Source organism: Rattus rattus, chromosome 14 (genome assembly GCF_011064425.1).
Source record: "Rattus rattus isolate New Zealand chromosome 14, Rrattus_CSIRO_v1, whole genome shotgun sequence".
NCBI classification, from domain to species: domain Eukaryota; kingdom Metazoa; phylum Chordata; class Mammalia; order Rodentia; family Muridae; genus Rattus; species Rattus rattus.
Window position 1 is genome coordinate 53,118,989 of NC_046167.1, and position 72,089 is coordinate 53,191,077.

At 46.3% G+C, this 72,089-nt stretch overlaps 1 protein-coding gene across 1 annotated transcript; it reads right to left on the reverse strand.

Moving 5' to 3' along the window:
* Nucleotides 1-18,949: 18,949 nt before the first annotated feature.
* Pxdc1 (PX domain containing 1) lies at nucleotides 18,950-46,803 on the reverse strand. The gene is made up of 5 exons (XM_032885071.1): nucleotides 45,945-46,803; nucleotides 31,568-31,659; nucleotides 30,701-30,818; nucleotides 22,230-22,341; nucleotides 18,950-20,004 (listed from the first exon to the last, which is right to left on the reverse strand). Exons 1-5 carry the CDS (start codon nucleotides 46,198-46,200, stop codon nucleotides 19,887-19,889), a joined length of 696 nt encoding a protein of 231 aa, XP_032740962.1. The 5' UTR covers nucleotides 46,201-46,803; the 3' UTR covers nucleotides 18,950-19,886.
* Between the last annotated feature and the right edge of the window lie 25,286 nt (nucleotides 46,804-72,089).

The window sequence follows — 72,089 nt, forward strand, 5'->3', positions numbered from 1 at the left end:
TCTGTGAATCATTTACACAAATTAGTGAACCTAAAGAGAAATCATAGGACCATTTGAATATGCAGCTTCATCAGAAAGAAGTACAAGTGACCTGGGACACCAGTTGGCATCTGAAATGAGAGTAGTCCTGATGGAACTATAACATTGAACTTCTAGGATCTATGTTAAAATTTCAAACGCATGATGTACGACTTGAATTTAATTATAAATATACTGCTGGGGTTAAGATTTGGCATGCTGGGGTTCGAAAAAAAAAAAAAAAAAAAAAAAAGAGAAGATTTGGCATCACAAAATTAAACACACAAATATAATATAGTGACTCTTCTTTAAAAGAAAAAAAAAGAATTTATTTTGAACCAAATATGAGTGACTCCAGGAACACAGATTTAAGTTACCCAAAATGACAGGTTTTGCCATGAAAGAAGTCTCTGAAGAGACCCACACTCCTGTATAGGCACTATTGACTTCAGAACAGGAGGAACTAGAGATTTCTGAATCTAAGTTATGTATCCTAACAAGTTTACCAGTTGGTCATAAGAATGTTAGACCATAAGCAAAGGATGAAGTAGTGCACTAAAGGACATGAGAGAGACCAAGATAACTTGGGCTATAGACCTACAACATCTTATCTGTCAACAGTGATGATGACCTTCCAGTCAACAGAGGTCAAGCCACACATGTGATCTTCCCTATAGATACAACTTCTCCAACGACTTCAGTTCACAGGCAAATCACCCTAATGAAGGTTCTTGAGGAACGGAGAAGCACGTTCATCTGAGAACCAAGGATATTTATGACTTTCTTGGTCTCCATTTCTTCTCTCTCACTTCATGTTGCTTCTCAATTCATTCACTTCTACTCACTATTACACACATTTCCAGATCCAACTCAAACCTACCTTCCCTGTAGAGTGCATAATGTCCTTGGCTCACAGACAAGCATAGGTAAACCAGGACTGTTAACATGATATAATATGCCTTTGTGCCTCCATGAGGAAAAAAATCAGGGTTGTCTTCAATGGAAGAAAATATACACCTGTTTCCCAGAAACCTGGGAAAGGATGTAGTTAACAGTGTTATCTGTAGGGCCAGCCCACTCCTGAATCACCCAGACTAATTATGTTTATCCCAGACTCTTCCTCCCTAGACTTTTATCTTGAGCATAGTTTCTTATGGGAGATGCAGCAAGTAGTTTACAACAGCCAACCTAACCTCTGTGCTATCTGTAGGATCAGGCCATGCCTGACTCCTATAGACCTTTATGTTTATCTAAGTCATTCTCTCTAACCCTTATCTTCAGCATTGTTTCCAAGTCAACAGAACCCATCTTTATGGAAGAGGCCATGTGCATTTTGTAAAGAGTTTCAATGTAAACATGCCTTAAGCTTTGTTATTGATGGCATTGAGTTAATTATCATCAGGAAACTTTTTCCTCCAAAACTCTGCTGTGATTAAATATGCATAAAGTAAACTTGAGTGTCAGACTTTAGAAGTTTGAATCAACACCGTCTATTGAGCTGTGATGAATTGAATTTCCTTCTTGCCGCATGGGAATTGTTACTCGGCTGACTGGTGTTTACAGAGACCCTCCACACTTCCTTAAACCTTACCCATCCCAACTTGAGCCTAATGCTCTAAGCCTGACCTTCACTGTTGCTTAGTTCGTTTGATACCCATGGCCTATGGTTCCTTTGTTGATGTGTCTGTTACATTCAAAGGGTAAATGCTATGCCTCACAAAACGTAATAAACATAGTTGCAGCTGTACACTTGGCTAAGTGTGCTGAGGGCTGCATTTGTATGGGACCAAATCAGGAGCCTTCTTTAATCCGTGCAATAAATCTGTGTGGTAGCATTTTGTTATGATCCATATTTGAGAGGTAAGACTACTGAATCCAGGAGATGGTAACTAACTTGACCAGGCTTTCACTCCTGGAAAAGCAGAAACTTTCTTACTAGAGGTCTCACGCATGTAGTACTAGATGAAAGGCTTTACAGTGATAAGCTCTCGTTTCATCACCCTATGGCAGTCTTCTAGGCAATGAAGGCAACATGAAAGCTATCTGGGAGTGTCTGAAATTTCTTTGAAGCTCCTGGTCTGATTCCAGAAACACAGATAGACAAGTAAATGGGACATTACAGGTACAGTGGTAAGGATACTGGAGGATCTGCTAAGCTTGTGTCAGTGGTTATGGAAACAAAGCCAGGCTGAGTACAAGCTTTGAGGCAAGAGATTGAATTGAAGGAAAGGGGATGGAGAAACAAGAAGTAAACACTGACCAAGGGAGATGCAGGCTACCCAGCTGCAGAGAAAGGTGCTGGTGTCAGTGCCTTGGAGGGCCTTGAAACTTGTTAATCTTGACGGTGAAAAAAAGAAACCTCTTCCTCATGGTTTGAGGGGACTTTCCTATGTGAGATATGTCTTGGTAGACACATTCCATATGTTACCATCAAAAGAGAGAAGCTTGGTGGATGACGAGGTGCATGGATTAAGGGCATGAGAAGTTATGGTGTCCTGTGCCATAAGCATCTCTATTTTAATAAAAGAATCATGGCTGTGAAGATAGGGGTAGATCTGAGAGAAGCTAGGAAGACAGGGCTAGAAGGGGTCAAATGAAAGAACAAAGTTATGATCTAAGTTTTAATTACTTTGCCTAAGAGGTCCATGAAACAAAAATACCTCTAACCTGTTAACGCCTTGCCCAAGGACAGATACTTCCCAAAATACTGGAGGCTATTGTTTATGGGAAGTAACAAGTCACAGGTTATCATCCCTGAAATAAGTTTATTTGACTCAACTGCATCAGATGTGTTAGATCTCATGTTGGCATGAAATACGCAGGACATATGCTCACCCCTGATTGGATATAGGCAGGCAGTACAAATGCAGGAAGTATGTCAGGCTATACGCTTGCCCCTGATTGAACCTTATGGAAAATATAGTGGCCTCACGGGTGTGCCTTTATACGCCCCTGCAAAATGTGATTGGTTGCCATTTTCTGAGAACCAGGAATGGACATGGCCAAAGTCCATTATCTTGGACAGTATTTAATTAAAGTTTGCTTCAATCTGGGCTCAAAATTGTGGTTGTGGTCTTATTCTCACCCAGCAGAATCAACACAAATTGCATTGTATAAAAGTCTTTAAAAAATTAACAAAATACTTTATTAAATATATTAAACTAACAAAATAATAACAATGGAAGGATGCTAATGCTAGAGCTTATGTATACACACACACACACACACACAAACACACTGACCCATACTGCACCTTTGCGCAAAACAGGAAAATATGTTACTCTGAGAATACCCCAAAGGGACAAGCAGAGGTTGAGAAGCAGCCAACCCCAGGCCCTAGAAGGTCTGGGCCTAAGCAGAAGCTGGGAATCAGCTGGGTGTGAACTCAGAAGCTGAAAGCTACCCAACACTAAGCATTTAAGTTTACCAGAACACTTTCCTCATCAGAACAAGATGAAGTGATGCTGCCCAGTTCACAAGGTCATCATGAAGCATGCAGCGATGAAGGGTTTGTAAAATCCTTGACACAGAGCAGTCTTCAACACTAGTTCTTGAGTTCAGTAGGACGATACCTGGGGATTGATGACCAGGGAAAGAATGAATTCACAGTGAATCTGAATTGTCCCACCAGGGTCTTTGCTGGCCTGTAATGCTGTTGCCGTCTAAGGCTCTTGATCTGTCAGTTATCTTGAGCATAGTAAGCAGCAGCAGACAAAAGCAGCACATGAAGGAAGGCATTTATTGAGGGTGAGGAGACACAGAGAACTCTCTTCAAACGCAGGGGAACTTCCATGTCTTCTTGTGGGCTGGGTTTTTTAAATCTCTGAAGGGTCTTCCTATTCTGATGTTCCGGTGGCCAGTTTGAAGAGAGATTGTCTGATTGGCCCAGGACTGTTGTGTAACGTGTCCTGATCCTGCACTGAACGTATTGAGCCAGCTCATCAGCAGGGGCCTCCTTGCAGAAGAGAGAAAAAAGCATACACGGCCTTTGTTTTAAGGGGCCAGGCTTTTGTCTCAGGTCTGGAGGAGCAGAAGAAGCCAGCCATCTTGGAAATTCACCACCTTTATTACATAGCCATGGCTGCTTTCCCTATCTGTCTGCCTACCAGGAACTCTCTAACCCTTAGCCCCTCAGTTCTAGCTGTTCCCACTGATGCACAAGCCATGAATTCCTTAGTCTCTCCCACTGTCCTCCAGGCTGGGGGAGAAGGGGCTGACCGAGTCCTGCTCTGGCCTTGTTCACCAACGGCTGCAATGGGGTTGACTCGTATGCTATGAATCTTAGCAGGAGGGCATTCTGCATTCCAAGAGGCTGCCAGACCCCGGAGTGGGCTCAACTGTACTTAAGGGTTGGGGCCAAAAAGCAGGCAGGCACTTCATTCCTCCAGACCATGAGGACCAAGGTCCTCTCCATCTCTGCATCTTCTGAATTTAAAAGAAAGAGAAGAGTTTTCAAAGATGTGTTTCCTGAGCATGGACATATTTGTGCGCCTGTGCGAATATTTGTGTGTCTATGTGCAAATACCTGTGTCTGAGCTTTTATTTCTGTGTGTGATTATGTATCAGTCTATGTGTATCTGCATATGAGTATGTGTATCTGAGTGCCCACCTGTAAGCATCGTTCTGAAAGTGAGTGTGTGTCCACAGGTGAGTGTGTGTACTTACATGTCTGCATACGTGTCTTCTATTGTAACCATGGGCTGGATGGGAGCTGCAGCTCATTGGTGTTGCTTAGCACCAATAAGGAGGACCTATAATCCAGGGGGAAATCCAAATTAAGGTTTCTAAGTCCATTTTTACTGACTTCATATAACCATTATAACATAAGACACAAACTCCCAACTTAATCTTACGCATATATTCTATATAATTTCTGTACTGGCTGGTTTTGTGTGTTAACTTAACACAAACTGGAGTTATCACAGAGAAAGGAGCCGTAGTTGAGGAAATGCCTCCATGAGCTCCAGCTGTAAGGCATTTTCTCAAGTAGTGATCAAGGGGGGAGGGCCCAGCCCATTGTGGGTGGTGCCATCTCTGGGCTGGAAGTCTTGGGTTCTATAAGAAAGCAACCTGAGGGGTTGGGGATTTAGATCAGTGGTACAGCGCTCGGTCCCCAGCTCCGGAAAAAAAAAAAAAAAGAAAGAACCAAGGGGAAGAAAGCAAGCTGAGCAAGCCAGGGGAAGCAATCTAGTAAGCAGCACCCCCTCCATGACTTCTGTGTCAGCTCCTGCCTCCAAGTTCCTGCCCCAGTCCTGACTTCCTTTGGTGATGAACAGCAATGTGGACGTGTAAGCTAAATAAACCCTTTCCTCCCCAACTTGCTTCTTGGTCATGTTGTTTGCAGGAATAGAAATCCCAACTAAGACAATATGCATATGCTACATGCACTATGTTTTATGCATTGCATGGTCATCTCATTGCTGCTAGAATCAGCAAGAAAGTGAGAGCACACAGTTCAGGGTCGCCTGATTGCATCATCTGGGAGGGTGTGTGAGTCCAACAGAAGTTCAGGGCGTGGCCTGGGAGGACTTGGGTCTTAGTGCAGCTCAAGAATACCAGTTTGGGTGGGGCAGGAACGCAGAGATAAAACCTCCCAGTTAGAACATCTGTAAATAAGTAGGCTTGGGGAAAAGACAGCTACTGAGGGCTTTAGGTATGTGATGGTGTGGAGCTGGGAGGGTCTCGTCTGCTTGTTGTCTGCTGTAGAAATGAGCTGTCTACCTGGAAGAGGGCAAGAAAAGTGGAGCTCCCGAGAGAATGAGGGCTTTGCTAGGCTGAGGGCAAGGCCCAGATGCGCCTTAGAGGTTTCTCTGCCATCCTGGTGGTATGCCCCTGTGGTCCACATTTGTGTAGAGGCTAGGCTCCCTCTCCCGACTCTGACGATTTCTAATTTTACATACTCTATGCTGAGATGAGAATTTCTGCTAAAGCTGTGTGCTGTGCTTGCCAGTGAACATGTTTCACTGTGATGATCAAGACAAGACACGGAGTAGTCTCGAGAGGGAGGGTTATACTCAATCTGAGATCAGCTCACTTTGGCCCCAGGCACTGTTCCCAGGACGTGCCTGGTGACACCTCTCCTCCTGGTATAGAAGGTACTATAGGATTCCTCCCAACACGCAGAGAGTATACAACATGTGCGCGCATGCGAGCACACACACACACACACACACACAGTCTTTAAGTGCAAGTGAAGGCTGAGGGAGCCTTTCTGTCTTTAGGGAGACAGTAGGCGCTGCCTCTTATGCCCACTGTGGCCTATCTTACTGATTTACCCACTGGCTTCACGTGTGACTGCTCCACATGGATAATGAAGCCAGCCCGTGAGGATAGCTATAGCTCAGCTGAGACGTAGCATTGAGAATTCCTATTGTGTGAGGAAGAAACCAAGAATTCTTTGACAAAGAAATGTGACAGAGAAGAAGCACCTGATCCCTGGAGGCAATCCCCTAGGAGCTTACTGAGGCAACAGCCAGCTGCCACCCAGCAGTCCGCTAAAAATCACAGCTGCACCTCCTAATTTCACAGGCCAGCCTGACAGCAGGCAGTTCCTGGTGTTTTCCAGGGGTCTTGGGTCGCAGCTGCTGAGCAATCGACCTAAATTCCAGGTGTTCACTGCTGGTGAAGGGAGTGAACTGGGCCTTTAATTATAAGAAGGTGGACACGTGTTGGAAGGAGACACCAGCTCCGGGCAAGGCACTCCACACTTGCCGTCTTCTTTAGCTCGTTCTTGAACAGTCATGGAAAGATGACAGTGAGCTGAGTGATCAATCCTGCCTTGGCTCAAGACCTTGGCCTATGCTCACTCTCTCCAGCTGCTCTTCCCTAAGGCCCCCTAATCCCCTCCACATTCTGGCTCAATGATCATACATTAAGGAAAGCCCCTCAGAGTCTCAGTTACACTGGCACCCTCTGTGGTCCATGCTCCTATCTGGATACGTGTTCCAGCTGTAACCCAGCACTGTATGGGATGCCCCTGTGGCTGCAATACAGTTCTCTGGGTTGGCTTCTCATCTGCCTTTGTGTGTAAGCCCAGGCTCCATGCAGAATAGCTGCCCTGTATGTACTTAGGAGATGAACCACTGAATGCAGACGAGAATACACTTTAAGTTCCCATCACCTGGGCTCCAAAGAACTTGGAAATCATGTCTAGAGATATTGGGTGGCTAAACTGTCACTGTCCACCTGAGAACTTCTACAAGTTTCAAGAAGAAATGGTAAGCAGACCAAGAGTTTTGGTTTTGATTTTTCTCTCTTTGAGATAGGATCTCATGTAGCCCAACTAGCCTCAGATTCAATCTGTGTCCCCAAGGCTGGCTGTAGCATTCTGATCCTCCTGCCTCAGTCTTCCATGTGCTGAGTTTATAGATCTCTACTCTATCCCTCGCTTCAGAGTGAAGGCTTTCCGGAGAGGGGGATGGTTCCGTCAGTAAAGACCCAACTGTGCAAGTACAGGGACCCAAGTTTAGATCTCCAGCACCCATGCAAAAAGCTGAGCCCAGTGGCTCAGGAACCCCATGGATGGGGGAGAGGAAGGCAACGACCAGTGGATCCTTGGAGGTCATTTACCAGCCAGTTTAGCCAAAGCAACCTAGCTAAAGGTATAGTGAGAGACATTCTCTGGAAAATAAGGTGCAGGGTGTTTGAGGAAGACATTCATTGTTGACTTCTGTCCTCCACATGCACATATATACACAACCACACAACCACATATGAATACCACATACACTCACGAGAGAGAGAGAGAGAGAGAGAGAGAGAGAGAGAGAGAGAGAGAGAGAGATTGGTAACAAACTTGTCACTGTTCGATCCAATCACCAGGGAATTGGTGTTCCCATCCACTTAGTTCTTAGTTCAAAGGCAAACTTTAACAACCCATCAGAGTGTTGCTGTGATGATTCAGTGTCTGTCTTCAACATTCTATTTCGAAGTCACTATAACTAGGCCTTGGTTCTTGTGATGACTTGTTCCCCAGCCTTTGCCCTGCTGCAGCCAGGCTGAACCCTGAAATCCCGTAGTCAGAGCCCTTTGTGGTTTGACTGTGAGATGTGTTACACAAGCTCATGTATTTGGACACTTGGTCCCCAGCAGACAGCATGGACTGGGGAGGCTGGTGGCATATTTGGAACCTACAGGAAACAGTCCCCTTAATTCATCAAGATGTAAGGAGTCTCGGCTTCATGCTCCCATTACCATGAGCTATGCCATATCTTCTTCTCCATGATGGACTGTGTACGCCTAAACCATGAGCTCCAAGTCCATCCTCTCTTAAGCTGCTTCTGTTAGTTGCATTAGTAATTATGCAAATGAGCGTGTAAGTCTGGGCCAGACACTCTCTCAGGTCTCAATTCCCAGAGAAGATCACTTACCAAAGAGGCTGCAGTTCAACACATGCCAAAGGACATTGTTCCCAGCAGTGATGAACAAAAGCCACTGTCGCCAATTGATGTCTCCCACCCCATTCTTCTCTGCTTGTTGGTTAAGTACACCCTCAGACCTGCTAAGTTTCCATGGGAACCACCCACAGAAACATAAGAAAAGCCCTTCTGGAGGTAGACCAGTGGCCCTTGAAGCTGCTAATTACTAACAGGGCCTGGGATCCTTGGGCAGAGGAAGTCTATTCAACCTCAGATGTGAACAGGGCTTGGACCCATCTTTCTAACTTCCCTCTGGAACCAGTAGTACATATACGAACTGAATTATTCTGACCCTTTCTAGACTCATTTGGAGATATATATGTGTGTATTTTTAGCCACGAACAGCTTGCTTCACTTTTAGGGAAACAAATATAAGCTGTTCTAGACCAAACTCTTAACACCAACTGAAAAATAGAAATCTAATAACAGAATCTGTCACTTATTGGCCACATATTCCAGACACAGATAAGAGTTTTGCATCTTTTATTTCTCATATCAATGCTGATAGTTATTTTTATCTCTGTTTTCAGTTGAGGAAACTGAGATAATATGACCGGCTCAAAGAGGTATGTGATGAGGTAAAAGGGGATACACACAGACACACAGACACACACACACACACACACACATACACACAATGTTTATAGAATGATAGGGATTGTGTTGGTTTAATAAATTAATGGTTGTAGATTCTTCTCCAAAAACCATGATTTTTCTAGCACTGAGCAGTTACCTAGGTTCGCAGTTCTATGATTGGCACTCCTCTCGTTGAGTGGGTCTTAAGTTCCATTTGAGAGCTGGTGGTTACCACTAAGCCATGCCCATGAGGCCTCAGCCCTACACAAAAAAGGTACATGTAACTGAGTAAAGCTGGGAATGGGAGAGGTGGTTATCCCTAATTGGTTGTCCAGAATCAGCCTTTAAAACATGAATACAAGTAATATGGATTCAACATATATATATATATATATATATATATATATATATATATATGAATCTGTGTGTGTGTGTGTGTGTGTGTGTGTGTGTGTATAAATACACCTATACATGCAATAACAGTTTCCTGAAAAAAGAGGCCATGGATTTTTAATGCTAGCAGGGAAGGAGAGTTTGTGCAAGGGTTTGGAAAGGGGGAAAGACGGGGAGTTATAGTCTCCAAAATAAAACAAAGTTATAGGGATGCTCAGTGGTGAAGCCAGCATGTGAACCCAGGCCAGTCTGAGCACTGAAGTCTGGTGATTTATCATAACAGTGGTGATGCTTACTAATACTTAAGAAAGTGTGTGAACAACTACTTTACTACTGAGGTACGATGACAGTTATTAATGGTGAGTAACAACATAAGAACCTGGAATCCATCCAAGTCAACACTGAAAGGCAGCAAAGTAGTGAGCTATGGTTTCCAAGAGCAGCCTGGATCTTTATGACAGCAAGAAAAGGCATGTGGTGCCTGCCAGCTCACCAGTTCACCTAGACCAATGTCATTTAGGTTCTGTCCAGTGTCAGTGTTTCCAGTTGATTATCTAGATTATGAAGTCTAGTCAATCCTGCTGGATGTTTGTGCGACTTGTTAAAGTTAAAGGTGTTTGAGTGAATTAATCTTCAAACTAGGCTTCTACTTTGCTGTGGATTCTGGAGGGAGTGGGGAGCTTCCAACAGGACGGGTAGCAGAACACGTGGGATGGTAAGTCCACTGTAGATCAGGAACATCACCGAGATGCAATGTTTAGTGGATGGCAGGGACATTAGTTCTGTGGGTCCCAGGGTCAGAGAGGGCATCCAATCTCAGTGTGGATCAAGGGGAAAGGGTATCTGCTGAAGGACACACAAGTGCATTCTTAAAAGGTTTCACCTTGTCAGATGCCTGGCCATTCCAACAAATTCAGACTTGAGGCCAGCTTCCCCACTGGGCCAACATGTTAGGAACTAGAGATCTTGAGCACCCAGCTCACAGTCCCTCTGCAAAGCTTGTGGAGGATATGGGGCTGCCACCCATAGGTCAAGCTGGGATTTCCCAAACCTCAAGAACTCTTGCTATCCTCTGGTATTCCTTTAGTAGATGAGTCAGACCAGGAGCACATAAGCAGGGCACCCGTCTTTCTTATTTTCTTTGTAGTAAGAGAAGACATTATTCCTGGTCCTGGTTAGAGCCCAGGGGTTTCAATTTCCTCCCAGAGATCAAGTCCAACCGGATTACAGAGAAAACAAGGACTCCTGGTAGCCCCACCAGTGTTGCAGGAAAAAGTGCTGTTTCAGCCATTACAACATGTTTCTTCTGCACACGGCTGTTCAGCCCTTCTCTCATGCAAGATGCCATTTCCAAAGGCTGGGAATGGATTGGGTAGGATGAGCATGACTCTTAATTCTCTGATCTCCCTTTATCAGAACTAAGCATTACTGAATTCTGAGCCTTTCAAGTTGTTCTTTAAGTGAATGCCAGTCACACTCCAGAAGAGGTTGACTCTGCAAGAGGCTTGGTGCTAAACCCAATCATATCTGAGCCTGGAGTGTGGCCAGAAGCAAGGCAAAAGCTACACGGCCCGTGGATCTCAGTCCTACAGGCAAGGGTGGGTAAGCATATGTGTTCTCTGTGAGTGAACTGTCTTGGTGAGGTTAATCAGAGAATGAAACGGGAAACATTCTCTACAGTGACTAAGGTGACCTGGTACTGTATCGGCACAGCTGCTAAGTTTTTACTGTAAGTTAGAGGTCTTATTCTTCTTTTTCTTCCCCATCTCACCTCCTTTCCCTTCTTTGTCTTTTAAGTTATGTTTCTATGAGATTTGAACATGCTATCTTGTCTTTAGAGGACAGCATCTTACACATCCTACAACAGAGTCCTTGCATGGTGTTCGGGACTCTATTAAAGTCCTCTTCACTTCATCTGTGGGGTTTCGTCTGTGGGGTAGCTGCCGGCTAGTTAGTTGCCCATGCTCCTACAGTTAACCCTAATTAAACTCAGTGGCTCACAAACCAAGACAGCAAACAAACCAGGAGAATTTGTCTATCAGCTGCCCCGGGTTTCCCTCCTAATAGTTTGATGTGAATGTGAAGCAAGCCTTCTTACGCATTTAACACTTCTACAACTGGTATGGCTGTCTCTTCTTTTGGAGTACTTCTATTTGAGAAAGTTCCCACTCATTTCCAAAGAAGCACTTAAATTGATACTGGGACCTGGGTGAGAAATAGTTTCATATTGAAGAGTTTAAGCTAAAATAATTATGCTAAGGTTTGATGAAATAATTTTATCAGTTTTAATCTCTGTTGAGCATTAATTAACATTAATTGATCAAAATCTATCTTGATTTTAAAATAACCTCTCCTAACATTTCATACAGATAAAGGAAGTTTGGTATCATTGTATTATCTCCACTGCCTTTGGTTCATCGCAATTATTATAATTAGCCATGAAGTCGTTCATGACTCCAAAGCTGATAGTTCAGGGACGCCACTGTGAGAATCACCAATCTCATTTCTCTTGGAATGGTTCTCCTTCCAATGGAGCCAATTTTCATCTCCAGAAATTTCTCATGTATTAAATTAAATTAAATTAAATTATTAAATTTCGAATGTATTACATTAAATGTAGCATCAGGAATTTTCAGTTCTCACTATTGCTTGTTTGCTCGTTTACTAAGAACAAGATGAAAATCATTCTAAGCCTCTTGAGTAGCCAAACACCTCCCTGAAACAAGTTCATTTTCTCCAAAGTAGGAATCACCTACTCCTTCCCCTACACCCCGCCCCGACTCAGGCCTCATGACTCTGGCTGCCTTTTTGCTGTCACTCAATTTCATATTTCTTTACTGTGTGACACTTCTAAGGTAACATAATAAAAAATGTAGCTCAATTAAAAAATGGGGCCTTTGGGGCACAACTAGTCCCGGGGGTTCCAGCTTCATGAATGGGATTGGTTCTCTTAGGAGAGAGGCTGGAGGGAGACTGTTTGCTCCCTGCTGCTCTACAGAAACACAGACAGGAGGAGAATTCTCAATAGATTCAGGTCAGTGGCTTCTTCATCTTGGACTTTCTAGATTCCAGAACTGTGAACAATGAGCTTCTGTTCTTCATAAATTACCCCGTTTAAGGCATTTTGTTATAGCAGCGGACTGCCTCAGTCTCCTCAGCCTCACCCCCTCAAATCTTTTCTCTGCCTCAAACCCGGAAAGATCCTTACACACAGCCTTGTCTGTGCTCAAAGACCTACAGCAATTCCTATCTCAATCCAAAGAAAGCTAAAGTCTACAATGGTTCTTAGGTCCCAAGGCTCTCAAAAGACCTGTGTGACCCACCCACTTCCCCACATACACACCTCCTACTATTGGTTCAAATTTTACCTTCCCAGGTGAACCTGCCTGGTCACCACATTTCAAACCGTACTGCTACCTCCGCATTCACTATTCTTTTTCAGCTTTGTCCAGGTCTCCCATGAATCTTCTAAACATCTTCTACACATAGAGCTTGCTCCTCTATTACATTCCCCATCTGCTAGGAACGAATGTCACTGCTCATTGCTACACTCCCAGTGCTAGAACAGCCTGTGTCCTTGCAGACGACACCTTGTACCTATCTTTCGAATTAATCGTGGGTGTGTAAATGGATAATGTTTTGAAGTATGTGGTTACCGGCTTTCAGATTTTAATTAAAAGAGAAAGGGAACAGAAAGTTTTGTGAGGAAATAAAAGAAAAAGCGTAGCTTAGCCAAATAAAAAGATGTCAGTAAAAAGAATGAGACAGCTCTACCAGGAATATGCATCCAAATCATTAAGTGTGAAATGCAGGTGCATGAACGGGTATGCTAGCTTTTAACAAAATTGCATGCTCTTGGGGTGTTACCCAGGAAACTGATGATGGCTGTTCTTAAATAAGGAAAGTGAGTGACTAAGGAGCAAGGGCTAGGAGGAACTAGCATTTCAATGGGCAACACTTTACTCTTGAATTTTGTACCACATGCAAACAATATCTATTAATTTAAATTTTAGAATAAAATCCTAAGAGCAGCATCTGGGACTAGCAAGTCACAGAGGAACACTCGGTTGAGGAGGAATGAGTTGCATAGTCTTCAGTTAGGAAGACATCATCCTAAAACTTGAGTGTAAGATCCATCTGATCACATTCAACTATTGAGGGGCTGGCAAAATGGCCCAGCAGGTAAAGGTACACTTGCTGATGACCTGAGTTCAATCCATGGGACCCACTTGATAGCAAGAGAGAATGGACTCCTGCAAATTGTTCCCCGACTCCCCAAGCATGCGATGGCACTTGTACACATGTGTGCATGCACATACATTCAATGAATATAAGTAAAAAAATAAATAACTCAGGAAGAGTAGTCAGCCGTAGTGACACTGAGGAAAGTTATTCAGTGGCATCAAACACTAGCTGTTAGAGAAAGATCTTGACCAAAGTAACAAACTTGGATAATCAGATCCAGACATTGGCTATTCCACCCACAAGGACATGGTTAGAGCATGAAACATGTCCCCTTCCACTGTCCCATAGACATACTTCTCCTGGAGAAGCATCTTCCTGATGATCAAGGGTGCTCCAGGACAAGGAAGAGGGTCCTCCCTCTTAACTCTTTTTCTGCTCATTTCAGTCACATCTGCCTAAGCAGGGCTACTTAGATGGGGAGAAGCCAGAGTTCACCTTCCTGTTGGTGACACCACCCCCATTGCCTCTTCATTTGCCTCAAGGCTTCCCATAAATTCATGGCCTGTTCTATGTCAATTTTTCACTCACTTATGGAAATAGGAATAGTCATTTTTAAAACGATTTATTCATTATATAGTATGTACCACAGAGTATGTGTGGAGAGTAGAAAACAGCTCTCATCTGCCACCTTGTATGATCCAGGGATTGAACTCAGGTTGTTAGGCCCACGCACAAGGGCCTCCACCTACTGAACCATCGAGATGGACAAAATTCCTTATACTACCAATTTATTGGAGGAGGATGGGGCTAAGGAATGCCTTCCAGGAAAATTCCAAAGAATCGATACCAATGCTGTTTTCAGGGGGTATTTATCTAGTTAATTCTCTTTCTAATTCCTGTAGCATTTAGGTCCATTTGACTGTTCTATTGGTAGTAAGTAGATAAACACACTGGTCATCCATAGTGTTCTGATTTCTGAGACATTCAACATGTGTTTGGACATCTAGCTCAAGATAGTCTAGTATGTGTGTACCCACAAGAGACTGGCATTTACCATCTGTAAGTCTGACAGAAACCCCTAGCCTGTGGTAATCTGACCATTCTTTCCAGCCTTCCACTACTCTATGTTCACCTGACCCATAAGACAGGAGCAAATAACAGAACATCTATTACCTGGAAGTCTGGAAAATTAAACATATCTAAAGGATCAAGTTCTCTTCTTAGCTAAACCCTTAAACAATCTGGTATGGTTTGGGCTTGAGTGTATGAAGCTTAGTCCCTAGTGCACTCTCTAGGCATAGGCTTTGAGCGAGTGACTGGATCATATGGGTACTAGCCTCATTGATGAATTACTCCATTGATAGATTCAAAACTGAATGGACACTGGGAAGTGGTGGAAACAGTGAATGGAGGGTCTGACTGGAGAAAGTGGACCATCAGGGAAGAGTGTATCATGTCCTGGCCTCTTTCTACCTCTGTGGTTCTAGTCTGTGATGAAATGGATACCATGACATGTTGCCTACCACGAGACTCTTTCTCACCATGCATGTGCCCAGAAACAATTGAAATCCTGAGGTTAAAAAAAAACAACTTTCCCCTGTGTTTATGTTGGCTGCTTTGTAACAGTGGTACAAATGACTAACACATCATGCATACTTTTAGGTTAGGGGTAAAATTTAACACACGTGAGAAAATTGTTTCTGACGTGCATATAGAACAAACGCTTCCAGACTTCTTTATTGATCACAAATGATAAGTTATATAGTTACAGGGTATTTCTAGCTGCTGCTTAAGAACTACATTACCTGTTTAGTATTTATGTAACATTATTAGACCATGACAGCACACACCTGTAATTTCAGTACTCAGGACTTGAGGGCTGTGAGTTAGAGGCCAGGAGGCCAGTCTGGGCTACAGAAAGAGAAACTCCATTTCAAAAACCCAAAGGGCTGAGGGTATTCTCACAGGTAGACTACTTTCCTAATGTGCAAGGTCCTGGGTCTGATCCCCAGTAATGAAAATTTTCACATATATGTGATGGTTATGCTAGAAACTAACTAAGCAATGTTTATGAGGGGCAGGGTGAGGGCAGGAACACTGAAAACCTCTTTATTCTAATCTTGGACCAGGACAATAAATCACCCACTCAAATAAGCAAATTTAAAAAGCAGCTGCATGGAACCCTGTGCAAGGTGTAGATTTTATCATGAGGCATATAGACATGCTATACACTTTGGGTTTTCTTGGTATCCCCTAATTGTGGTAAAACCAGATGCCCCCATAGACTAGGTTCATAGTTCTATATTTAATGTTTTAATATCTTGGGAACATATGGACTTAGACTGTTGCCCATGGGTTAGCTAGTTCTTCGAGATCCATAGTAAGGATTCACTGAGCCAGAGTCACACCCACAGTCACCTCCTTTACTGGCTTGTATATTATGGGGCACTACTCACAGGACCTAGTCAGCCTGAGCCCAGATACCAAACAACTAGGGCTGGCCTTCTGGCCCTGAAAGCATTAAATTGTCTATGCTTCGGGGCCCCTCCCCCATGCCCTACCTGCTCCTTTGCGTGGAAGCCTTACTGAAGGCTCTTGCTAGGTCTACTGCTAGGGCTCTCCTATACAGCTCCCATGGCATGTGCCTCTCCACTGGGGGGTCTGCAAGGATAACATTCTATCCCTTCAGTGGCTGGAACCTCCTGATATACTGGCCTGTCCATGCCAACATAATAATAAAATCTACACTTAAAAATATAGTAAGGATAAAATACTGGTCTACAAGAGGTATATGAGGTGTATTGGTCATAGATACAGGGCGAAAAAAAAATCACTGTTGGGAATGGGGCAGAATGTCCTCTGAAGAGAAAGTCAAGAATGCCACCCTTCCCCCAGGAGGAGGAAGTAATAAAGGTTAGGATATGAGGGGGTCCCTGCAATACAGGGAAGCGAACCTCAAGAAGAGGTAAGACTGAAAACCCAGTGCAGACTGACTTTGTCAATCTGGATCAGACTCAGAGGAGACTAATGCCAGGCAGTTAGTTCATTGTTAGCATATTCAAAACAGTACCATTTGGGAAAAGGTTTCCAGGCAACAATCAGCCCAATCACTCCAATTCCAGGTGCACAATAAAGCTTAAAGCACGACTACATAGAAACTTGTACAACGTACATGTGACCATGAGGGTGGGTTCTATAGCTAAAAGGCCTAGAATCTAATGTGGTCTCTGACCAATAGCATAGAGGTCAGCAGGCCATGAAATACACGCAGCATCTCCTCTAAGGATGGGTAAAGGTCTAGGGAGGGAAGTGTCTGGGATAATCATTATGAGGAATTTAGGTGATGTCTGCCTCTACAGCAAAAGGTGTGTGAGGTCTGCCTCCACAGACAGTAAAAAGGTCACTGGGTCATTAAAAAAATTCAGCTTTCCCGGTGGAATGCCAGTATTTGATTTTTATCTCCTCCATTGAGGAGACGCCCCCGTATGATTAACATTCCTGTTCTTAGTGCTTCTCTGTGTGTGTGCCCCAAACAGGGATACATGGCTCAAGGCAAGGTGGCCAGAAACACCCCTGTAAGAGTGTGCTCTGTAGGTGAGAACTGCATGCTTCTGATGAACCCATGGCTCACTGAATGGCCAGGTGGCAAGTGTGCTTGTGCCTGGTCTTCAAGGAAACATCTCTCTGGAGGATGGTGATGAAAGGAGTGTGCTTCTCACACTTGAACCTGCCCCTTGGTGAATCTCAGAATTGACCATTTAGAGGCTGCAAATTCACTTTTACTTGGTCAAGTTTCTTGTCCTTGTTTTGTGCCCACACTCACAACTGGGGTCTTTCACCTAAGAAGTCAGTCTTTATTTCTGTGTTGATTGGATAGTGGTATATCATACTAAACAGCAGCGGTGGCTTCCTGATGTGTCAACAAGCTCCTTGCCTACCACATCTGTCGTCCTATACTCCCCCACGATGAGGGTGCTGAGTGTCACTATCTAAGCCACCATACTGTGAGGAATACCCATCTGCAATCCCAGAACTTAGGAGAACAAGGACCAGGACTTTGAATCCATGCCAGCCAGAACTTGTCTCAAAAAAAAATTCAAAGAAATATTCACTTGTATTTCTGACTTTTTCTTTTCTAGGGTGAGGGTGATAAAAGAGAGCTGAGACAGAATCTTGGGTATCATTAAATTCCATACAGATCCAAAAATGACTTTGAATTGATTCTCCTACTTCTATTTCACAAAAGTGGAGATTAAAAATCTACCACGTGCTCCCGTGCTTGGTTTTATGCGGTGCTGGGGACTGAACCCAGGGCTTTGTACGTGATAGGTTAAGTGGTTAAGTATTGTAGAAAGAGAGCAAGCTTCAACAGCCCCCCTAATATGATTCTTTGCAATGTGGAAACCTGAAGAACTGGTTTGAAGTGCACAGTTTTCCACAAAAAAACACAAAGATGGGCTATTTTGGGCAAAACCCACCAAGATATTTAGTCTGCATTTTAGAGGCTCCATTGTGCATTTCTGGAATAATAATAATAAAAAAAAATGACAGTTCCTCAGGGGAAACCTGAAAGAGGCTGGGAACTAAACTCACTGTGTAATAGAGAACTGGTCTGAGCCAATAGTTTGAACAGAGAAGAGAAAGTCATCGGCCAAATGCTTGCTTGAGAAGCACGCCTATAGAATATGATAAATGGAGAAGACCAATGCAGCAGAGCACCAAAACATGGATCGGAATGAACTGAACACGCTGGCTTGTTTGGTTGGTTTTACTTTTGTTTTCATTTGTTTTTGAGGTAGAGTCTCACTGTGTAGGCCAGACTGGTCTTAGACTCACAAAGATCCCCATGTCTCTGCCTCCCTAGTGCTGGGATTGAAGGCAGGGGTGACCACAAACATTGCCTTCAATGTTAACTGCTAAGGGAAACTATCTTTGTACTGATCTTAATTTGGCAGTAAGATAACAAAGATTACTGGTTGACCCCAGTCAGTGCTTCCAGAGCATATATGAAAAGCAGGATGCATTACCTTGGACACAGCTGGAAGGCAAAATCCACGGAAATACCATTTGTATTTTTCTGTAGCTCTGGGTCACCAGAGACACTTCCTGTGGCTGCCAAAGAGGAAAGCAGCAAAGGGGAAACCCCTGAGCCAAAATGAAAGCAAGCCCATTCATTATCTGGTTTGACTAGTTCGCTCTCTGGGGTGAGAACACATTTCCTAAATGCCAGTGTGTCAGGAAGAGTGTTAAAGCCAGGTCTCAGGATGGAGGTGGGGCTGGGGTGAAGGTCGTCATCCACCTTCTTTCTTGTCCCTAGGCAGTCGATAAAATGAACCACATCTTTTTGACACACAACATCCTCAATAGATCAAAGTAGAACAATAGATTTTATTTCATTAAAATAGATTAAAAACAGACTGTGTAAAAGAATTAGAATTTTCAATAATTTACTATTATTTACATTAGCAAGTGCTGGTCGTTAGTAGACACAGTGAAGACATGAGCTTGCAGGACCCAGACCTTCTGCGGTCCAAGCTGTAAGCTTCCCTTACTCCCCAGCCCTTCCTTTCTTGTTCACCATGGCACTTATGCCATGGAGTTTACCAGAGGAGGGGTTTTGAGCACCCTAAGCAGTGGTGACCACATCACCGCCTGGCAGAAGAGCTGACAGGTGCTGGCAGGAGGGAGCTCTCTTCTCTGGAAGAAAACTTTACACCTGGTTCATGTGCACCGGACTGTGAATGTTTTCCCCGCCCTAAAGCCAGCCATCTTCTCCAAGCTTGATGTTGTGTAAACTCTCCTTCCAACTGACCCCAAACCCAGTTTCCAGGGAGCAGATGTAAAGAAGAAGAAGAAAAAGAGAAGACACACGTCCTTCTTCTCAGGAAAGTCCTGAGCTACTTAATATCCCCTGCCCATGAGGTCCAGAACTTGGTAACTTACCAAAAATCCTCTTGAAAAGCTTAGTGCCCTTGTCACACAAGAGAAAAGTGGGGAGTCAGGGCCACGTGACCAAGAGGAATGCTCCCCAAGCCAGCAGAGACAAGAGGAAGCATGCTCTGCAGGAATAGTGCGTCCCATAAAAGGCAGGCTGAGTGCAGGGAGAAGGCCCTCAGAGCTGCCTGTGGTCATCCAGATCCCTTGTGCCTCCTCCGCTTTCTAGAAACCCAGGCCTGTTGAACTTCAGGGCCCTCGGAGGCCCAGGCTGAACAGCAGCGTTGGCCCTTGGGGGTACACAGTAGATAGCAAGAGGACACGCAGTCAAGAGTAGAGGCAGACAAGGCCCTGTGGAGAGGCTCAGTCCAAAATGTCCGTCTCGAATGGAACCAGATGGTAATAGGACAAGTTGGTGACGTAAGCTGCTGGGTCATCACCATCTTCCAACTCTGAGGTGAACTCACCACCATTCTCAAACCTGAAAGAGACAACGGAGGTGAAGGCCACCATGTTGAACCCCAGCTAGGAGAGAGAACAAAAGGGGGCAGTACAAGAATACTGAGGGCTTCAGGCTCTATGAAAGGGGAAAAGGGACATCAATGAGATGGGGTCCTTTCCAGGCCCGTGGCAGACAATAAGGGAAGAACTGTGAACACACAAACTATTAAAATTGGGTGGTACCGCCTAGGCTACACTTCAGAGCGTTGCCATCTTTGCGATTACTTTCTGCATCTGTAAGGTGGTGGGGCCTTCATGCTTCCTTTATTCACAGTGATATCCTGGCCCCTGTTCTGTGTCAGGCCCTGTGTCAGCTGAGAAATCAGCAGTGGACAGGCAGGTATAGGTGATGGGTCCTCAGGAGCTTGCAAGGACACCAGGAAGGGACACTACAGAAGGCTCCCTATGATCATGGAGGAAGGAAGATTCACCTCCCCAGGGTCAGGGAGGCAGGCTCCACAGTGGCCAAGCCTGGTTTGATGTAGGATGACTCAGGTTCTGAAGGATGGAAGTTGTGCAGGTATGGGAAGCTTACACAGTGTGTGCACAGGGCTGTTCCCACCACCCACTCTGCCTTCACACCTCCCCTCAAAGCAGAGGATGTCCTGAAGATGGGATGAAAGAGACTGGAGGAAGAACCACCAAAGGCCTTGGAACCAGCACTGCCAGGGTTCCTGCTGGGCCTCCTACTCCATTCCCTTAGTGCCCACTCACTGGTGCCCATCTTCCTTCTGGCCATATTTGGATGTTCTCTGCAGAGACTCCACTGCACTCCGCTGCATGACACTCACTACGGCCAGCCCAAGGCCATAGGGTAAGTCTCAAGCGCCACCAGCCTTCCAGTCTCTGAGTGTTCACAGGCTGAGGCCTGCTGTGGGGTACCGTTCCCAGGAATAATGAAGAACTTTCTCAGAGGCATGGAAGTAGAAGCTTGCATGAGAATAAGGTGAGAAACTGTGTGAACAGCGCAATCCCTGCCTACCTCGCCAAGATAACGTGGGATGCTGCACCCACCACCTGTGGTTTCTTGGGGACCTCTGGCTGGTAAGGATGGCATGCTGGTGCACACTGAATGAGTGTTAACAGAAGGAAAGGCCTTCAGCTTTGTGTGAGATGTCATGGTAGAGGAGTCAGATGGAGACTTTTTTTTTTTTAATTTTATTTTTCTTGGATATTTTATGTATTGACATTTCAAATGCTATCCCCTTTCCCCCCTCTCCCTGCTTCTATAAGAATGCCCCCACTCCTACCCACCCACTCCAACCTCAACACCTGGCGTTACCCTACACTGGAGAAATGACCCTTTACAGGACCCAGGGCTTTTCCTCCTATTGATGCTGGAAAATGCCACCCTTGGCTACATATGAGACCCTTTCACATCACCAGTTGCTACAGGGCCTAGGTCTGCCTCTGGGACACTCCCAGGGACCCCTTTGTGTCCCCAGGAATACCTAGCAACAAAGCTAGACCTCCTGACTAGCAGGAGCCAAGCAAGCAGGTAGCTGCTCCCGCTGGCCTCTAGGTGGCGGGCTCTCTACAGTACATTCTAGTCAGAAGATCCATTGCAGAGGAGTGAAGAATGCAGGCAACAATGGCCTTTGGCTGTCCAGCCATCAGTAATCAAAGCCCCTCAGTAATCAAAGACTAGGGTTCTAATGGATCACCCATCAACTTATAAGACAAATGTCACAGTCCCTGTCCAGGAAGTGTGGAGGCGTGTGAATCCTGGATTCTGGACCAGAGTATTGTGTTTCACACCTCAGAGCCAACACAAGCTGATCCTGGAGTTTTGTAACTTCTTCTGAATGCCCCTCACAGCTGGTGACTGGGTGACTATTCCTCCCCTAGATCAATTAACCAAACTCTCTCCAGACTGTGAGAGAGACTTTTAAACTAGGAACGCCCAAACTGGCGGAGTCTGCTGCTGTCCTCAGCCTGTGACTCACAGCCCCTTTGGGGGTCGAATGACTCTTTCACAGGGGTTGCATATCATATATCTTGCATAACAGTGGCAAAATTACAGTTATGAAGTGGCAATGAAAATAATTTTATGGCTGGAGTCAGGAGGACCTGTGTTGAACATAAAGAATGGTATTAAAGGGTTGCAGCATTGAGAAGGTTGAGAACCACGGCTGTAGAGCATTGCACACCCCACCCCAGCTTTCAACCCCTTGTATGAAAACACGTTAGAGAACATGCACTCACAAATGCTCTGTGGAGTCCGCATCCAGGAGCTGGTCCTTCCCATTGGGTATGCTGTGGTCAATGACTATTGTTTCTGTGTTTGCCAAACAAAATCCGTTGGACCTCATGATTTCTGAAAACCAAAGCCATGAGGTAAGTATTCAGGAGACGTCAGTACTGGAGGTTAGAATTTCAGGATTTATTATAGATGGACTGCTCTCAGCTGGGGCCAGAGACGTTTCTTTTTGAAGTGGGCAGCTATCACAGTTATCAATGCAAACTCATAATCGAAGACAGTGGTGAGGATTAGTGACTGCTAAGTGCTCAGGCCTAAACAGGGCACCTACAATTACCCCTTTTGAGGCTCATTGTGGAAGAGGGGGCAGAATGAATGTAAGAGTTGGAGGATGGGGAGGAGGGCTGTGAATGGCTCTCTTCTGGACTACACATAGCCATTGTACCCAGGATCTCACAGCAACAGTGTCTACTGCACAAGACTGGGCCCAGCAACATTCTGTCATGGACAGAAGAGGGACTTACAAGGCCCCACCTTTTCCCAAGGAGCTCTCAGTAGTTAATGGGGACCATGGAAGGGAGAGCAACTTTCCTCAGCAGTGCAGACACAGTCAAGTTACCCTTGCTCAGTAAGTAACCTCCTACCTGTGGTCACAACAGCAACCCTAAATATCATGTATCATTAAAAAAAAATAAAATAAAAAGACATGAAAATGGGAGGGTGAACTTGTAATGAGAAGGTATGTGTGTACGTGTGTGTGTGTGTGTGTGTGTGTGTGTGTGTGTGTGTGTGAAATAAAATTTTAGAATTGAAGTGTGTATCATTCTCCCCCTTCCCCATCACCCACTGTCCTCAGCTCTCTCTCCCGGAGCCCAGAGAATCCCTCTAGTGTTCACACAGGCAGGCTGACACCAGTACCACAGGAGCAGTATGTCTATCCCTTAATCAAGATCCTCTGGTACCGGAGCACCTCCATGTGCGCTCTGCCCGTGGGTTTACAGTGGAGGATGGAGGGAAGTAGACAGAGGACTGGGTGCAAGTCTGAGGCAGGCTCTATCCACCACTGTGACGTGTGACATCACACAGCCACATTCCTGCCCTTTCTGAGCTCTGGTCTGTAGCTGAGACAGAGCTGACAGAATCTTCATCCTGGGTGGGGCTGAGCATCGGATGAGATCAGATTGCATTTTAAATGAGCGGCTTGCCAACTTTGCATCATAAAATATATACGTTAATATTTTTCCCCAATAAGCACAGATGTGAGTACTGTAGAAAAACCAACAAACAAAAGCAGCTTCCTATATCTACACTGGTAGTTAGTTTACAAGGGCTCTTCTATGGCTGAAAGAGCTGAAGTGGAAGATTGGCGGCTGGCACTAGGTGTACACTGCAGCCATGTGGCCTTGGGACTCTTCTCCTCTATGGGAAACCGTCAGGTTTGCATTTGAGAATGTCCAAGGGTTTACCTCATTCTAGCATCCTACGATGTCCTGGATCCCATCCATTCAGTTACGGACACCCTCTTTGAGCATCAAAACCTTTGATGTTCAAATCTCTAATGCAAACTGGGGTGGTGTTTCTAGAATCTTCACCCATCCTCCCGCTAGGCTTTACGCCATCTTTAGATCACTTATAATACCTGATGCAATGCATATGATATGTAAATCATTGTTATAATGACTGAGGAGAAAGGGCTACACATGATCAGTGGACCTAGTACTTTCCCCCAGTATTTTGGCCTGTGCTTTGTTGAATCCATAGACTCGGGACCCACAGACATAGAAGGCTGACTGTGTAAGAACCTGGTGTGGCTCGGCTCTCTTCTTTTTACCTACTGTAGCCTTGACGGTTCAGAAGGAACTGAATCTCTCTCCTTTAGGCTTGCTGCCATCTTGGCCTTGACTCCTCCTCTCTGTGAGCCTCACTCATCTCCCGTCCTTGGTTCTCAGGCAGCTGAGCTCAATGCTCAGGGCCACCTCTGAAGTCGCCAGCAAGGCTCTTTCCCTAAAAGACACACTTAGCACATACCCCACATGCTGGGTACGTGTAGCCCACAGATTGCATCCTCACACTAGGGACACAGCTGACTTTAGCCTTTCCTCTTCTACAGGCCCACACAGCCAACAAGAGCATCTTTCCCTGCCTAATCTTTGCTGAATGTGATGCCTTTGTTTCTAAAGAATTATCTTAGCCCCCCTCCCCACCAGATCATAGTTTAATTTATTCCTGAGTGTGCAGATTTGCTTTTTTCATGATGAAAATGATCACTTACTGATTATTTTTAACCTTCCTAGGCATTTCTGAGAACCTCTGTCCATATACAGAGAATTAGGGAGCTACCCAGAAAGAAATAAAGAAAAATAGGTTTCCTCTTCACTCTCACAAAATGACTTTTCTTCAGTTTGCTAAGCACTTGCTGAAATGTGTGCCTGGTTTTCTGGAGAAGGGGCGAGCATGTGTCATGTGTCGCCTGCAGCATGTTTTCTCCCTCAGCTACACTCATGGGATATCAGCTGTGGTTCCCTCCCCTGCCGTCTTCCTCGCTCCTCCACCCAATGGTTTGCAGCACTGGGGAGGGACTCAGCAAACCAATAAGTAAGGAGTCTGGGAACGCGGGTCAGCTGGGTCATTTCTGTGTACAAAGAGTGAAGGGAAGATGCTCAGGTAGTGAGCGGTCAGACTGAAAATCGCTGAACCACACACAAGTTCCCATTCTCTCGCCTCCCCACTCAGAGGGCGTGGCAGCAGAGAGCCACTTTCTTTACCGTTCCTATTAACTCTGACCCAAATCTGTCTGCTTGAGGAAGTGCAGGCAGCCCCAGTACAGCCTCCACACTGCTAACTGACAGTTCACGTCTCCTTCTCCCTCCTACCCAGGAAATCTGGGGTGGGGAAGGGATCCTGGGATACAAGAGACTCCTGTACAAACTCCTGAAGCCATCGGCATGCCGAATCTCTGCTGAATGCGAACTGCAGAGTCAAGGATATGGAATCTTTACTGGTTCTTCCAGAATAGATTTGGAGCAAGTCACTCCTCAGATGTCTATGACAAACAGTCTTTGGAAACATTACTGAGATCTAGAGTTCCCAAGGCCAGGTGGGCCCTGAGGACACTAAGGCATATTAGTCTTCAGTCTCTCCAAGTCCTAGATCCAAGCCTCAGAGGGATATTGCTCAAATTGCTGGTATTTTATCAAGGATGGTCCCCTGAAGCCCTGGGTTCCTCATGGATCCCCAGCCTTACCCTCATCACGCTCATCATGCTGAGCCACCAGTCTCAAACTCATGAGCACACAGATGGAGTCTATCAACCTTCAACGCATCCACTCCAAGCCAGCTTAAAAGGGATGGCTTACCAAGAAACAGGAACACAAAGGCAGGTACAAAAACAGGCTCAAAACCTAGCCAGACACACGTGGGTCTCCCTGTGCCTGAGCTAGCTAACACTGGAGCAAAGATTCTGTGACATTTATATTTTCATTTCTTTCATTCACTTAAAAAACAATGCCTTTAAAAAGAGTTATCACGGGGCTGGAGAGTTGGCTCAGTGGTTAAGAGCACTGACTGATCTTCCAGAGGTCCTGAGTTCAATTCCCAGCAACCACATGGTGGTTCACAACCATCTGAAATGGGATCCGATGCCCTCTTCTGTGTGTCTGAAGACAGCTACAGTGTACTCATATAAATAAAATAAATCTTTAAAAAAAAAAAAGAAGAGTTATCACTTAAAAACCTAAGAAGGGTTATCCAAAATTTACAATAAAGGAAGTGTGAGTTTGTCACGTGTCTCAATGCAGGGGGCCATCGGTTTAAAATGACCACTCTGCTAATAGGCCTGCAGCACTGTCCTCCCCAGATGCCATCTACACACTGAACAACAGCCTCCTGGGAAGTTACTCTTGCTGTGACTTGAGTGTGAAATGTCCCCTTGTAGGCTTGTGTGTCTGAACACTTAATTCCCAGCCAGCCATGCTGGTTTGGAAGGTTGGGGTACCTTTAGGAGGGGAGCCTCACTGGAGTGAGTCACTTAGGGTCAGGTTTGTAGTTTGATAGCCTGGCCCTAATTCCTGTCCACTCTGCCCCTCCGCTATTGATACAATGTAACACACCACCACCACCACGCCTCCCTCCATAGGATGGGCGTGTCCCTTCTTAAACTGGAAGTCAAAATAAACCCTCTCTCCTTTAAGCTGTGTCTGGTGGGGTATTTAGTGACAGTAATGAGGAAAGTAACCAACAGGGGTGCTGTCCACCAAGGACTTGTGCCTTTAAGCTCAGTAAGGCCTTGTTGATGTTCATATTATGGGACTGCAGACTACAGCACACGTGTGCACACTGACCCCCAGTATATCTTGTTTCCAACCCTGTTCCTGCTACCTGTGCCTGGAGAACAGGTTAGTTCTGCTTGTTAGCCTCTTTACAGAGTTCAGCTGCACATTAAACAAGGTGATATGTGTACTTTATCTATCACTCTATCAAACACTTAAGTCTCAAATAATACTAATTACTACCATGTCACTTGGTCATGATTTTCCACCTGTGGTCGCACAAGAAGAAAATGTTGTAACTAAGGAAATATTACAGTGCCTGCAGCCCAGTTTCAAACAAACTCAAGATATGAGTTTCTCACATGTCAGTTTAAGATCCACAGCAAAAATCACTAGCTAGTTCAATTTTCAGGCTCCAACCCTAACGCTAGAAACAGTTCATTTTCAGGTTAACCCCATGCCATGTGCAATGGTCGAACTCAAGGCAAGGGTTCTACCACTGAGCCATTCTCCAGACCACAAGATGCTTCTATGTTCCCGTGTTCGTCTTCTGTAATGTTTAATTAACAGTTAACTTTAGAATTGCAGGTAAGCCATGGAGGCACAGACAGGGCTCCCACACGACCCACAGCAGCCCCCCACCCCCACCCCATTGTCAGTACTTCATACAGTTAGGGTCCCTCATCACCTCCAGAGAATGCCAAGGGGACGATGACGCTGAGTGTAAAGCCCCTTCAGTGGGGTTTCTCTATGACTCACGACTGCCACTTGCTCCTGCTACAGATGTAACCCAGGACCCTGCTGCGCTGAGCTGTTGTGTCTTGATCTCCTTGACTCTGACAGTTCTGGTCTGTTCTTGTTTCTCGTGCACACCTTGTAAGGAGTTCAGGTGAGCTACTTTACAACACCTCCTGGAGCTGGATATCCAGGTGGTTAGAACTCGGTGATATGTCGCTGGGAGGAATCCCACACGGCGTGTTGAGCGACCCTCTGTGAAAGCATGGGGCGTGCATGTATGTACGTGTGTACTGCACAGTGTGCACAGGACTACCAATGATGCTAACCCGGTGTCCCTGAAGTAAGCCTGACACTGTGAAAGCCCTGGTTTTCCTTTTCCTTTCCCCCCACTGGTCTTAGCTTATCTTCCTCAAAGGATAATTTTTGCAACATTCCCCAGTTAGTGTACAAGGTGTGGCAATGGTGATTTTCCTAATTTGTAACTGAGGCAAAGTTTACATGGGCCCTGTACCACCACCCCTCCAGGTCACCAACTTTCTGATCCCTTTACTTCTGCAGCCTTTTCTTCTCCAGCCTCGGAAGCATTCGCAGTCTTCCTCCCTCCTAAGTCCTCCCTGGTGTTATATTATCAGTTTACTCCAACAGAATGAACACATAAACAATATCCTTTTATTAACTGGACGGCTTGTCTATCCCCATATAGTAAAAATTATGGCTAAGATTAAATGGATAGTGGATTAAAGGACAACAAAAAATGTATTTCCTTTCAAACCTTGATGGGAACAACCCATTTCTGAGGATGAATTCTATCGGTTCTACTAGCGTGACCAGGTGAAGCTGAGAACTTTGTTTCCTTTGTGCTGTGTAGTCACACTCAAGATCTCTGTGCCCTTGGGTTTGATAAACATTTAGATCAACACAGGAAATGAATGCTTAAATCTGAGTGGCTATCTTTGCCAAGGCACCAGAATATTGAAGATACTCAGTACAATCAGTGCCTGCTGCCATCTGGTGGAGCCCTCACCACCTACAGCCTCAACATTCAAAGGGAAAAGACGGGACACAAAAGGCCCAGTCACCATCCCCAGAAAGGGGACTCTGTGCCACTCCACGGCACCCACCATCTCTCCGAATGCCAGAGTGCAGGAAGAAATCCCCCAAAAGAAGGAGAGAAAGGTCAGTGTAGGCCTTGGCCATCAACATCCATTTCTTAAATGAAAAGACTTGGAGAAAATGACAGCGGGTGGGAGGGTTTGCCTTGGTGACCCTTGAGGTCACAGCACAACCAATGACCAGAGTCCAGTGGAAGAGACCCAAGATCTGGAGATGATATGACAAGATCAACAGTCATCCATCGTTCAGACAACCCAGACAAACAGCCTCACTACATGCAATCATCTGGATAGAAGGTTCTAGAGCCCAGGTACAGGTTAACAAAGTCCCCTAGGACCTTAAACTGCCCACTCGCCTCTAAGACAACCCAGGAAGCTGCCACACAATGGCACCCACCCTGTGCACTCACGGTCATGGACTCTCCCTCGCCAGGTCCTAGAACCCATCCACCCAGTTCGCCTGTGCACACAACTGTGACTGTCATCCCTGTGTGACAAAGACACACTAGCACATCACTCTGTCCCTTCCGGTCTCCCCTCCTCTCCTTGCCCCTCCCACAGACGGCTCTGAGCGCCTGTTCCATCAGCTTCTCACCATTCAGAAAGGCAGTGATGGACAACAGACTCCTCTCCCCTCCTTTCCACAAGTCAGGCCACCTTGGATCTCCTTTTATGTCCCCCTCTCCTCTTATAAACGCCAGTGTCACCCTGTAGGCCACCAGCTGATTAACCCAGTCCTGGAAGCCACGAGGATGAGCGCTTTTTCCTACAAAGTATTATTCCTCGGTACCATGGTCCAAAGCCACCCCGCATGTGGTGCATGCCTACAATTCCAATACTGAGGAGGTTGACATAGTTGGGGAGGACTGCTGTGAGTTCAATGCTAGCCCCGGCTATGTAGTGAGTTAATGGTTAGCCTCTTGAAGAAACAAAACATGAAACAAAATACAATTCTCTGCACAAGTAGAGCCAGCTGTCAGGAAAACAGCAAACAGGTCATGGGCTCCTTCCTTCCTACGTAGCTCCTGCCATGGTGACCCCACCTTACAGAGGCTGCCTTTCGGTGCTAGAAGGCACAGTACACCGTCAGTGTCCACAGTGCCAAAGCTAAGAGCTTCCTTAAAGCCGATCGCCAGACTCGACACTGCCTCTCAGGTGTTCCCTCACTTCCGCGGGTCAGTCGGCCTACTGGTTCCAGTCTTTACCTCAGAAATGCTTTCCTGGGGCTGGAGAAACGCTCAGCGGTTAAGAATACTTGATGCTCTTCCAGAAGACCCACACTCAGTTCCCAGCACCCACCTGGCGGCTCACAACCGTCTACAACTCCAGTTCTGAGGGATCCAATGCCTTCTTTAGCCTCTGTGGACACCAGGCACACACATGTAAATATACATACTACAGACATGCAGACAAAACACATAGGCAGACACAGAATTAAAATAATAAATATATTTTTAAAAGAATGCCTCATTAATATTTTCATCGTTGTTATACTCTATCTTAAGTAAATTCTAACTAATATGTCAAGCTAACCCCTTTGGAAGTAAGAAGGACATACCCAGCAGTCACTAAGCGGAAGGCACTTACACAGCTTAGTAAGAACTCGGGGATCATTTCTCTGTTTTGGGGAAGTGACCTTCAGGAGTCCAAGGCTGGAGACTGAACCTCTCCTCCAGTTCCACACTGGAAAGGTCTTGCAACCACCACAGTCACTGAGCACAGTCCTCCCACATCTTCACCACAGTCCTCCCACCTTCCCCTCAGTCCTCACACCTTCCCCTCAGTCCTCACACCTTCCCCTCAGTCCTCACACCTCAGTCCTCACACCTTCCCCTCAGTCCTCACACCTTCCCCTCAGTCCTCACACCTTCCCCTCAGTCCTCACACCTTCCCCCCAGTCCTCCCACCTTCCCCCAGTCCTCCACCTTCCCCTCAGTCCCTCCACCTTCCCCTCAGTCCTCCACCAGTTCACCTTCCCCTCAGTCCCCACACCTTCCCCTCAGTCCCTCCACCTTCCCCCCCTCAGTCCCCACACCTTCCCCTCAGTCCCCACACCTTCCCCACCTCCCCCCAGTCCCCACCTTCCCCTCAGTCCTCACACCTTCCCCTCAGTCCTCACACCTTCCCCTCAGTCCTCACACCTTCCCCTCAGTCCTCACACCTTCAGTCCTCACACCTCCCCCTCAGTCCTCACACCTTCCCCTCAGTCCTCACACCTCCCCCTCAGTCCTCACACCTCCCCCTCAGTCCTCACACCTTCCCCTCAGTCCTCACACTTTCACCGCAGTCCTCACACCCTTACTGCAGTCCTCCCACACCTTCACCGCAGTCCTCCCAGGCCTCCAGCAAGGCTCTTACCTGATATTTTCACAGGACTTTGAAAGCTGGGTTGGATTTTATGGACGTTATCATTTTTTAACACCTGATCCAGAGGCGATCTTTCAAAGAAGGTGAGGACAACCTCAGACCTAGAATACTGGGAACAACCAGTGATTACTGAAGAGGCAAACCTCTCCACAGCAGGTCCCACGTGTGTGCTGGGATGGTGTTCCTGCACAGAGGTGACCCCAACTGATGTGATGCTCAGGAGACAGCCCCAGACCTGTGCAGGGGCTGGTTGATGGGCTGTGCCCGGTGACTGGATCACTGTAGCTTCTTTGTTTATGGTGGTTACAGGCAAGGGCTCTCGCTGGGGCGGGTGGCTCTGTGGAATGCTTTGCATGAAGCTGGTGTATCACACCTGGCTCCCTCCTTACTATCTGCTGGGTTGCTTCTATGTGCCCCATTTTTCCAGCGGGGAAACAGAACCTTTAAGAGCTAAGGAGTTCTGCCTGACCCTCCAGGTTCTTATTTCCTGCACCAAGCTCACAGGCTCAGTTATAAAGAAATGTAACTGAACACGGAGCTGCCAGTGTGGATGCTGACCCTGCTCTTAGCTTCCTGGTGCCCGCTCTAAATCTAAGCAAGAAGAGAGGGTTCTGAGGGGAGGGAAGAGAGCAAAGGCCTCTGCTTCTGGAGAAGCCTCTGTCTGTCCACTCCTGCTTCGCACCTCAGGGCTCTCCTTCTACTCTGTCCCCAGGAAAGAAAAGACTCCAGCAGGGAGCCCAGAGATGTCTCCCTTCCCTAGATGTGCCTGGACTTCTGATGGGAAGGAAACACTGAGTGAGATGCAGGGAGCTGTCTTTAAGCCTGCTGGGGATGGGCCACTCTGGCCTCCCTGCTCACCTTGCACGGCATGCTAATGACCGTCTCCAGCAGCTTCTCGACTTCGTTCAGCCTGGTCTCTATGTCATGTGCACCCTTGATGGCCAGCAGCCCTAGAACAGAGACAGAAATGGCCGGGTCAGTCAGGCGAGCAGCCTATGATGAAATATGCACCAGCTACACAACAGGTGTCCCTCGAAGACACCACCCCAATGTCACCTTCCACAGCAAAATGTCCTATTCTTAAGGCAGACACATCTCAGTGCCTTCCCTGAATTCTTAAAACCACAGATAGAGCCAGACCTAAAAGGACAAAGCCTTTTCCACCCTAATTTAGCTCAAATCACAGCCGTACCCATGGCTGTTGCTCTTGCAGTTTAAACTGAGATGGGAAAGCTGTCGTGAATTTCGCTTTCACAATTTCACAGACAGATGATACCCTCTACTGTAAATTGTAGCCCCCTCTGCCTGCATTTCTGGGTTTTTGTTTCCTCATTCAGATGCAACTATCCACCTCTTCTTTTGAAGAGAGGATCCATAGCATCTCTTTGCATGCCCGAACAGCCAACATAGCTACTCTCCCATTTTATGACCAGCATTAAACAAAAGTGGGCTCATGGGACTCTGAGCACTCTGAGATACCAAACACGAGAGGCCCAATAGTCAAGACAGCTGCTCATGGCTAATGATTGGCGCTCAGGTAGCGCATATCTATCTATCGATCGATCGATAGATAGATAGATCGATATATCCCGAGACAAAGGAACCAGTCTCATCCCAGGGGAGACAGGTTATGGGCAGCTGTCATGGGCAGCTTAACAATTCATTGTGCTCCTCAGAATGGCATGGAATTTGAAAACAAGTAGAAATTGCTTATTTTGAGAACTTCTGACTTAAAAGAGCAAGAAACAAAGCCTCAGATAGGGGAAATTCAGTACTGGCTTGGCCTCCTATGTCAAGCGCTAACCTATAAGGTCCTTGCTAACTTTCATCCAAGAAGCCTATCTGTAATGTATGATTCTGCTGTGACATCCTGATGTCACACATAGAACAGTGGAAGTATAACAGGGCCGTAAGATCTCCTGCAGTGGGACATTCTGGGGCCATGTCACTAACACCTAGACACAGCACAGCTTAGCCAGAGACCCCTCAGTTGCCACCAGTATGATGACTGCACAAGGGGTGGGTGGCCCAGAATCCACTACCCCTAATGACACAGGAGAGGACTCACTCTGCCCATGACAGCTGCCCAGACCACAAGGCCTGTGTAATCGGAGCCCATATTTAGGCAAGGCATCTAAATGTAATGTTCAGAAGGAAAAATAGATCTCAGGGAAAACCCATGTGGGCATGACTCATGGCCCTCTCCGGAACCCAAGCATCGGTACTTGTTATAGGCACCGCAGAGTGGTCACCACAGGCTCTGACAGGCTGTTAGTCTGTGCAGTATTTTATTTTTAAAGTCTTATAGCTCAAGGCCATATGTGGCGCTTACTGTCTCCCATGAGCGATGTAAAGATAGGACTTCTCACTTCAGCCTCTCCCACCAGCTTTCAAGGGATGGAATTAAGAGTCCTTTGTATGCTAGCTTTGCTCTGAACTCTGTATGACCAGCATGGCACAATCCCTATGTCTGCAACAGAACCCCAGAGACCTAGATCCCACAACTATGGTCAGTCCTGAAAAGTTTCTCTCAGGCTCTGGTTTGGTTTTGTTAACAAAAGGTAAAGTGCTAGGGATTTGGGCAACTGACCACCTGCATCAACTGACAACCTGTATCAATGACCACCTGCATCAGCTGACATCTGCATCAACTGACACCTGCATCAGCTGACCACCTGCATCAACTGACCACCTGCATCAATGACCTCCTGCATCAACAGACCACCTGCATCAGCTGACCACCTGCATCAACTGACCACCTGCATCAATGACCACCTGCATCAGCTAACATCTGCATCAACTGACCACCTGCATCAATGACCTCCTGCATCAACTGACACCTGCATCAGCTGACCACCTGCATCAACAGACCACCTGCATCAGCTGACCACCTGCATCAACTGACCACCTGCATCAATGACCTTCCTGCATCAGCTGACCACCTGCATCAACTGACCACCTGCATCAATGACCACCTGCATCAATGACCTCCTGCATCAGCTGACACCTGCATCAATGACTGTAACTCAGAGGTGACAGAGTTGGTTGCGACTGGCTCACTGGAAAACCTCAGGCTTCATATATGCCGCCTCTATATACACTCAAGCACAACACCCCAACCATCACTATAGGAAGGAACTGGGCCACCCCCTCCTGCTCTTCCTAAGGTACACCCCACCCCTGTCTGTTGAAGGAAGGGAAAGGCAAAGCAGAAATACCAGTGTACCAGAGGAGTCAAAGCCCTGAGCTCCTCAAGCAGATTTCAAATGTTTATGTGGAGAAAGGGGTTGGGGGGAGAGATTGAGAGTCAGAGACAGAGACAGAGACAGAGACAGACATGGCAGGGAGGCATTTTGGACATGCGACATATATGACACATTGGTCTTATAAGAGATATCACCTAGTAACACTATAGCTGGCTCGGTTTGTGTAAATACACTCATGATATTCACATAGAGACAGAATTCTCTCAAAGACACCTTTCTCAGCATCACTGTCATTAAGAGGGTATAGCTGTGTGCGTACAGAAGGATGCAGGTTCTATGCTCACAGTAGATTGCTTTGAACATCCTTCCTTGCTACAGAGTAGTCTACAGAGGACCGAGCCTAGTGAGGACTCCTTGGGATTATTGTAAAGAGAAATAAATGCACCCCCCAAAATAAACCACATAACAGTCCCTTGGGAGCTTCTCTCATCAAAGAGGCAAAGCTACCCTCTGGTTTTTGAGAGCTACAATCCTCATTCTGGGCCCGTCACACCGACACAACTATGCTTATTCTCTGAAAGAATGCCTCGTAGGAGACCACCGTCTTGAGCATCCAGTGCATGGCCAGTCCACACCACTGTACTGAGTGGAAGCATCCATTCTGGATTCTCAAACGACGAGCTTTGATTCTTGCTCACTAGATGAATCTTTCATATGGGTCTTTCACAGTGGGGAAAGACCTCTGTTCCCCTTGGTTGGGTTCACAGGCTCCAACAGGGAGGGAAACACACACGGCTTCACACCAGTGTGCTGGTTGGAAGGAGAACATCCCCAAATAGGCTTGGATGGTTGAACAGTTGGTGACGTTGTTTGTGGAGGTTTAAGAGGTGTGGCTTTATTGGAGGAAGTGTGTTACAAGAGGCAGTCTTTGAGAGTTTAAAAACCTACATTGTTTCCAGTTCTCAGTCTTCTTGCTTATGGTGCAAAATGTGAGCTCTGGGCTCCCTGCTCCTGCTGCATGCCCACTGCTTGCTGACATGCTATCCCATCGGGAACTTTAAGGCTACATAAGCTCTTCCTTTCATGCGTTGCCTCAGTCACTGTTTTATCACAGCAATAGGAAGGCATTAACAACAATCAGTCTTTCAAGCCGGCCAGATTTCACAACTGAGTGAACTGTGAATTTCAGATAAGCCAGGAGGAACACAATAGTAACAGTTTGTCTACTGAAAATACATTTGCTGTTTGTCTCATGCTCAACATGAACTTCATGCCCTGTGCTCTGTTTCTGCTGTGTTCCGTTTCCCAGGATGCAGTAGAGAAAAGCAAGGGTGTCCTTCGGGCCTCTGGAAACAGCATCAGAATGCTGGCTCTGTTGGATGTGATCCCAGAATACCTTACTGGTTCCGTGCCATTTCTCACAGCTCTGGGAAAGCACTGAGAAAACAGATCCTGCTGGCCAACAGGTCTCCCATGCCCACAGTGCAGCCTGTGTCTGGCACAGGCAGCCAGGAGAGCACTATGGGGGACACAGGGGCATTCAGACTACAAGTCTGATTTGGTCTGATTGCATCTGCTTCCTTAGACCAGTCTTTGTGCTTCTGAATGAAAGCCAAGTGGTGTTCTTTGGGAAAGCAAGTGTATTTGAGACCTGAAACAGGGGAGGCATCTGAATTGGGAAGGAAGCCTGTGGGACCCTCACATGTGAGCAAAGAGACAGCAGGTAGATTCTCTCAAGCTGTGAGACAGGTGCTTTCGGCCATTACCTCTGCGTGCCGGCTCTCTGGTGACAATCAGGCTGACTGTCTAGGTCAGTTTTCTTAAGGAGCCACATCCTGTCTCCAAGAACCTCTCTCACTGAGTGTCAAAGAGCACTGGCGCCTTCCCCAGGTGGTACAGCAGCTTTGCAAAACGGTGGATTTCTCTGACGTTTTCCTAACAGCACTACAACCTGATGACCATCGCTGTAGTTACAGCTCCTGGGCTAAGGAGCGAGCCTCAAGAAGCAGGAAAAGCCAGCATCCAGCATCCCTGATCTTAACCTCTATCAGCCTCCAGGCCAACAAGGCACAGATGAGTCACCACCAGTCCACCTGGCTTCTGACAGCCCCAAACCCCAAAGCTCACAGGGCCATTTCCTTGGGGTCCTGGACATCACTTCCCTTCAATCAATTTTAAAATGTTTTCTATCAAAAAGTATCTTAACACAAAATGAACACATCCATGAGCGCGCACGCGCGCACACACACACACACACACACACACACACACACACACACACACACACACACACCCCTACTTCCCACTATTCCAGGACTACAATGCAGAAAATGAAGTAAATTTTCCTCTGGAAACTTCTGATTGTTTCACAACCCTGGGGTTTCTTAGTTTCACAGCTGGTGGGATCCCCAAATGTCCGATGTCACTATACTACTGATAATCAGGCTCTCCAAGCACCAGCTGTGAAAGGCGGAGCTCTGAGGGCAGGCCACATATGGGTCTGCTTTAATTTTTCAGGAACAGGTGACAGGAGTTATAGGTTCAAGCAGGAGGGCTACTAGCACAGTGCCCTACTTGTTCACATTCACACCCTTTCCTATTGCACCTGCTAAATTTTCCCTTGGGACTCAAGTCATTTAGCTCTTAAAGGCTTGAACCAGCTTTTCCAAATATCACTTGCCTATCATAAACCACAATTTTCAACTTTATTTTTTAATGTATTTAAATACAATAACCTTAGAGTACCCAGAGCTTCTGGTTTTGATATTCCGAATATCACTAGTGATTTAAGAAAAGTCAGCCTGGAGCTGCCCAGGGGTCCTTTCTTGCCTTGAAAGAAAAGAACAGAGAATTTGTTTGTGTTTAACTGGTTTTGTCAAAAGCAAACACCTGCTTTATTCTTGGAACCAAACCTGAATGAAGCAGGCATAAGAGCTGTGATTTCCAAGTAGTGTATAACATTATTTTGTTATCTGAGATTGTAATGAACGATACTGCAGGTGGATAAGATAATGGTGACTGAACAGATGCGCTCAAAAGTATTACTGGGAGGCTGTAGTTCCAACGGTGACCAGCAGAGGGTGCCAACACATCACATAAGCCTAAGGATTTCCTTTTACAAACAAAATAATTTTGCCCACTACTCAACATGGGAAGAATTTGACCCAGAAGTCTTCATTCTCCCTGAAAATTTTCTGGTTTCTGAAAAATTATTCATATAACCTCAACTTCTAAAATTTCCCAACACATAGTTTGTGCAAAAGGATTTTATCCAAGCTTAGTACAAGCAGTTAAGTTAAAAGCTTAACAAATTATTAACAATATCATATATATTTCAGCAACCCAAATACATAAATACTGAGGGACTAAATGCCAGCCTGCTTGGTCATGGTGGTGCATTACTCAAATCCTGGCATTTAGGAGACAGAGGCAGGCCTGGTTCACACAGGGAGTTCCACACGGTAGAGCTACGTCATAGGGAGACCCTATTTCAAAACAAAGTCAGCCCAGAGCTGCCCCCCTCCACTCCAGGGGTGTGGCTTTAGCCTCACAAGAACATAGTTTGTGGTTGTTTTATAATTAGCTGCTTTTAGCAAAAGTAAACACCTGCTTTATTCCGGGAACAAAAAGTCAATGAAGCAAGCATAAACAAAATAGTTTCATCATCTCAGAAACCTGGGTCTGAAGTCCTGTGTTTCTGTTAAACAGAGTTTGGTTTCAATACTTTTGACAAATGCCCCAGGCTTCCTCTGCAGAAGACTGGGGGGGGAGGTTGGAGGATGAAGGAGCCCTTCTAACATTAGTGCTTCCTCTGCAGAGGAATTCTGGTTAATAAAGGCCAGATGAAGCAGAGGATAATGGAGAAGAAATGTATTAATGGTTGTGTACGGCTCACAGCACCTGCCTCTCTTAAGAGGGAGGAAGCTTTCTGGCTCCCCAACAAAGGACAGCCCTGGGGGAAACTTCTTGATGGGCCCAGATAACAAACCTCATTGAAACGGCTTCTTGCCCATTTAACAAATGCGTCCATCAACGCGCTGTGCACAAAAACACAGGGCTCGGAAAAGCTGATTGTATTTATTTGTGAGCTGTGAGAGAGGTATGTTACTGAAAGGCCGAGTAAACCTCAGATTCTGGACACAACGTATTCCCATAATTTCTAAATATCTCCTCCCTCCTTCTTCCTTGTAGGCTGGCCTGCTGAGGATAGAACCCGGGCCCTGAACTGCTAAGACAAGTGCTCTCAATACTGAGCAGGAACCCCAGCCTCTAAACAGGCACTCCTGTCTGCTCACAGAGCAGAGGCAGAGGTCAGTCCTCCAGTGGAGGTTCTAAAGTCCTAGAAAACCCCAAGTGAGTCTTTGCTCAGTGCAAAGTGTGCAAGTGTGTGTTGACACCGGATAGAACATCGAGGAACACACAACCTTCCTTTGGGTCCTACCACGTGCCAGAGGACTCTGGCTGGTTGGCCCGCCCCTTCCTTCTGTCCCGTTGAGCAGAGCATAACCAGGTTTGCAGAGATCACAGAGACAGAGGTAAGAACTGTCCCCCGCCCTGCTCACTTCTCTCCCAGGGATGAAAAGCAGGAAGGAGAGGCAGAAGAGGGGGGACCAGGAAGAGCCTTCCCTGGAACCCACAGGAGGAAACCGTTCTTCCTTCCTCTTCTGACATCCTGCTCCCAGCAGGGGCCTCCGAAAGGGACCGAGCTGTTTTCTCCAAGTGGGAAGTAAGAATGCATCTGAACTGAACGTTCTGATTTCTCCCAGTTTCCTAATCCCTCCTCTCTGCTCATTATTTTCTCCCACCTTAAGCAAAATTCCCTTCCTAGAACTCAGTTTTCAGAAGCCATTCACAAGCCAGGCATGGTGGCACACGCCCGTAATTCTAGCATTCAGGAAGCTGGCCCAGGCTACAAGATGAGACCCTATTTGACAAAACAAACAAAAACCCCATTCATTTTGCCATTCTTTTCCTACTGTGCTGGGAATCAACCCTAAAATCTTTCATTCTAAGCATATGGTCCACCACGAAGCTACCCCCCTTGCCCTGACAGTTGGGCTTAAACAAAAGGCACAAGATACCTGCCTGTCTTCACCTCTCCACACAGGAAAGGCACACTGTCTAAAGTTCACAAACCACGTGTTGGTGAATGGATGTCATAGCTCAAACCTGGGCAGAAACCCTGCCTCTCCTGGATATTTGTGCTGTCCACAAGGTGTTCAGGAGGCATACACTGACCGCACATGGTGGGCAGGGCTCAGGCCCTAGGACTACACAGAGTATGCCCCTACTCACTTGAGGTCTGAAGGACGAACAAGTATGGCCCACAAAAGGCCCTGAAGCTGGGAAAGTGTACAGTGGTGAGAACTGAGGTGGAGAGAAAGACAAGCCCCACAGAGCTTAAGGAGACCGTGGCCTCCCAGGCAGGTTCTGGCAGCAAGCAAGCCACATGCCTGGAGATTCTATTTCTTAGAGTGACACACACACACACACACACACACACACACACACACACACACACACACACACTGACCCAGGATTCCCCAGTCACTCAAGTCTGACCCACACCAAGCAATAAACGTAGGCCCAATCAGTCCCACTGTGGTACATGCTATGCTCTCTCAGCCAGGGCAGGGAGTCAGTGGGAGGGTGGGGTCGCACCTGCAAAGGGCACTGTTGCGAGCAGTGAGAAGTTTCTTAGGTGCGTCAGCCTTCTAGGATGCTGCGGTCTCCACATTCTCCCGCCTGGACCCCTTTCCATAGGACAGACATCTTGAGGAAGCCAGCAACTCCATGTGTCTAGCTTGGTGCTGGGCACTTTGTGGCTACAGTCACTCAGTAGGACTCACCACCTTGCCATGCAGATGTTATTATTGCTATTATATCTAGAAGAGCCACCAGCTAGGAGGGAAGACAGGCGAGGGCAGTTTAGTCGGCAAGTTAGAATAAAATACGTGTGCGCACTGTCACCATGAAACCTATTCCTTTATATGCTTACTAGAAAATAGGAGGAGGAGGAGGAAGGGGAGGAGGGAGAGGAGGAGGAAGGGGAGGAGGAAGGCAGAAATCCCAAACCCTGAGGATTAGGCTACTTGGCTGACAGCCACAAGGCTCAGGGCAGCTCCCACCTGTCTAGGAGCAAAGGCGGTGCCCTCCTATGGTGACCTGGCTGTGTCTCCTGCTTTGCCACCCAATCTGCCAGGCCCTCGATGTCCTCACACAGGAAAGGTAACAATGGGACACTACAAGCAGAGTCCCTTCCACTCCCTTCCTTTCCCTGTTCTGTCCAAGTACAGCGACATGTTTTCCTCATCAGCGAAGGGTAAGCAGACGTCCGTTCTCCAAGCAAATGGGAAAAGGGAGTTTGCATGCGTAAATTCCAAGAAATAACTTGTGGCCGTCATCGCTCAGCTCGGGGGTGGGATAAGGACAGGCACCAGCCCTCGCTGTCATCAGAACAGTTGGCAGCGCAGGAGCACACAGACCCCCTATTCGGGGGATACCGAGGCTGCTGGGTGAACAGCACATACTCTGCCCCCTCTTGTCTTCCCAGCAGCAGGGACAAAAGTCAGATCAAGGGGCTCTCAAGGTCTTCTCCGGAACGAGAAGTGACAAAACACAACCTTTTAAGTGATGACAACTGAAAACAGACAGTACATGCATACTGTGACCCAAAGATGTCAAAAACAGCATTGCCGTGGGGCTGGGAGTTTAGCTCAGAAGCAGAGTAGGTACAGAGAATGTCCTGGGTCCAATTCCCAGCACACAACATATAAAAATACTATAACCATCTTCCTGTGCCATGGCAGTGCCAACCCATGACAGCCAGTGCCTTCAATCGATTGTCCCAGGCCTGCTTCGAAGACACTCAGGCAAAACACAGGCTGGCTTGTACCTCCCTGCCAGCCCCCATCCTCCCAAGTTCAAGCCCACACTCACTTGCTGCAAGCTGAGCTCTGTGGCGAGGTACCTCATCTGTGATTCTCTCTGCCTTACTGTCCACATGCACTGCGGCTACTCTGTCAACTATGCACACCGCAGGGATAGACCTCCTTTTACTTCTGGGAAGCGTCTGCCAAAGCAGCAGAGAAATATCAGGCCCAAGCTGGTTTTTGAAATGGAAGGGACCTAAGTTTCTGGAGAGCCACTTGAGTACTCCACAGGGTCAGGGGTGCCTTGGCTGCAGGCTCACAGGGAGGCCTGGTGGAGAAGAGGAGACAAGCTTCTCCCTCCAGCATCCCGTGGGAGAAGCTGTGACGTAGGTACAAGCTGCCAGCTATGTACGTTCTAACTGGTTCCATCTATAGCTAGGAAAGGCAGCCCATGTGTCTTGGTGGCCAAGTCATAATACAAGACCTAGGGCATGAAGTCAGGGAATCAGAAACCAAGTGTAGCCAAGAGATCATTTATGGAAGAAGGGAGTCAAGGGTGTCAGAGTGGAGCCTGGGGTGGGCAGCAGGGTAGGGATCTGGGAACAATTACAAAACAAGAAAGAAAGAGGAGGAGCAGGCACCCCAGGACGGGATGGGTCAGGGGGGCTCTAGACATGAAAGAATCAATCAATCAATCAATCAATCAATTAATCAATGGTGAGTCAGAGGAAATGGCCAAGTCCAAGAAGCAAAAGCTGCCCAGATAGGAGGGCAGATGTGCCTGGGAAGCTCTACATGGAGATGAGGGTGCAGCAAACACCACAGGCAGTAAGCATCCTGACACCCCAACGTCACTGGCCAGGCACACCCTGCTCTGCCGTCCAGGTCCAGACCCGCCTACAGCACGCTCGCTAAGAAAACAACTTAGAGCCTCTGAACCACAGCTGGTCCGTCCACCGGGCACCGTTCTCCCATCTGCCGGTGACGTCACACTTCTCCAGGTGAGGATGACACGATGGGGAGCTGCGGCAGACCGGGAGAACAGAGCCCATGTCTGGGATGTCGAGCCATGTGCTGTATCAGTGTCCAGCTGAGGCTCTCGAGTCTGGGGAGACACAGTGTCCTATACACCGAAGGTGCTCAGCATTGGTGACGAAACCGAACACAGCAAGGACAGGAACACCATGCGCCGGCTCATGTTACAATCTGGCCTGCTAAATGCCAGGTTCCAGGCTGGCCCCTCAGCCAGCCCTTCCTACTCCATAACCTCCTGACGTGGTTCCATTGCAGCACAGTGTGCCAGGATTCTAGTCCCTCAGAATCTCCACGGAGTTCCCTTCCAGGCCAGGGTGCAGCCCCTTCTCACGCCTGTTCCATCACCCCTGGTCCCAGCAGCCCTCCATGCTTCCTCCGTGATCTCTCTTGTTCCGTTCTGTCTATCTCAGCACATCAGCTGGGGTTCAATCAACTGCCTGGCTCGGAATCCTCAGTGAGGACGGAGGTCGTGACTGACCGCCATCTGCCTCTCCAGCTCCCTAACCTACACTTTCCACTGCAACTATACTGATCTCTCCACTGCCAGCCCCCAACCCCAAAGTGTTCTCTATCTGTCTGGAGGCCCCAGGTGCCCACTGCATTTGTTTTTTTTTCCTTTGAATCTCTAACTCAGTAAGATCATCCTTGACCCCCTTGTCTAAAAACAAAATATGTCCCCAGCCCCTAAAGTCATCCCCTCTTTTGTGGCTTATGTAGTTTCTTCTGAATATTTATCAGTATCTAGCATACTTTATTGGATATCGATCCTGCTTACTAATGCATTTCTCCTAACCAAAATGCAGGAACTAAAATGATAGTGAACAGTTTTAGCTGTTGCTGGCTACTCCCTACCTTGACCCCAGCACCCGCACGGTGCCTGGCAGCCGGCATGTGACCACATAAATGAATGTAAACTCAAAATGCAGTCATCGGAAGTCTGAGCTCACGTGGCCACTTTGAAATAGAATCTGTAGCAGCAGAGATAACCAGGCCACCTCAGACGTCACCGCCCTGCAATGAGAGCTTACTACAAAGAGGATCAAAATACTCCAGGAGTCTCAAATCTTGGTCAGCAGGAAACATTCGCACTGTTCTTCTTTTAAGCACATGCCTTCCCATACATGCAAGATGTAAACATATGAAGAGGTCTTGCTCACAATCTGAAGCAGTAGGTATCACACAGCACAGGGCACTTAGACACACAAGACCTGGCCCCATGTGGAAGGAACAGAAAAGTAAGAGGGGGTGGACGCCGTGGCAACTCAGGCACAATGTCCACAGGAAGCAGCCACCTCCCCCTCCCAGGGCAGGAGGACAGACAATACAGCAAGAAGTGGCTCCATCAGCTCTGGTCATAAGCTACCAACCTGTTGCAAGTTAGTGACTGGAGAGACCTGGTTCCATGAAGAAAACATACAGGAGAGAAGCAAGGCTGAGATCAGCACTACCCGATCTCAGCCAAGCAGAAGGCCAGAGAGGTAAGGTATTGAGCGCCGTGCCTCCACCCCACACAGGGGTACCATTATCCTTGCCTGTGTGTCAGACACATAAAAAGGCTGTGGACGTCCACCAAGTATAACACCACAGAAGAAGAAAGCCTGATTCTCCCCATCTAAAATCTCTCTCATGGCAATACTGCAGGGGCCAAGACAGAGGGCTCAGGGCCTCTTCAACGGCATGAAGATGAGGGACTACGAGGTAGAGCCATGGCCTCCCCACTCTTCTGCTTGTCAAGCACCTACCACCAGCCTCTTCCCAGGGAAGATGTTCCAATGAAAACCAGATAACATAAATCAAATCCAGTCCAGAAATTTCAATAAATACAGATTTGGGAAACTGATGGACAGAAATTAAATTGCCAGCACTCCACACGGCTGGACACCTTTCCTGTTGATAGTTTGAAGATACGATTTTTAACGCAAACAACAAGTTTGCATGGAAAAGAGGTAGAATCCTCTTTTCTGTTTTATGGGGTGTTTTACTTGGCACACGATTCCTCTAAACTTGAAAGGATCAATGAAAGAAAAGGGGCCTTCGTGATTTTGTGGAAGAAACTGGGGGTGGTACTAAGGGAGAATGAAGCAGAGAAAGGAGAACCAGAATGGGTCATGATTCAGGGTTTCCTCTCTACTGCTCCCAGGGTTCGTCTTCATCTAGGGAGTATTAGCTGGACCCTCATAACAGGTTTGCATCAGCTAGGACCCGGCACCAGTGATGGGCAGTTCTAATGGTCCCACAGCAGGTTGTCAGCCACTGTGTCTCACCCCAGCTGTCCCTGCCAGCCCCGTCAGTACATATGACCCCCACTTCCGCAACTTCCTACCCTTCAGATACTTGAAGGCAGCTCTCATAGCCCGTGGTTTTCTCCACGATAGTCACCCACTTCTAACCACCTTTAAATACTTTACTCTTTGGAGCCTGTGCGGCTACGCTGCAGGGCCTGTGACTCGACTCCAGACGGTTGCATAAATGCAAAAGAGGCCAGGTGAGCAGAGGCAAGATGGTTTCGTCCCTTCTGCTCCAGGGAAGGCCTGTTCACCTGGGACTCCACACCGACGCCACACCCCTTCCCTCACTCTCGGCAGCCAGCACCCCGGCCAGAAAGAAGGTGCTGACAGTAAGCAAGTGGCATTTACAGACACTGTCACCAGATACAACCAGGCATTTCACCCCTCACGAAACCCCACGGGCAATAGGTACCCTCATCGACGATGAATGATTCTAGTTTGTCTGTGGCCACAGCAGAGCTCTGGGACCTGCCCAGAGGGAGAGTCAGGAAGTCAAGTTGTTTATGGCCTGCCTTGTTCCAGAAGAAGCCACTGAGTAAATCACTACCGCTTCCTTACGCTTTCCTGACTCAGACATGCATTTGTTAAATTTAAAAAAAAAACAAATATCAAATTTAAAACAATAAAAATAGGTCTAATCTCAAAATGGTGCTCAGCCACTGGGAGGGGCTGGGACGGAGATCTAAGCCAGGCTTGTCACTCCGGCTTCCACACTCACTTGGTTTTGGGAATCGATCCAATTGATGTGTCTGCCAGGGGATGTGTCATGAGAATGGAGCTAATTATCCCCATAATCCACACATTGGTGGAACCTATCACCAGAGGGAAACGGAGGTTATCTCAAGCCCTTAGCCAGACAGGCAGCCAAGGAGGCATGTACTGGCTAACTTGAGTAACTTCGCCCCAAGCTGTCACAGGCTGGCTGCTTTGAGAACTCTGCCAAACTGCGGGCTTGGGTCCATGGGTCTCCGAGCCCCGGAAGGCCAGGCACTGCTCAGAAGCTCTATTGATCCCTCCTGTCCCACCGCCTGCTCGCTAACTGCCCCACACTTCACTCTTCCCCATCTCTATCAAGATCCCTCTCCAGTTTCCTCCACTCTTCCAGTCCTTTTGCTGGCAGTGGGAAAGGGGAAGCCACTGCTGTTTGAGAAAACAACAGTCAGGGCCAACCAGGACCGTCACAAGGCCAGGGAGGAGGCGGCCGTGGCTAATCAAATCCGAATGTGGACCCAGCTCAGGGGTGGGGACCCTGGGGTTGGCCGGACAGATGCAGGCGGGGCGGCTCCCTCCAGGAGAGGTGGGAAAGATTGCTGCGTGGCACCTCGCTTTCAGCCTCACTATCTTCGAATACGAATGGGGCCCAACCGGGCAGGACCTGGGCAGCGATCATAACCGCTGCGATTTCCCAATTCTGATACTCTATAACTGTCTCTACGCTTTCCAGCAAACCCAATCCAGCCGCCACTGGTTCTCCTCCGGAGGTGGCTGGGACCCAGTAGCTGTCAGATCTGGATGTCGCCTCGGCAAAGCAGAGCTCCGCTTCTTCACAAGTGGCTCGCTCTTTGGGACAGTCAGGCGACAGTTCTGCTGACCTTGTCCCCTTCCCCACCCATCTCATTTATCCTCCAAGAGTGTGCGCCCCAGGCTCCGTGCCGGCTCCCAGTCAGGGAAGACAGGGTCTAGATGTCCTCGGTCAGTTGCCCCGTAGAGTTTTAGGAAACTCTTCCCGCCGTTTTCACTGCACTTAGACGCGATCTCGTCGCAATGTTCCTCCCCCAGAGCCCCTCCCTCAGCCCCCCCGATGCCCCAACCCTTCAGCCCCGCAGCCCCGCACCTTGCCGCAGCGGCGCACGCGCCAGTTCAGACCGGTCCTCCGGGAAGGCGTCACGGAGGCGCTTGCACAGGCGGCCCAGGTCCGCGAAGCTGCGGTGCAGGTAGAGCACACTGCGGTCCGACCACTCGGTGCGGATCTCGAAGAACTCCTCCTCATCGCCACGCCGGCTGACGATGAGCCTGCGGATCCCGTTCACCCAGCAGCCGCGCACGAACATGTTCACGAGCGACGTGCCCTCAAACACCGCCGAGGCCATGCCGCGGGAGGCGCATGCCCCTGCCGCCGGGGGCGCCCTCGGCCCCCGACTGGGGTCCGCCTGGGCAGAGTGGGTCTGGGCAGGGGCGATCAGGGATTCTCTGTGGGACGCGGTCGATCCTCGCAAAGGCGGTTAAGCGTCCCGGTGGGTAGAAGTTGATGCCCCGCGGATGTGCTCTAGCTCTTCGCGCACTCTGGGGCGGCTACGTGCGGCCCGCTCTCTGGGCGGCGTCGCCAAGAGTCTGTCTGACTGCTCCGGCGGCGGCTTTATAAGGCACTTCCCATCGCGGGCGGTGCGGGCGTCGACGTCGAGTCCCGGCTGCAGCACCTCCCTCCTGCCTCCCGCTGACCCGCCGCGGGCGGTCCCGGCCCAGGCTCCACGCAAGGCGCCGCCTCCCCTGTCTCCCCGCTGCTAAGCGGGGCGGGTCCTGCGCTCTCCCGGAGCGCAGGGCGACTTTCTGCTCGTTCCTACTCTGAATCCTCGGGATTCTCCTGCGTGGAGTTGAGCACTCAGCCCGGCACTCGCGGGGGTGGGATCGACACGTCGCTGAAGTCCAGAGTCCCGAGGCGGCGCCGCACGGGGCGGGGACGCGGGCTCATACCGCACGGGGATCCGGACAGTGGGACTGGTGCTGGTCCCCGCGCCGCCCTCGACCCGCCCGGCCTGGGCCGGGACTCAGGCTGGCCCGCCCCATGTCCCTCCGGTTACCGGCGTCTCCGCCCCGGGTCCTCCCGCGCATTCCAGTCGTGCCTTAGCTTGTCCGAGGCCCCGGACCCGGCGGGACGGACCGATCAGAAGGCCAGACCGTGTGGTTCTTAGAAGAGGAGCCCCCAGGAGATCGGCCGGCCGGCCACCCGTGGGCTCGTCTGCCAAAGGGATATGGGGCAGAACTGTAGGGGACACGGGTCTCCCTGGAGAGAGCAACTCGGGAGGAGCTTAGGAAGTCCCCCTTGGCAGAGCTGCCCACTGAGAACGAATGCACCGCACTGCGCCCAATTGAAAAAAGTGTCTAGCATTAAGAATTTTAAGTTGGTTCCAGACACATTCTTCTGCCTACAACAGAGGAAAAAGACTGCCTTTTGGGTTATAGAGAGTCAGCGAAGCCCAGTGTGGAACAGAGACATTAGAAACTAGCGACAGGTATTCCTTCTCTGGACCTCATTGACTCTGATACCCGTTGACTTGTCAACCCCGGCAGTGGGCGGGTATTTAGGTCGCTTTTGTCGCTGCACAAACCTCCTGGGCAAGGGAGTACCCCTCCTATTTACTAAGAAGTTCTGCGGAGGCATTACTGGGTCAGCCTCCACTCCTGCCTGGAACCCTGTCCCTTCTGAAGCTGTCCCCTCCCCCAGCACCATCCCCAGGATCCCCCGGAAGCATGCTCTTCAAACGCCCCATCTTTAGGGTAGAGTTTGCTGGGAACAATCAAGTCTTCAATTCGCTGCTGCTCAAGTGACCTAGCTGGGTGAAGCTGGCCTCTTCTTTGAGCCTGTCATTCCTGAGCGCTGAAGAAAGTGTTTTTATATTAACAGTAGATGCTTAAAGAGTTCTGGGAGTACAGCTAGATGGCAAAGGAACGGCAGTCACAGTTGGAGCGTCACTGGTTGAACACACTATCTTTTATGCCGCGTAGAGCATCCATTAATCACTTTTCTATACAGCCTAGAAACTTCACTTTAAAAAAAAAAAAAAAGATAGCACGGGTCTGGAGTGGCTCACATATGTAATTCAAGTAACCCAGGCAGGGACAGAAGACCTTCTGAAGCTGGAAGTCACGGTTCCACAGTGCTTTCCCCTCCCCTCCCCTCTCTTTCTCTGTCTCTCTCTGTGTCTCTGTCTCTCTCTGTCTCTGTGTGTGTGTGTGTGTGTTTGTCTCTCTTTGTTTCTCTCTTACTCTCTCTTCCTTTATCTCTCTGTCTCTCTCTTTCTCTGTCTCTTTGTCTCTCAGTCTCTGTCTCTGTCTCTCTGTGTGTGTGTGTGTCTTTGTCTCTCTTTGTCTCTCTCTTACTCTCTCTTCCTTTGTCTCTCTGTCTCTCTGTTTCTCTGTCTCTTTGTCTCTCAGACTCTGTCTCTGTCTCTGTCTCTCTCTGTCTCTCTCTTTCTCTTCCTTTGTCTCTCTCTCTCTCTCTCTTTGGGTGTGTGTCTTTGTCTCTCTTGGTCTTTCTCTTATTCTCTCTTCCTTTGTCTCTCTGTCTCTCTCTGTTTCTCTGTCTCTTTGTCTTTCTGTCTCTCTCTGTCTCTGTCTCTGTCTCTCTCTCTCTCTGTCTCTCTCTCTCTCTCTCTCTCTCTCTCTCTCACACACACACACACACACACACTCTTACCTCAGAACAAGAATAAACACCAAGCCCCTCTTCCCTATTCTTTGTGATCTAAGATCTCACTTTGTAGCCCAGGCTGACTCAAACCACTGATTCTTCTGCTTTAGACTCTGGAGTGCTGAGTTTGGCGGCATGTGCCACTCTGAAATGGTCTTTGGATTTTTTTTCCATATCTCAATTTTTCCCACTTGATTAATACATGGAATAATTTCTGGAATAAGTGCATTCCACAGAAACATTTGAGACCTGCATTTCTAACCTTTGAAAATCGGATGAGTTTGACAAGAACCAAAGTGTCTGCTTCTAAGGGAAGTGTGGACTTGTAGAGATTGATAATGCTGCTTCCCCTGAAATAAGCCTTTGGTAGGCAGCTGGCAGGACTTGGCTAAAACTAAAAATATGTATGGCCCAACAGGTCCTCCAGGGAGTATGTTTCCCGATTCTAGATTCGGTGGTTGAAGAGACATGTGGTTGCACTGTTTGGTAGTGTGCAGATGCACATCCAGAGGGAGTGGGTAAACTACTGGCAGGTAAGCACAGGGGTCTACCCTATGGCTGCAAACATGAATCAATTACAGCTCTGACTGCTACAATGCTGACCTACATGGCGAGATGTACCCATTAGTACAGTAATGGACTCCTGGGTAATGCAAGCATGTGAGAGGCCTGTTCCACTGCAGGGACTTCATGACTGGTGCTAGAAACCTGGTCCAAAGCCCATTCATTACTGGGGAGATCACAGGCCCTGGGAAAGGTGATAATTGTCTCACTAAAGGTTGCGTTGCCAAACTGCCTTCTAAATAGTATGGTCATGCCTGTGGATTCATGTTGCCCTCAACTTTAGTTAGAGAAGTCTTTTTTTGCAGGGGGTAATGGTTGATGTAGAGACTGATAGCTGGTCTAAGTGCCACATATAAGTAGCCGTGAGTGCTCAGCTCTGGATGAGCCATCTGTATTAATCCCCACCCCCTCTTCTAAGACTCGGGGAACATCATAGAAAAGGGAGAAGAAAGAATGTAAGTTGGTGGGTGGGGAGGAGCCATGGGTATGTATGCTGACTTCTGGACAGGACATGGCTGTTGTACACCTCAATTTATAGGGGACGTAGTCTGGCACTAGTCAATGCTTAGAACCAAAGGTATTTTCTGATAGACAGTACCAGGCTGACCATTTGAAACCAACATGAGTTGAAATCTGGAACATTTTGAACAGCATCTCAAATTGTTGGGATTTTAAAGCAAGAATTCCAAAGCTCTCCATTACTGTAGCGAACAGCTTTGAGGGCCTGTGTTACATAAATGTCAGTAACAGATACACAGCACACGGCGTGGTTTCGGGTTCTAAGTCATGCTTACTGGCTGATTCCGGGCTGGGAGCTACATAATAGAGATGTGAAAATGGAGAGCAGACAGGAGCTCTCTGGGTCGCCTGCTCCACAGCCAAGCCAGGTTTACAATTACAGAGCTGTATCCAGGGCGGAGCTTTGCGAGCAGATACTTCAGTTCCATCCACAGGAATAAGGAGTGGGCGTGCACACAGGTCTGCACGGAGCTCAAAGCCGGGATTCGGGAGGGGTGCTTGAATAGTCAGGTGCACTTCTTCTGTGATTGTCTTTATTTATTTTTTCCCCTCAGGTTCTCTTTCTTTCTTTCTTTCTTTCTTTCTTTCTTTCTTTCTTTCTTTCTTTCTTTCTTTCTTTCTCCCTTATCTTTCAGAGTGAAGAGAAAGAAAACACAAAGCTTGCAAGATTTCCCCCCACCTGACCCTGAGTGACCCATATATCACACCTGACCCCTAGTGACCCATATATCCCACCTGACCCCTAGTGACCCATATATCCCACCTGACCCTGAGTGACCTATAGATTCCACTTAACCTGAATGACCTACAGAGTTCACCCTATCCCTGAGTGACCCATATATTTGGCAACAGACTGCCTAATAGCAGGGACCACAGAGTTGTAAACAGGTTTCAGGGATTGACAGGTATGAGTTTCAGCAGCCTGCGGTCCCTCTGGAGCACGGACCTAGCCCAAAACCAAGGTGCAAAATAAGCCTGGGTGCTCAACCAAGATTAGGGAGTGAGGATGAGGCAGAGTCTGCTGCTCCAGGGAAACCTGGGATCCTGTAAAGCCAGCTTTTGTAACCCCACCTACCCACCTCTGCAGCCCATCTTCCCAGCATTCAAAGTCGGAGCAGAGCAGAGGCAGCCTATTCCATCCCTTGTTTGAGGAGTTTGGAGACTTTTGCCTCGCTGGTTACTCTGGCAGCAGTAGGCTGTGTACACAGGCAGCCTGCAGCTCATCTGTTTCTCTTCAAAACAGAGGTAATGCAACCTCAGAGTTGTGGACAGGTTTCTGGCGCTAGCAGGTCTCGGCAGCCCAAGGGCACACGGAAGAGATCATTACCCCTTGACAGAGGGGGAAGTGGCTGGGGTGGAGTTGGGAGAGTGGGGCTCCAGAGCAGGGACCTAGCCCCAAACCAAGGACCTCTGAGGACCTACTTGATGCAGACTACTCACCCACTATCCTCCTCAACGTTCCCAAAATATTGACCTTCCTTCATTGTCCCAAAACACTAAGTATCGTCCCATTCAGGGCCACACTCAGAGCTGGCAGGCTCTCACTGTGGAATGGTCTTCCTCCACTGCCTAAACTATGTGTTCCTATGCACTCTTCCCACAAGCGCATCTCAACCGCAGTGGGCCGGTGAATTTCCCAGGACCTCAATACAAAGCAGGTCCTGGGAACCTGGATGGAGCTTGAGCTTCTGCATCGTTGATGGGGACCTAGAGTTTCTTGGTCATCTATAAGCTGCTCTGTGTAGGTAGCATAGTTGATCATGGCACAGCCTCTCCTAGTCAGGAAGGTGCCAGGAGATGCGGTGGTCTCTACATGGGTTCATGGTCATCATGAAGTAGCTTACCACATTTATCTGGCTAAAATGGACTTTTTTACAGGTCAAGGGCTTGCTTCAACCACATCTGGTAACCATTTTTGGGCCACCAGTTCACAGGGCCTGGCACCTGGTGAAGGCTCACTGTCCATCTTCTAAACAAGTGAGCCAATGGCACAAAGAACTGAATGAGACGGCCGGACAATCTGGCCTTCACATAGAAACCGCCCTTTTCACAACTCATTGTCAGCCCTGAGTTTTACTAGAAGCATAAGTCCTCTGTATTGAACCACCTTGAAAAAGGACAATGTTCATGGTTACTGTCCCTCAAGAGTGGGGTCTTAGAGTGTGAGCTTAGTGTAGGCAATGGTTGCATGGTGGTACACATCTTCGATTCCAGCACTCAAGAGGCAGAAGCAGCCGATCTCTGTGAGTTTGAGGCCAGCATAGTGTTTCTGCATAGTGAATTTCAGGCTGGCCAGGGCTACATAGGTGGACCCTATTTGTTTTTAAGGAATTATTTTTACATTTTCTGTGAAAAGTAAACCTAAAATCAAAGAGTGAAAGCTTCCATGCTCAAAATTTGGATTGAAGACATTAGAATGTAACAATGACTTACATTCCTTCTATTACTGCAGTCACCCTACAGTACTTTGAGAAACGCCGTACTTCCCATGCTTCCTGTTGGTTAGGGTTTTTGTTTGTTTGTTTGTTTGTTATTGTTGTTTTGTTTGTTTTGTAAACTTGACACAGGCTAGTCACTTGGTAAGAGGAAAGCAATTGAGATCAGGCTATGGGCAAGTCTATGGGTTTGGTTTCGTTTGGTTTGATTTGGTTTAGTTTGGTTTTAATGTTTGACGTGCAAGGGTCCAGCCCATTGCATGTGGAACCACCCCTGGACAGGTGGTCCTGGGTTGTTTAAAAAAAAGCAGACTGAGCAAGCTACGAGGAACAACTCAGTAAGCGGCATTCTTCCAAGTGTCTGAATTTTCTTCCTGCTGGATGACAACTGTAAAACAAAATCAACTCCTCCCCACGTGGCCTTGGTCACAGAGTTTATTTATCACAGCAACAGAAAGCAAACAAAGATGGATCCCAAGATGCCCAGATCTCTTCAACCAAATGGTATAGTGTGTGCACAGAATGTACGCACTCCTCCCGTGTGCTCTAAACCATGTGTAATGATTTACAAGATGGCCACTGTGTTTAAATAATTGTACAAAGTGTTCAGAAAATAATTGCACAAGGAAATATCTGTAAATATTCAATACAAACACTTTTTTTTGCCTTTGTGGTTGGTTGAATCTGTGGATATGGAGGTCTAACTATTATCTGGCTTTGGTGAAGATTTGTACATAATCACCACTCTTAAACACTGAGATTCCTAATATCCGAAGAAAGCAGGAAGGCTTGCCTAAACTGGAACAAGTTTAAGGCCAACTTAGGCAGTTTTAAAAGACCTGTGTCAATAATGATAATTTAAAAACAGGTAAGAGTATACAGCTCGAGAATGAAGTGCTTGCCGGGCATGCAGGAAGGCCAGGGTACAAGACTGTGGAAGACTCTTTGCAGCTGCATTGGGAAGGGACGCTTGGAGTTTTATTTGGACTTTTCCTAATATTTAACCTGTAAAGTCATTCAGCAAGCAGCCTGTGGTCACACAGTGTTGGTGCCCCTCCCCCACCCGCTCTATCCTAGCCCTCACCGGCAGGAGCTCATGAGTGTTATCTTTGGGGTTCATGTTTCTTCCTGGTAGAAGCAACTGCTTGACCCACTTTCCATAGGCTGCCAGAGTTCATCTTGAGCAGGTGAGCTAACGAGTCTGTTTGTGGAAACTGTAGGGAAAATAACCAAGTCTAAAGTTTAACCTGGAAATGTTTATGGATCAACACAGTGTCGGAAAACAGTGACGTCAAGCTGAATCGTCGTATTGCTCCTGGGACTGCCTATGTTTTGTGTGGTTAGAATTATTCCGATATCACCCTTTCTACAAGGATTCAGCATTTCCTTATAGAGCTAAAGTCTTCAGGCCTGAATGTCTTTCTTGTTTTGAGCTAATATAATGCTTCATGAAACAGCAATATAAGTGTAAAACAAGCAAGGCAAATTTAAATTTGTTACCAAGTTAAGTTGATAGAGGAGGAGAGATGTGGATATATAAAGATAATACAGATATGTTTGATTCTTCCAAAGGATGTAAGATCACTTGCCCACACTGACGTACAAAACTGTGCATACATTAGAATTTGAGACTGAATGTGTAGAAAAATAAGGAGCGGAGGGAAGTTGGTACACAGATAAGTAGGCCGTGGAAGCTTATCCACCTGATCATTGTGGATGTACAGTGGTCTTGCTCCAGTGGCTTCCTGAGTCTAAAGTAAATTCTAAAATTTAGCCCTGCTCCCAGATGTCTGAATGGCCCACACTAGTCATATAGACCTCTTGTCATCTCTGTCTTCCATCCCATTCCCTGACACTCTGACACTTTCCTGGTCCATTCTTCTATAGATACATTGCTAAGTTCAACGGTTACTCCAGATGGTACTGTTTTCTAGGTTCTCAAATGCCTCTCTCCCTTACTGCAGCCCAAATCTAGCACCTCTTCAGAATGTCACCCTTGAGCGTTTCCCAAGACAAGTACACTTGGCCCACCACTTCTAGGTACGGTGTGACCTTATCTGTTTTCTGCTGTTGTAACAAAATACCAGAGACATGGTACTTTATAAAGATAAAAAGATTATTTCATATCATTATGGAGCCTGGAAGTCCAACAGTATGGTTGGAAGCTGGCAAGGGCCTTCTTGCTGCATCATGACATGGTAGAAGGTATCATATAACAAGGAAATGAGAACAGACAGTCTCCAGTCTTGCTCCCTCTCATTAAGCACAGAAGCCATGACAGGACCTACGTTCATCATCTGAAACAGATCTCTTCCCAGGGCCAAATTCAAATACCATCAGCATGTGAACTAAGTAAGGCAACTAAGTTTTCAACAAATGAGCATTTGGGAGGCACATTCAAGCTATGTTTCTTTCAACACATGGCATGTATATGTCTGACAGCTTTTAGATAGGGCATAGACCTTGTGGGAGGAGGAGTTCTTCCAGTTTTCACACACGGTTGGATCCTGGACATGAGAGATGGGTGAAGTCGTGGTCTCTGGTCAGAAGCAGAGGTCAGGGATTTTCTTTGTTGACTGAGATTATTTCTGTGTACTTCTAAAAATATTCCAAGTACTGGGATTCTAGAATGAATATCACATTAAAACCCATGTTTGCATCTGATCAATATTCACATCTATTGGGCTGTTTTGTATAGAGACTAGGCAAGGAGAACCTGCCACTGAAGGTCCCAGTAGGTTAGGACCCTCCTTAATAAATGAGTGATGGGACAGTCAAGAGTAGGTTAGGACCCTCTTTAATAAATGAGTGATGGGACAGTCAGGACGCAGTGTTACCTGCCCCACGGTTGTCATGGTAATTGGAGCCTGAGAAAATTTCAAATTCATATTTACTAATTGTTGTGTTTGTACACAGAAGCAGATAACCACCATGAATTTTTAGAGGCATCCTACCAAGGTAAAGTTATTATAAAAATAAAATATATTTCAGAGTAACTGAGATTGGGGGTACCAAGGATCATTTTAATATTGAATGCCATTAAGTCTAAAAACTTCAGGAATGACCCAACTGTCAATAATTCACTGGTAGTTTGTAAACATAAAATCATGTCATGAGCTTAAAGAATAATTCTTGGACCACTGGGAAATTATTTTCCTATAAATAGAATATTAGATGATATTTATATAATTTGTATTTAGTTTCCTAAACATGCTCATTGTGCTTTGTAATATAAATAACCCTTTTGGTTTTATTTGCTGAAGAACTTACATTATGGGTAAAAAGAAAACCCTGACTTTTTACTCTGCAATTCCTAAGTATATGATAATACATCTAGGCATATAAGCATAATACATATAGACATACAGGTGGTGAATACATGAAGGGAATGTAGCAAAATGTTAAATTTGTAATGTCTAAAAGAATTAGTTCAGGCTTTCGTCAGACTACCCTATTTTCTCAGCTTTTCTGGATTTTCTAAATAAAAAATTTCACAAGAAAAAACTGGAAAGAAAATAATATACTTCTGCTTCTTGCAATCTCCAGATAATCTAAACAAGGCTTCAAATCATGCATGCTACATCAAAAGGCATAGGGGGAAAAGGTAGGGCTCTCTGGCTTTATTTCTCCCATTTTTTCCTGATATTCTCATGGACTGTGACTAATGTATGTTTGTGAGCAAGGATCTGCCCTTCCATCCTTGCTGGGCTAGAACCTCTGAGAACATCTTCCACAGGGAAAATGACCACCTCTACCTGATACCTGATGAGCCCCTTACGAAGCTCAGGTCTTTTCCTATAGCCCCTAAGAAAATAAGTAGGAAAGGCTAAGACTGTAAACTCAGGAGTGGTCTGAGATTTTATGGAGCACATTAAAATTAATATCACTATTCAAAGATTGAAGGGTCAAGGAAGACGATCAATGTTATCTTTTAAGTAATACAAGTTCACAGAGTTGTGAACCTGTAACAAAATGTCACAAAGGATTCATACAGCCTGTGTGACAACCTTGCAGTGCTCACCAAGTGTGCGTAAAGAACTACAAGGAGTGTAATGTGTGAGACAGCTCCATAGAGTTGTGTGGATTGTAGGAGACAATTTCCTAGGCCATCCACAGAGCATGCAAGACAACTTTCTGGAGTTATCCACAAGGTAAAAAGGCTGTGGTTGCTCTGTTGAAAGCCTCTGTAGTCCTGGAAAGTCGAAGTTTAAGGGACATCAGGCTTACCAAAAGGCCCAAGAGCCTTCAGCAAGTTGAGTCTAGAGTATTGTTTTTTATACCTAAATCCCCCAAGGAGATCTTTAATGAAACAATCACGGATTCATTTCACGTGGTCACTGAAAGTGATGGTTAAGATCACTGAACTGGGGCTGGGGATTTAGCTCAGTGGTAGAGCGCTTACCTAGGAAGCGCAAGGCCCTGGGTTCGGTCCCCAGCTCCGAAAAAAAAGAACCAAAAAAAAAAAAAGATCACTGAACTGTAGTCAACATCCATTGTAAAATGATGAAGGCTCAGTGGAGTTGTCACAAAGTTTATTTTAGGTTTATGGTTCTAGAGGGCTAAGAGCCACCATGTCAGGGAGAGGTGGCAGCAAGTGGCAGGCATAGTGGCCAGAGAAGGAAGCATCTTTACCTATGAACATGAAGCAAGGAGACCAAACTGGAATTAGAGTGAAGCAGTAAACTCTCAAAACCTGCCCCTAGTGACATGCCTCCTCCAGCAAGGTTCCCTCACATTCTCAAACAGGTACCAACTGGGAACCGAGTATTTACATATCTGAGGCTGTGAGAGACATTTCTCATTGAAACCGTAATGGACTTTCTAGACTGGTACCCAGTAAACGTTTTATTCTTTGAGGGAACAAAAGGTGATGGAGGTCCTCCAGGGTTATTTAAGGAGCTGTATAGGAGTGTTCGGCATGATGTTCTCTTTATCGGTACCTGCTTATATATGTATGCCCCACATTGTATGGGCTGTGTGAAGTTTTAATCTTTCATCTCATCTCTTGAGACCAACTAAGCAAATGCTTTTGGTTCAGAAAATCAAGGCTGAAGTTCAAGGCATGGATAGATTCAATGTAGATGCCTACATTTATTAAAATAGCCATGGAGGTGTAATAGGTGGTGTGCTTTACCATGGAATCTCACCATTTCAGGAGAGAAATGGTCTAACAAAAGTAGGGGGCCATTCATAACAAGGTAATGCTTGAAGATGTTACTACTTACAGATCAAAAGAACTTAAGAGTTCTGGGTGATGCTTCCTTTTAAGCTATATGTCCTCAAACAATCACTGGGAGGATCTCAAAGACCTACTCTGGTTTGGGAGGAACTATGGAAATGGACCATTCAAGAGAGGTCATAGACTGCTTTTAGGTGCCCATCAGGTTATGTGAATTAAGGTGTTAGGCAGTGGGCAAGCAAGTGTTCAGAAAGGCCAGGATCCATGCATTAAACATGGACTGGAACGCACACAGCAGGATGGATGGCTGCCAGTCAGCCCTCTTCATTCTCAAGTCCTTCCTACACACTTCTAAGACACCGAATTTCCTGCTGCACACATCGGGTTGAGGTCTTCCACTTCCTGTCTTTCCCGTGACCACGCCTCTAGAATCTCGAGCACAGAGCTACAGGAATTTTTTCCTCTTTGAATTCTTGATGCTTGTTCTCCTTTGTTTGAAAGGATGGTCTAACAAAAGGGTGGGCATTCATAACAAGGTAATGCTTGAAGATGTTACTACTTACAGATCAAAAGAACTTTAGAGTTCTGGGTGATGCTTCCTTTTAACGTAAATGATAGTCATTTCCTGTTTGGTTTGTGTATGTATAGGAATCCCTCATTATCTCCAGACTCCCAGTGGAAACCTGAAGCCATGAGTAGTATTCAACCTATAGTAGTATTGCTATATTTTTCCTATACATACTTACCTATCATAAGGTTTAATTTATGAACAACAGATAGGAAGACATTAACAGTGTTGTAATAATAAAAGCAAACAAGTGTAACAATGCACTGTGATAAATTTGCCAGCACCACTACTCTTGTGCCATTTCTAAATAAATAAGAAGTACTGACCCCGGAACTTCGAATCCTCTAAGGTTGGTCAGATGACTGAGAGGGCTCCTGAGTGACAATGGGTGAGCAGCATACACATGACAGACACAGTGAGCAAAGGGAGAGTTCACCCTGGGTGGGACGGTGGGAGAATCAGAACAGCATGCAAATTTAAACTTGTGGATTTTTATTTCTGAACTTCTCGATTTATTATTTTTAGATGCACAGCTAATTGTGCACAAGTGAAACTGAGAAATGCAAAGCTGCAGGTAGCGGGGTGTGGACCACTGCACTTACACTCAGCTTCGCTCCGTGCAGGTGTGCCTATAGCACTGACGACTCCAATTCTACCGTTTCTTCTCTCTAATTGGCCCGTGTGTTTCTATTGCCCTCTTAGTTGTCTTGAGTTACAAACATTCCAGCTAATTGCCAGTTGTCTGCTAATCTTGGTCTTACAATATCCAGGCCTGCCCTAATACATGTCTGCCTGGCAGAAAGCATTTGGTGACAGGACCTGGAACACATGTCAGGGAACACATGGTTCAGGGGTGTTACAGTATGAGTATTAATGTGGTTTGAATAGGTATGGCCCTCACAGACTCATGTGTTTGAATGCTTGGCCCATAGGCGGTGATACAATTAGTAGATGTGGCCTTGTTGGAGTAGGTGTGGCATTGTTGGAAGAAGTGTGTCACTGAGGGGGCCGGTTTTGATGTCTTCTATGTTTAAGCTCCACCCAGTGTGGCATACAGTCTGTGGATCAAGATGTAGAGCTCTCTGCTCCTTCTTTAGATCCACGACTGCCTGATGCTGCCATGCTTTCTACCTTGGCCATAATGCACTAAACCTCTCAAAGTGTCAGCCAGCCCCAATTAAATGTTGCTGTTGTCATGGTGCATGGCCATAGGGACTTTCTATGTTGACCTCAGCTATGAATAAAGACATGATAAAGACATGGAGATTTATATTTATTTATGAATGCTTATGTCCTTATAACTTAGCCTTGTTCCCAGCTTAGCCTTGTTCCCAACTAGCTCATAAATTAATTAATCCATTTATACTAATCTAAGTTCTGCTACATGGCTCCTTCGTTATTTCTTCAGTCCCAGCCTGCTTCTCCTCCAGGTCTGGCTGGGGAATTCTCCAGTGCCTGACTCTTTCCCAGAGTTCCCAACTCTCCCTGGAAGTCCCGCCTATTCTCTCCTTCTTTGCTATCGGACGTTAGCTTTATATTAAGTCAATCAGAAGGCGATGGAGAAGATTACAAAACACTATAACAGGTGGTACTTAACACCAAAGGGCAGCCAGGAATTAGATCTCTGCCAGTAGAGAAATCAGCATTTGAATAATGCAATGACAATCTTTACACAGTGAACAAAAAGATCACCCATGACGGCAATAACACCCCTAAGACAAACGTGTGTGCTGGTGTTGTAAAGAGTTGTTCTGACACTCACCCAGATAAGAAAATACTAGAAGATTCCTTTCTCAGGGGCTTCCTAATGTGAACATTCAAAACAGCCTAACCATGGGTGGAGAGGGTAAAGGTCTGGCATCCATACTGTACAACAGAGCTCAAGGCTAAGACTTTTCTAATGTGTAAATAAATGAGGAGAAACCATTTTGATCAATGACTGAAGAAAAACTAAGAATAACTAGGCCACGTATTCTCTCTTAATAATAGAAACTTAATTGCTTGCAACACTTATATTGGACTTCTAAGTGAGAAATGTAGGTGTGCCTGTATGTATATATGTGTGTGTATGTGTATGTATGTATATGGATGTATGTACACATGTGCAAATATGTACATGTGTGCAAGTGTGTGTGCAGACATGCACGTGGGTTCATGTTTGCATGTGTTTATATATATGTGTGTGTGTGCGCAAGTATGAATATTTGTGCATGTGATTGTATGTATGCATATGTTCAAGTGTGGGCATGTATACACATGTGCATATGTGTGTGCATGTGACTGTGAAAAGTTTGTGCCTTGTGGTATCTATTGCCACCTCTCTTACCCCACCACAAAATGTATAGTCTAGAAGATCAATGCTCGCTCTGGTACCATAGTTTAGGAGTTAAGCAACTGCAGACTGTTCTTTGTTAATAACCTATTTTAAACTGGCATCACTTTGGATTCTAATTACATGTCTTCTAAAACCCCACTCTAAGTTCGGCATCAGCAAATCCCTGTCTGAGAGTAAGTTAGATTTTCTTGGCTCACCAGTTTGCCGCCTCTGAGAGGCGGGACAGAAAAGGAGCGCTGCTGCCAAGGGTCCACAGGCCCCTCCCACCACATCAAAAGAGGGTTTGGCTCAGAATTGATTGAAATAGCTGGTAGAGCACGGTGGCCAAGGGCGTCTGTGCCCGCAAACAACCGGGGCTCTGAGCCCTCTGCAATGTCTCACTCAGAGCCACACCTGTGTGCAGCTCAAACCCTGTCTCGTCTTCCGAGGCCCTTATGTAATTTTATCCTTGACAATGATAGTTCTTGGTGATTAATTTTCCTCCACTTTCAGGGAAACAGGTTCTAACATGCAGTCAGGATTTTTCAATCAAGAGAACATGGAATTGAGGAGAGTGTTTTCAGATGAACTCGTCTCCATGATTGGGAATCCCACATTCAAAGAAATGTAATTCCTCTAAGGATATAGCTGCACAGAGCATCCCAGTTGCCCTGATGCCTGCAGGGGACTGATTCCAAGCTGCCTCAGAGAGATCAGCCTTCTGTGAGATGGCGGGTCTTCCAAACAGCCTGTGCACAGACACCTATATCCTTTATTCCATTCTTCTGATTTTATTTTACAGGAATGAGACCCAGAGCCTTGTGCATGCCACACAAATACCCTATCACTGAGGTACATCCCTAGTTCTTTTCCGTTAATTTTTCAGAGTCCTCGCTATGTTGCCCAGGCTGGCTTTAGGTTTGCCTCTAGTGGCGTGGTCCACCACCATGCCTGGGCCCATGTGTAATGTAAATCATCTCTAAAGGACTTGTAATAGCACATGTACAGTTATCATGCTGTATTGTTTAGGGAATAAAGACTAGAAGATGGTTCATTTGTGTTTTATGATGTGGTTGGTTGAATAGGGAACGTGAAGGTGGTAGATAGAGGGTCAGCTGTGTCTGTATCACTTCATTCCAAGAAGGATTAGAAGTAGCTGCCAAATGGTGGGTTAAGTGACAGGGATATTGTACAGACAATGAGCACACCTGGTTGCTTTCACTTCCCTGTTGCTGCTGCTGTTTGTTGAGTCTATGAAGTACAAGATGGGCCAGGGGAAAATGATACCAGTTCTGGGAATAGCCTCCTTCAAACTGGATGTACACAGTACACACAGGAAAGCAAACAGGGCTATTGATATCCTCTCAGCTGTTCTTGATGCTGCCTAGCTGTTTCTTATCAATATAGAGTAAATACTTTTTAATGTGGCAGTAATAACCATATCCAGATTGTATCTTCTCAAAACCTTCTTCCCCCTTTATAGTGGGTGCCTTCTCCCTAGTCACGGTAATGAGCTTGAGCTCTGTGAAACCTTCCAAGGTTTCAAAGCAAACACACTTCCAGGATCACACATGTCCAAGGAAAGGCATGGTTCCCTTGGTTTGTGTGGGAGGCTGGAGGTGTAGGTGTGGGGAGCATCCCCGTTTTCTCCTGAGACAGGTATTGGTTCTTCAGTGGAACAAGATGGCCGGAAACCAACACTTTTTAAAAATGTTTCTGTGTACCATGGTGTGAACACCATGTTTCCTGGGGAAGTGAAACTCCAAATGCTGCTGTGATTTTGAGAGAAGTTGCCTGTTTGATGATTATAAATTCACATTTGAACCTTGGTTTACAGACCTCTTTTCTAACATTAGGCAATTTCTTATTACATGTATAAGAAGTTTTGTTCTTCCATTTAATCTCTCTCAAACATGTGTTCATGCAGAATTATTTCCCTGCTCTCTAAAAGTTTCCCCTGGTCCATGTGCTTTTCTCAACCTTCGTCACTGGTAATTCGTTCAGCACGTCTTCGTTGTCTGGTGGCAAAGCGTGAGATACAGCACCGTGTCAGTGGAGAAATCTTCAGTAGTGGGTTAACCGATAGCTAGGAATATTGTACAGAAAACGAGCACACCTGGTTGATTTTACTTCCATTACTGCTGCTGTCTGGGTGAGTCCCTGATGTACAAGATGGATGGTGGGCCAGGGGGAAATGACTGCATCTTAACGATGCAGTGATGAAGGCTGCATCTTAACGAAGGATAAGCACTCAAGAATTCTGAGGGCAAGCAGGTGGCTGCTTGCTGTTTGAAAATTTGGATTTTTCAGTTGCTGGAATTTGGATCCAGACCATATCCCCCAAAGGCTCCAATAGCAAAGGCTTGTTTCCCAATGTGGCACTGCTGAGAAGACATCCTACCTAGTTTACTTTCTATTTCTGTGACTAAGCACCATAACCAAAAGCAACCAGGTAAGGAAAGGGTTTGTTTTAGCTTACAGATGTCTGTCATTACAGAAAGTCAACACGGGAACTTAACGGTAGGAACCGGGAGGCAGGAACTGATGCAGAAGTCATGGAGGAGTTCTGCTTGCTGCTGGCTTCCATGGCTTTCTCAGCTCCAGGACCAGCAAGCCTAGGGGTGGCACCGCTCACAGTGGGCTGGGCCCTCCCACATCTATTACTAAGAAAATGCCCCACAGACTTGCCTACAAGCCAGTGTGATGGAGGGATCTTCTCAGTCGAGGTTGCCTCTTCTAAATGACTCAGGCTTGTGTCAAGCTGACCAAAAAAAATTAAAATAAAAAAAAAGACAAAAACAAACAAAAACTAATTAGCACAGAGGTGGTGGACCTTTAAAAGGTGGAGCATAGTGGAAGGTATTCAGGTCATTGGTGATGCACCTTCAAGGGAGATTGTGGGACTCTGATATTTATCTACCCTCAATCTTAACCCTGAGGTGAGCAGTTTTGCTCCATTACATTTCCACCTTGACGTGCTCCCTCACCATAGGCTCAGAGGCGTTTGGAGTGTAACAGGAACAGTGGTCCCCATAGCCCCAGCTGTAATCAAAGTGAGCTCTTCAGAGCACAGCCATGCTGCATGTGCTTTCTACAGGATGCTTCCTGGAAAGTAAGGCTAGGATCCTCCCCAAATGGAGCACTAGTCATTTCTAAAGGTTTTATTTCATTTTATTTTATTTTCCATCCTACTGTTACAGTGGCACTAGGGATTGAACCAAGGCAGGCCCTCCATACATAGGGCACAGGCCGGATCACTAAACTCTACTCCAAGGCAGACAGTTTATTCCTGCTCTTAGTTCCCCATCCACTTTGAAAGTCACATTCAGACTGAATGCACGATTCAAGCTCATTTTACACGAAGCATTTTTAATGCATTTTAAACAGCGTATTGGATTTGTCAAGGGAGGTCTCTCCTGTCCTTCCTTCTCATAAAATTCACTTACAGTTTCCTTGTCCTGGATTTTAGTCATTCTGTACCCTATAAAGGGAAAAAAGCCATCCTGAGAAGCAGCTATGGATATCTATGAGTGCCCCAAACTTCCAATTTCATCCCTCTGATAAAGAGTATTATCATTGAGTCGCATACTTCTGCTGGCCGAGTTTCTGCTGAAATATGCAAATCATAAATATGCTAATCGTAAATATGCTAATCGTAAATACGCTCGCTAACCATTCTAAGCAGTTCAGAGCATTGTGTCTGCAAGGAAGGTGGAGATATAAAAACACAATCAACTCGAACAATGTGGTGAGAGAAACCATGCCTAACCACAAGGGATAAAGAAGAAAATGGCTGGTTCATTCTTGTCTGTCCTTTGCTCTTGATTGCTGCATCTAGGTTGCATTTCAGAGCCTCCTCGCTCAGCAGCTTAGTGGGCTCAGCCCCTCTGCATTCTGCAGAGCCACCCAGGACTGCAGGGGAGGCGAAGGGTCCTCTCCAGGGGGCAATTCCAAAGCATTTTCTCTCAGGAAAAGAGAACTCTAAAGATTGTTTGCTATGAATGTGTGCCTACTATATTTGCATAACAGCTACCTGGAGGTCCTGGGAGCCCATTCCCAGCTTCCTGAAGGGTATAGGAAGGCATTTTAATATGCATTTTATTCTGTGTGATGGTTGAGGCTTGAGCCTCTAATCTCATTATCGGCCTGTATGCTTCTAGTGAGTTATTTCTCTGTCTTCAGAATTGTACTTCCAGTGTGTAAGCCCAGCTAACAATTATGTTTTCATTGCTGAGAGATGTTCAATAGAGAAATGCTTTTGGCGGGAATTAAATCAAACATCACAGCAGGGCTCGACAGGGGCTGGAGTTATAAGACTCCCTTTTTAGAGCATTCATCTTCACCCTGACAACCTCACAAGAAGTATGTTAAGCCGACTTTAATGAGCCCCATTCACCGGATGGTCAACCTGACCACGCCAAAGGAGAATAATGGTCAGGCGTGGAGAGAATGCTCAACTACGGATGCACTGAGATACGGGGAGTGTGTAAACAACCCCCATCATGCTGGCCAGAATCACCACCAGTCCCTTAGCCGCTCTTGGTTTGCATGGTATGATGGATCAGTTGATTTATCCAAATGTCTCATACCTTCTCCACACACAAGAGACAGATCTGGGATGACTGCATCTGCATCTGCCTTGTCAGGTATGATGAATTAACTCATGTGAAGCTCCCCAGTTTACCCTTGAGAGCCTCCTAGGCCTTCTGCCTTTTTCAGGCTTTCTAGGATGGTACAGGGGCAGGGCTATGCTCTCAGTTCTGCCTTCCTTTTGGATGGCATCTGCAAACCAAGAAACCTGCTTTTCTCATTGCCCCAGAAACCTGTTTTCTGTCAAGGCAGGCAATTCGAACCCCAGGTTCATCCTGGTTAATATCTAGGGTGCTTATTAAAACCACAGGCACTCAGCACCCTTCTCATAGACTCTGGACCTTGGACCTACCTGAGAACCAAGCTCATTGCCTGACTCAGACAATGGCTGGAGTGCATCCTCCACAGACTCACACGTGAAAGCCAGGTTGCCACTGTGGCAGCAGGAGGTGGAGGGAACCTTTAAGAGGTGGATCCTAGTGTAAGGTGATTAAGTTATTGGGAACACTTTTTGGGAATGGATCAGTGCTTGTCTTCTGGAGGGAATTAGTTCCCATGAGCTTAACTTGTCATAAAAGAACACAACTGGTCTCTGACGTCCATCTCACCAAGTGACCATCTCATATGTATTCCTACCATTGTGGTACCGAGGCACAATAGAAGAGCAGGGGAAAATAGGTGGTATGAGAAAAGAGAGGAGCCTCTCACTCTGGAAGCCAGTTGAAGCCTCTTGCCAACAAAGAAGCAAGAATTTCAGTACAATTACCTGCTCAAAGTATTTCTCCTTTCCCAGATGTAAGCCTAAAGTATTATTAGTAACTACACCGAAATTTCTACTTAAAAGAAAAGGACATACCGTAAGCTCCTTGTACAACTATAACAACTCCTGGTTTTACCCCCTTATCAGACTACACGTCCACCCAGAGTATCTCATTCAAATCAGAAACTCCCTCCTTTAACTCTCATACTAAAGAGAAAGAGACAGGGGGAAAAGGTTTTAAGCAACCTTTTAAGATGTAACATGAAAGCCACCAAATTGGAACTTACAGTTAATATTAAAACGATTCATTGTGGCTGTCCTTCAAGGATCCCATACCCACACTTGAGTCTTAGTCTCTGAGACTCTCTGAGACGCTCGTGCTCTTAGCTGTGTCTTGCTTTGTTACTAGGGGTAGTCCTGCAATTCTTCTCAGTGATGAAGTCCTGAATCTCCGTCTGACTGGCGTTACAGTCACCAAGCTCCTTGAGCTGCTGGAGGTGGCAAGGTAGAGCTATGTCTCTGTCCTGTCACTGCTAACAATTCCATCTGCTAAGAGTGCCTCATCCAGGCCAACCAGAAACCAGAGCAATATTCTCATTCATCTAGAACTGTGAGCTAAAGAAACTTCTTTATTATATATCCAGTGTCAGGTATTTTGCTGTAGGAACAGAAATCAGGACAGTAATTCAAGTTATGGAAAATGTGTGATTACACACCATAAGCCCCTTGTCCTGGCACTGACCAAACGCCATCTCAATTTCAGCATCATTCCTTTCAGGTATCAAAGGAAACTTTTCAAGCTGTTTCTTTTGTAATAGTAGCAGTGGTCATGATTTGATGCCATTTTACTCTTCCTCATTTAGTGGTTAGTGCTGTTTAGCATTTTAACTTCATGTTTTTTATTGAAAAAAAAATGTTAGAATCCACTATCATATTGTGTTGGGACTGGAGAAGGAAGAGTTAAAGATGGACCATGTTAATGGTACAAAAAAACAGACTGTAGATTTGGTGTTTTCAATGTTTTATATTTGGTTTCAAAATAACAAGAGAAAATATTTCTTTCTATAAAGAATGGAAAAGCAGTCCCAGCTTTCTCATTTACACAGGGGGAGGTATGGGAGACACAATGTTGTCTAGGGATTTTGACTCAGTGGATGAAATCAGTAAAAATGTCCGTGCTTATTTGAAGATAAATTGTGGTATGTTTTGAACACTGTCAATCAAATGCCAGAATTCCAAATTCCTTGCTTATGTAGAGCCTATTCTGATTATGAATTAAAACACCCAAACATAAGGTCAAGAATAATGTGGGCTGAGAAAGACGATCAATAATTGAACACTTGGCTGTCATGCACAAAGCCCTGGGTTTGTCCTCTCCCCAAGCGCCTCTACTGAAAAGAATAATAGCAATGCGAGTACTGTAGCAACCATGAACCCAGCTTTGAAGATGCAGCAAGAGAGACTTTAGTCCTACAGCAGCCCAGGCTGCACAGTAAGAACATGTACACAAAACAAGAAGAGCACGAAACTGTGGGCTGTCAAAATCAGCCGTGTCCACTGAGGGCCTCTGGGCTCACTCCAGAACACTCAGAAGCCACAAGGACACCATCTTGAAATAATTGTTGTGTTTGTTCATTATCATAAACAGAAGTAGAAACAGGTACCGTGAGCATCTCAGTGACAGAAAGTATTTGGAACCATCTGAAGACTGGCAGGGTCTCTACCACAGAGAACAGAACATATCTCAGGCTTAGTGGGTCTCATGCAGGCCAGAAAGGAGACACTGAAACTTTGGAAGGAGATGGTTTTCTACTCCGGAGTGTTGTTGAAGGGCCTCTTGCCAGCAGAGTCCAGGACCATTTCTGTGGCAGTTGCTAACACCGAGACATTTCTTTTACATAGAAATGTTTTCAAACAAGAATGCTAAATTAGGACTGGTATAGAGCATGCCAAGTAAAATAAGGCCTTGAGTTCAGTCCTCAGTGCCACAGTAGAGGATAAAGTTACAAAATTTAGCAAATAAATAGCAATAAAGCGGGCTTAAGGCCTGACTGATGTAACTTTGGGTAAATCTTCTCTCCCTTTCCACGTATTTCCTGGGAATCTTACAAACAAGACTATTAACTCTGCTTACAGTGGAAACAGCCCACTGTCCTGCCTCCGTATGCTCTAATATTATGATTCATAACAGTAGCAAAATTACAGTTATGAAGTAGCAACAAAAATAATTTTGTGGTTGGGGGTCACCACAATGTGAGAAACTGTATTAACGAGTTGCAGTGTTAGGAGGGTTGAAAATGACTGGTCTAGAAGGATGTCTTGTTTTTCGAGACAAGAGTTTTTCTGTGTGACCTTGGGTGTCCTGGAACTCTGTAGACCAGGCTGGCCTGGAACTCACAGATATCTGCTGGCCTCTGCCTTCCAAGTGCTGAGATTAAAAGAGTGTACCACCACACCCTGCCTTAGAGTTTTATCTTATCAATCGCTATCCCAGCAAATGCAGCTCAGGAACCACTCTGTCATCTCATTCAAAGTGCTTAGCAATCCTTCAAAAGTCTCCAAAATTCTCCATATGTAAAGACAATGAAGAAAGACTCCCAGGAAACTCATGTCTTATTTTCTTCCCAGGAGCTTGTCTTTCTATTAACCTTTATCTTAAAATTCTGTTTCAAACATTTCCAACTCAGTTTCCAAAAGGCTCTTTCTGACTTTCTCCCTCCCCTTTCCTGTCTCCTTCTCTCTCCCTCCTCTGTCTCTGTCTCTGTCTCTCTCTCTGTCTGTCTGTCTCTCTCTCTCTCTCTCTCTCACACACACACACACAGACACACACACACACACACACACACACCTCTCTGTGTGTGTATGCCTGCTATTTTCCTTAAAATGTATAAACACAAACATGAAACAGACAGCTGGAAAGTTCTTTTTACTACAAATGAAAATATGCCATCTTTGGAACAGGGGCCTGGTGGAGACATACAAAGAGAAGCATTGGTGTTAACAGGAGGAGAGATGCACACCAGTCTAGGGGTATTTTAATGTGTTATTTTGAAGATAATAAGGGAAGTGTGTGTGCATGAGGTACATGTCTTGAGTGTTTATATGTATATTTTGCCAGATGTGTGTTGGAAGTGTGTATGTAATGGGAATGTATGTATTATTGTATATGTATGCTGTATATGTGTGCTGGGTATATACTGAATGTGTTGCTGAGATACTATGTGTTGGATATGTATGCATATTTGGCATATATACATTTAACATTTATATATACATATGTATGTGGTTGGTATGTTGATGTGTCTAGTGTATGAGTGTTTAAATTGTGTTTGAGGTATTTGTTAAATACATATATGTTGAATGTCTATGTGTGTTGGGCATGCATGGGAGAACATGTGTTAGGAAAGTGTGTGGGCTGGGTTTATAGTTTAGTGTGTTTGTGTTAATGTCTGCTGGGTACATCGACTGTATATGCATGTTGAATACCGACACGTTGAATTGTAAGCCTGTCAGATGCATTTGTTGAAAATGCATGTTGACTATGGGTTCATTAGATGTACATGTCTGCTGAGTGTGTGCTGAGTGTATGTATGTATCTGCTGGGTATCTATATTGAATGTGTGTGTCTGTTCGAGATACAGGGGGATGCACACATTGGGTATGTGTTTCTACATGCCTTTGTGTTGAGGATGGGTGTGACAGAGACAGACACATAGACATTATTGAGGACCCCTGGAAGTGTGTGCAGGACCATTGTTGGAGACAATCTTGGCTGGGAGAGGGGAGTAGGTAATGCTATGAACTGCAGCAGCTCAGGAGGAAGCAGAGAGGCAAACATAGCCAAAGGGACTGCATTAACTGCAGCCTAGAGGCTGAGGGGCTGTGGGATGGCTTTCCACAATAACGGTGCCTTGGTTCAGTGGAGTTTGAGTCCAAGTTTGAGTAAGGTTTTTGTTTATAGGAACGTGAAATTCAGGACTTAATTTAATTTGATTTATTTAATATACCATAGAAATACAAGTTAAAATGTTGTCTTAGAGAATGGGAGGAAGAAATTTTCAGTGGGCAGGAAGGGGTGACAACATAGAGTGGCCTCCGGACTGAGGTTCCTGGTAAATGGTTTCTCCCGGGTCTGTCTGTGCAAACTCCAAGTAGTTGTTGCAAGTCCATGGGAACTGCAAATTATGGGTCTTTTCTTGGCTTGCTGTGCACACTCCAGCAACTGATGGCTGCAACTTCTTTGCCTGGATCAGAGTGGTCGAGGAGGAGGTCTGCTGCACCAGACAATCCTCTAATGAAATTCCACTTTTCGAAGTGGCCCCTTTGTTCCATGCACAGAGTTCCTGAGAGAGCCTTTGTGTCCGCTCCTTTCTGCTCCACATAAATAGATCCATAAGCGACAATTGGCAGCGGAGCAGGAGGAAATGGTTTCTGACTCCCACAGCCCCTTGCTGTGGGCTAGGCAAGGAAGCGATGCTTCTGATGTTTTCTTTTTCCCACTCTTAACTGTAATTTCCCTGCAGCAGCTTGAATCCCCTTCCAGGAAAGCATAATGCGATGAAATCGGCAAGGATATGTACCAACATGCATGACTGAGTGTATGCCAGGCAGAAGCTCATCTCCATGGCCGCCTGCTCGGGATGAAAATACAGTTCCTTCCTGACCAGAACAGCAACGTGTGTTTAAGTTAAGCCAGTTCAGCCAGCAAGAAGATAATTTCAGTTTCCCCTCCCTTGCCCATGATTGAAATCCGTGTCTACTTCCAAAAACCACACTCACACGAATTTATCATCTCAGATATTACAGCATGTGAGTCTCATAAAGTATGCTTTATTTTATTCAACCCAAGGAGCTTTACCTCTTATATTTCCTATAGCTTCAGGCACCAGTAGCTCTGCGCTGCCAAAGTTAGTGAGATTTGGGCGATCCATCAGTAAAAGCCCCAGAAAAGCAATCTCTCACAGACCGAGACATCAATCGCTAGACTGTGACTGTAACCTCCTCCCCATCCCAACACAGAACGCTGGTTCCCCAACCTCCTCTCATTTCTACCACTTAAAAATTAGCATGAAAGGAAATATCAAAGTAGCTGACAAATTGCCCTGACTCATGTCCTCATTAATCCTGTAAAATGACTTACTGTTTTCTGCTTCGACCTGCACATCCAACCCAGTCTGAAGTTACCCCAGTGTCTACATCACAAGTGAAATCCTCTCCTTAGGATATGAGTAGTCATCCTTCCTGCCCTGGTGTGGAAAAATACCCCAACTTTGGTTCTGAGAAAATGGTGCACCTGACTCGTGCCCTGCCTCTTGCGGCCTGCTTAGTGGGGGCAGATGCACTCTTTCCAATGTGTGCCCGTATGACTCCAGGTCACTTGGCAGAGCATCCTGGGGGATTAAGTAGGCCGTTTTCCAATGCATTTACTTCCCAATTGCCCCAGGCTTAAGAATATTGTTCTAACAGAAACCTGTGCCCACTGCTCTTCTCCTGTTACCAGAGCTGTGTTACCCTTACCAGGACAATGGTAACTCCTACAGGACCCCTAGGGATGTGTGGCTGAGAAAGGGCCTGGAGGTTCAGGCTTGTATGCCCTTACTCAGCGGGTGTGCCAGGTGGGGGCTCTCCTCTTCAGTGTGTTCCTATCCCAAACTCTCATCACAATGGGCCTCTGTAACAAAATGCGAGCCCAAATTGTTTTGCTGTTTTGAGCAAGGGAGGCCACATACATGGCCCATATGATTATAAAGGAGCTGAAATTTTCTTATCCTTTGGCGAGACCATAGCTTTCATCATAGCAAAATAACACATTACTCATGGGCCAGTGGTGACACTAGCGTCAACACATCTACCACACGGTCAGTCCTACAGAGCATAACACATACAATGATTGCATGGTTCATAATACCTGATAATAATAATAATCAGCCATGGCACTGGCTTATGCATTCGCTTTGCTTTACTTTGTGTTATTATGATATCTCTTTAAAAATGGTTGTGAAACAGCCTGCTGAGTGACGCACACAACTGCCTCATTCGTCCTGTGTCTGGTGCATGTGTTGACTTCGTTGTAGCCATGAAGAGTGACAGACCTAGAAATCCTGATTGGTGTAAAATTCACAGGACACAAGACATATTAACATAGCATGTCCTATGTCATATTAACAGAGTGTGTCCTCATGGCCATATGACCCATGACAGTCACAGCACTGGCACCAAAGGATTAAGATGGCTGTTTTGAGGCCCTGACACAGAGGAGTTTCTGTTGAGAGGACTTACTCTGTATAGAACTTACATTCTGTATAGGTTCATGGGGCTCTATGGATTCTGTGAACCACCTTCCTGGTTTTTTGATTGTTTGTTTTGTTTTGTTTTATTTCTATGAGTTTGATGTTACAAGAACCTCATGAGTGAATCTATAATATTGTCCTTTTATGTCTGGCTTATTTTGCTAAGTTTGTTTTCAAGGTTGGTAACGGTTACTTCTTGTTGCTTTAAAAAAACATCATGATGCAAAGTGACTCATAGGAGAAAAGGTCTGTTTTGGCTTCTGGTTCTAGAGGGTAAGAGTCCATTATTGGAGAAAGATACAGCATCAAGCAGCAGGGGTGGCATCAGGAGCAGGAAGCTGAGAGATCATAG

What these genes read in the sequence shown, in the direction of transcription:
- Pxdc1 (XM_032885071.1), bottom strand. Translation starts at nt 46,200, where the DNA reads ATGGCCTCGGCGGTGTTTGAGGGCACGTCGCTCGTGAACATGTTCGTG. An exon ending in TCATTAGCATGCCGTGCAAG is followed by an intron (nt 30,819 to 31,567) that starts GTGAGCAGGGAG and finishes GGTTGTTCCCAG; the next exon opens with TATTCTAGGTCTGAGGTTGT. An exon ending in GCGGACTCCACAGAGCATTT is followed by an intron (nt 20,005 to 22,229) that starts GTGAGTGCATGT and finishes TGTCTCTTTCAG; the next exon opens with GTTTGAGAATGGTGGTGAGT.